A 72089-nucleotide genomic window follows, 5' to 3' on the forward strand; every position below is an offset into this window, starting at 1 on the left:
TATATTGGCGACTGCGTGTCGGACTTGTTATTTTGTCATTTGTTACATTGTTCTCTTTGTTTCATGTGAAAAATCAACTTTCTGGACCTGGACGTGAATATATGAGAAATAACAAAAATCTGAAGATATTTTCCAATTCTAAAATTTTGCGGGAAGACGCAACGAAGCTTCCTGCAAACTAGGGTAAGACGCAACATCTTTGCATTGGCAGGCTTGACCAGATGCATAATTCAGTGTATTAGCTTTTCAGTAGATTCTGTAGTATTTCTTTCGCACGTAGCAGTTTTCAGTGATAAATTTCATTCTCAGTACTTTTCCTTAAAGAATAACTTCTGCAACAATACCAATACACGAGGGTACAATATGGCCGACTGCTGTACGATACGTTGTAACATGGCCAGCAGCCATTAAGAATAATCCGATATTGAGTTTACATTTTTAAATTAACAAACAGCCATTGTTGCTACGAGCGATTCATGTTCAACTGCATTTTATTTTAAAACCAGTGTCAAACTTCATTTTCTTTAAACATATCTTACGTGTGGCATGGTCATAACTACAAAACAATACGCAAAGATGGAACAGCAAAGACATACTATTCAGACGCAATCCGACTCAGACGCGAGAAAATGTTAGAAAATGACTTTACGACAGCAACCGGTAGTGATGACTTATCAAATATTGACGCAAGTGTTAACGGAAATTTTGACAATAGGCCGTCCACCACAAAAATTTCAGTGTCTCAGTCAGAGCCCATGTCAATACATCACGTCACGTCTAATGACACAGCGGGGGCTGAGACCTTGCAAACAGTAAACATCGCCAACATGTTACAAATGCTAATGAAACAAAACGCAGAAAATATGGCAATCTTAAAGACACAAAATGACGAAATTAAATCTAATGTCAAAGCAATCAAGACATGTTATGACACTTTATGTAAACATGTGGAACTTATAGACGCCACACTGAGCAAACAGATGACTGAACTCAGTACGAAATTTTCTAAGCTTAATACAATACAAGAAAAGACTACAAATGACGTAGCACTTTTACAGACACAAGTAAAACACCTTAATGTCACGTGTGAAGCTCTTACTGAACAATTTCAAACATATCCTTCAGTACATGACAACCTTGAAAAACGAATTACTGACGCGCAGAATAAATTTGACGATGTTGAACAACACCTGACTGACAGATTACAATCTGATGCCACAGCTCATTTTCAAAATATTAATAAAGAATTGCATGATTGGGTAGAGAACAAAGACAAACATTTTGATAGATGAATACGTGAAAATTTACCAACAATTGTGCACGACTCCATAGCGGAATGTATCACTAATAACAAACAGGTGATTAGTGATGCAGTATAGTCTGTTACTGCACCAATGGAACAATTACAGATCAACCACAGTCTGAATATAACGAAAATGTTAGTCAAAATGTACAGTTCAGAAACCAATATACATACGAGTATGATGCACACATACCGCACACGACGAACGCACAAGAACAAAACACGTCACGACAACAACACATACCACGTCGTGCAAAGACAAACACAAGCTATTATCATGGTAAACCACAGCAACATTATCGTAATTACTCGCCATCTGAACATTACAGTAACTGCAGTGGAACAAATCCATATTATAATGCAAAGGAAGAAGAAAGCTTAATAAAACACAGGCGATTTCTGACTTTTATCCCAGAAAATCGAACTATTCATCCAGTGATTTTTCTTAAAACTTTTAGTAACGAATTACCAAGCACTTGGAGTGACCGGAAAAAGATTTCGTATGTTGTCGGTTACATCCAAGGCGATGCAGCTGTCTGTGCATACAGTCAAGCTGACGTATGTACCATGTACAGTGAGTTTGAGCGTGCCTTTCTGAACAAATTCTGGTCGCAATCCGTCCAGGAGCGACTCGGAAGACAAATTTTAGAACCTGAAACTTTTAACAGTAAAAATGGTAACTTACGCAGATATTTTGAAAAATACTTGAACATGGGACATTTTTTGGACGAACCAGTCGCAATACGTGATATACTCCATGCGTTGAAGGCCAAATTGCCTTTCAATATTTTTTAACAGCTTTAGATTCGGTTGACATGTTACTAGAAGATCAGCACTTTGCGCGGCAAAACAACAGCCACAATTTTTATATTAGTGGTATGCAAAACATGCAGGCTTGCCAACTCAATTCTGGCGTGCCGACAGTTGGATACGCGGTACAGCAAAAACAGCCAACTCACATGCCGTCTCAATACTGAAATCAAAATCAACATGCATATTCCGATAGAAACAACAGTAATAACACTTCATGCGGCAATCCATACAAAAGGCACAGCGATAATAACTACAACAACAATGGTAACAATAGATACAAATATAACAACAAAAACAGAAACACAAACAATAATAACTACGAGCCAAGACAGCATCAAGGCTGGACTCGTAGCAATCAATACTTTTAGTCAAACACTGCTATACCACAGCAGCCACCAGGACAAAATTGGAGCATACCTTACAACTGACAGGTAAGTCATAATGCGCAACAGCAACAACAACGGCAAAAGTTTGGAGATCACAACAGGCAATATCCGAATGTGAATATAATAGAAGTGACACCTGATACACAACCTCAATCTGTGTCAGTTCCTAATACAAATGCTAATCCAACAAACCAGAAAAAGTCAATTCTATGCCCAGGTCGTGGCTGAAGAATTCTTGGGGCGCGACTTCAATGTTAATCAGTTATTTGACATCACCATTGAACAACAAAATATTGATATGTCTAATAATTGTAAACAAAAACTACCTGTTTTATTTATAAGATACAACCACAATGAGAATATATCAGATGAACTTTTGCAAGACAGTACACAGTGTCTTCCAAACACAAATGAAATTGTTTTAGCCTCTGCTACTGGTGTAGTAGGTGGGATTCCAACTACTATTATCTTAGATACAGGTGCAGCTGTGAGCGTTTTGTCTTTTAATTTCTATAAAAAGATGTGTGAATTGGAACCTGTGCCTGAGTTTCCTACCCAAAACTGTAAAATAACTACTGCTCTAGGTAATAAGTCATGTAGGGTTAAGAAGCAAGTTTTTGTAAACATTAAAATAGGTAATGGAACCGTACAATGGCCATTCCTGCTTGTACAAAACCTTGTGACAAATTGCATATTAGGATTAGATATTACGAGCGAGAAGGACTGCATTATAGACTTCTCCAAAGGTAAATGTATTTTAAATGATAAAGGCAGTGTAATTATTATTGATTTGGACAGGAGAACTCTAAAGCATGACAAACACTGTACAGGGTACAAGGTTCAGTTAGTACTTGACAATGACATTCAAGACACGCACAGACACTCATCTGACACAGAGCTAGTGGACTTGAAAACATTGATTGCTCGTAAAATAAATGAAGCTACAGCTCTCACTGTACATGAACGTATGAAACTACACGAAGTGTTATCCAAATATTTACAAGTTTTTACCAAACAATTAGGTGTTATCAACATGTATGTCTACAAGATTGAAGTTAAGCCTCACAAGATCTTCAACCACAAGACATATAACGTACTGTTATCTCAACGACCTGCTGTGTGGCAAGAACTAAAACAAATGTTAGACTGGAAAATCATTGAACCAGTCACCTCACCTTACTGAAGTCCTCTACTTGTTGTCAAAAAACCAAATGGTAGCATTAGGCTAGTGTTAGATGCATGAGAAATTAATGAAATAATTTTACCGGTTCACACAAAACCCGAAAATTTAGACGAGCAATTACAGAAATTTCTAGATGCAAAATATTTTTCTACAATAGATCTCGCTAATTCATTTTGGCAAGTAGGTATCACTCCTGATTCTCCGAAATATACTGCATTTATATTCGGGGGGCGAACCTATCAGCTTTTTGTTCTACCCTTCGGATTGAATGTCAGTTCTGGAGTATTCATTACAGCCCTGGATACCATGCTTGGCGATGATTTAGTTGAGACAGTCACAAACTATGTAGATGATATACTGATAGCTACACAGTCTTGGAATGAACACATTGACACACTTCAAAGAATTTTTGAAAAATTTGCACAAGCCGAAGTCACAGCCAATCTTAGAAAATCAAAATTTGGTTTCAATGAGATAAAATATTTAGGACATATTAATTCACAGGGTATACATTCTGATCCCAGTAAATTAGATGCTATCAGAAACTTTCCTAGCCCTCGAGCAAAAATGCAGTTAAAATCATTCCTTGGGTTATATTCATTTTTCAGACTTTTTTACCACAACCACTTTTGAACAGTAAACATCTGTTAAATCTACTCAGAAAGAATCAAGTTTGAATCTGGTCGGAACAGTGCCAGAATGACTTTAATACAATTATACATGCTTTAGTGAATGCAAACATACTGAGCCATCCAGATCTCAATTTAGATTTTTGTCACGCTTCATGTTCTGGCTTGGGTTGTTGCCTATTTCAAGTTGTAAAGAATAAAGAAAAGGAACAGATAAGAATTATTGGATTTGCAAGTCATACTCTAAGTGAATATGAGCGTACATACTCCACTACTGAGTTAGAAACACTTTCCATAGTCTGGGCATTCAAGAAATTCAATTATTATTTATTTGGCAAACATACAGTAATTTATACCGATCACCAGGCCCTGACATTTTTGTTAACTTGTAAACTTGTACATCCTACACTATCACAATGGGCAGTTACTCTTCAGAACTAGTCTTTTTAAATTAAGTACATAAACGGTAAGGACAACACCACTGCCAACTCTTTGTCTAGACTTCCACAAGGTATGAATGAAACCAACAGTGACTTAGAAAACATAAATGACTACAGGATTCTCTTAATGCAAGACAAGCAGTATCACCAATATTATATTGATATGTGTAGAAACATGGCTAAATTACAAAAATCTGATCCTCACTTGTATAAGACAATAACATTACTGGTAGAAAAACACAATCATCCTTTGACTAAGTATTACAAGTTACACAATGATGTATTACTTTATTGCTGACATCCAGATGCTACTAACTGGCATGTATGCATTCCCAGAGAGTCTGAACATAATTTGATTTGGCACACACACTTAGTTTGGGGTCATTATGGGACAAAAAAGTGTTTGTCAAAGCTCAGTACATACTGTTATTTTAGCAATATGAGAAGAGAAATTTACAGGGAACTGAAAACATGCGTCATATGTCAAAAATCAAAACATCAAAATTTATCCACAAAAACAGATACATTCTATTTTACCAAGTAAACCCCTGGAAATTCTGTGTACTGACATAAGTGGACCGCATCCAGCAAGCTCTGGAGGGGTCAAATATATCTTAGCTTTTTACAATATATTTTTTAACATGTAAAACTTTATGCTTTAAAATCCGCCACTGCAAATGCTATAATACGCCGATTCTCAAGTGATTACCTGATGCACGTAGGAAAACCTAAAGAAATTTCTTGAAGGACAATAACATTAAAAGTACATTTATTTCAAGGTTTTGTCCACAATGTATCGCAACTGAGAGACTTTTACGAGAACCAAACCGATTCATGAGTACCTATATTTCATCAAAACATACTAATTGGGTGTCCTACCTAAGTCTTTTTGAAGACGTACATAATAACTTCAATATTTACAATACAAATTACACACCTAACGAGATCATGTTCAATTGCAAACAGAACGATCAATGGATAGAACCATTACCTAAGTTGTCAGACAAGGAAATCGCACCTGAACAGAAAATAAAAGAAGTATTGACTACACTGACACATCACGCACAGATACGAAACAAACATCACACAAACATAATAAAAAGAAAACAAAAATTCAAGGCAGGAATGCTTGTACTACTTCGTACTCATCATAAATCTGTAGCACTCAAGCAACGCAATGCTAAGTGGCGTCTGCTATATGAAGGACCTTATACTATTGTTAACATACCGCATCCTGGTGCGTATCTGTTACAACATCCTAGAACTAATAAAATTATTGGGCTACACGCACACCGAGATCTTAGAGTATTTCATGCTAAATAATGTCAAAGTCATATCCATGAAAACATTGCTAAGCAACTCGCAAAACTCTGTTTGCTACAACATAGATAATAAGTAGTATACAAATTTTCATTTCAGCTGGAGCAGTGACGCAGTTCAAGACAGAAGAACTTTTCTTTCAATGCCGTGGCACTACCAAGAAGATTGAATATTAAGGTAAAATTTATGATTACGTAGCAGTGAATGATATATTAATTTTTCACGTAACATATGTGACTGTAGGTACCACTGACTTGGTATGACACGTGACGAACCGACAGACATCATCTGTGAAGTGATCTTTTACTTCGAGAAATAGATTAGATGCACATATCTTAGCAAGAAAAGCATCTACCAGTAGCCAAGGCCACACAGACACTATACACACACGCACAAAACGCGAGGAATCTTACAGTTTTCCTTCTATTATTATTTTGAATATTTATTGAGTAGTGCAAACGCCTGGTCTTGCCTACTGATGTAATAAATGTTGTGTCTAACCTATCTTAATTTCAGATGACATCACAAAAAACATCAATAAAAACCCAGTAAAACCATAAAAGAGAATGTAAATATCTGCAATTCTTGTAATCAAATGTGACATACTGTAATAATTTATACCTGTGTAATGATGATGTAAACATGTTTATGTGTAACTGTATTATGTTTATGCTAAGAAAACATGTGACATGTATATGAATGATTACTTTTTTTAAAAAAAATGATGTATAATGTAACTGTTACTATGTGAAAATTTGAATGATATCAAGTGCCAAAATGTGAAAAACTTTTTAAAAAAATTGGATAGTGAACCACTGTTCACGGACATCAACATACATTACTAAGTCTGCAACTATGCAGAAACCTATGTAAAAGAAACTGTTAATGATATTCATCATTCATCATACCTTTGTAAACGCGATGAACGATTTCTTTGATAAGTACTACAAACATTTAGGTGAGCTATACTTAACAAAAAATTGAAAATGTGAAGTGCATAATTGGTGCATCGTCTAGTGACATTACTACAGTATGCCGCTGATAAAACAAAATACAATTACGACACTCATGTTGTATTGTATTCATGAAGAAGAAGTAGGTCTTGTACAATAACTGGTGTGGGAAGCACATATATTTTATTAACTGGCACACTGCCATATTTGATGTTATATAAGAACACTGAGAGTTGCAATCTCAATAGGCACTCGATCCTGTAAAGATTCTATATTTATGAAAGTAAGTTGAATTATTTAACTGTAGGCTTACTCGTTGAATATATCAGATTTAACTAACTGTGTAAACTTTTTTATGTTTAGTAGACAGTCACCTCTGTACGACATATTGACATGGCTGGTAAATTATTCTAATATTGAGATTTTGAGTCCACACCTACTGCAGCAGTCGTTGGAAGCGATTTAAATACGAAGTCCAATTATTTGAGTTACATTTTACGGTCAAATACATTGCATTTACGAAAAAGCCATTGTCGAACATCTGATACCAAATAATTAAACGTCCACGTTCCAGATAAGCAAATATTAATTACAACCAATCACTATCATACATATACAATAATTAATATTTTATTTTATTTTTTTATTTATTTCTTTTATATCATTCATACTGTCGAATCTGTTCCAATTAATTATGTTACAATGAAAATGAATAAGAAACTGTCTCTTGCAGAAAGACTTAGATATACACAGGGGTTTGAAAACCTGCATAAATTGGAGGAAATTAATCAGATTGTCAAGTATCAATTTCGTCTACGTTTGAACATAGCACCAGTATGTCTACACTGACTTGCTTTTAACTCTGACTTACAATTTCGAATTTAAGTTCACTTCACACTGGCTGTCAGGGCACCGTCACATCATGGCACTTCACATCAAAGTGTATTCAAATTGTGACGCCACAGCAAGTCAGCTTTTCATCTCATGTGATCTCAACTCAGATGGCTGTCCTCAACTGTTTTTTTTTTTTTTACTGCAGGAATTTCGATCCTCAGACTATGACTTTCAATTCTTTTACATGTGAAGTACAGATACACAACGCAGTAGCTTACATACAAGCATGCCGGAGTCCACATTTGTAGGAAAGTGACATTGATTACGCTCAAGTGGTTTTGCAGCTTTCAGGGATAGCTTGCATATTAGAGAAGGAAAACAGAAGTGCAAAACAACACTAAAATGTGTGTGAGCCCGAAAAAGTCATCAAATGGTACAGTAGAAGAATTTCATGCACTATACAAGGAGCTTGAGGAATATTAATCTGCATTTTATAATTTAAAACGTCTAAGTGTTCAGTATTTCATTTGTTTCATGAAGCTGCACCAAGAGTTTCTAAAAGGCACACAATGTTGTGAGCTATTATCACAAAAATTGGTTTGTTGAAAGGTAACTTTAGTTGCTAGTTTAGTGCAATTTTTTGTGTAATTGTCATATTTCCCTCAATACGATTCCCTTCACAATTCATAGGTTTTCTTTACATATTGTATTTGGATTTTAATTGTTCAAGTGCCTTATTTGTAGTGGGGTTAGCTAATGAAACCACATACATATTGCTCACTGATGCTTGCAAAACTGTTTCACACACAATCCAGAGAGACGCTTAACAATAAATAAGCCTGCCTCAATCACATGTTTAAACAAACAACTTGCAGTATCTGAAGGTTCAGTCCATTTATTTACGCAACACTGCAAATGCCTGACAACATTCAAATAAATTATATGTTCTCATCAATCTGATTCTACCTACAGTACTTTTTCACTTCTATTTACAGCCACATTGCAATCCATTTCATTGTAAAATATTCAATGTGGTATGTGTATGAGTAAAAATCCACTTTAAAAATGTAGTAGAGGGCAAGTAATTTACTGTAGTCAATGTATACAGTTTGGACTGCTGCCTCAATGCTTCAATTAATCTTTCATCATTTACTATAAATTTTAACAAAAGAAATAACAAAACAAAACAATTTACAACAAATAACGATCAACAAATAGCTGGTATTAAGTACGGCAATGTTTTTCAACCTTTTTGAAGACATGACTCCTTTCCAAGTAATAATATTCTGGCGACCCCCAGAACCAAAGTTAAAGTATGTCAGCGATTTCAAAGGCAATGTATTTATTTTTTTCTGTTGATACTATACTGATCGAGGAATCAAGTGCAATGGGAAAAGATGCCACAGTGATCTGTGAGCAGAGATATAATTATGTTCTTTGCTGTGGTAGAGATGTGGGGGTGAGAAGAGGTCAGCAGGGGCATAGTCACGCGTTTTCGGTCACTACACTCAGTTGTCCGAGTACGCCAGCAAGTATGGACGTGATTATTGTCTTCGCACTTCGCTCTCAGCGAGCATAAAATGGACAAGTTTCTTCTGCTTTATCCTGTGAGCGCGACCCTCTAAGAAGGGCTTTGCAACACCCCAGGAGATCGCAACCCACAGGTTGAAAAACACTGAACTAAGGACCCTACAGTGAATAAAAAAAAGGTATGGAGATCTGTGCATGTCCATGCATTGGGAGGATATGAGCTGGCGAGTTATGTCATCAACAAAGGCGGATGAACTCAGTCATCAAAACTTTCTTCCCGAGAAACCCTGATGGTGCCCTGACATGACGTGCTGTTTGACATGCATTGCAGAATGTTTTGACAGAACAGGATGCGATAAGGCAGTCAATGTGAAGTGACCTTTATCTAACAGTTGTCTCATCAACACATGGCCACAAATCGCAGAAACTATTTCTACAATACTGTGTCTCGTATTTTTCAATATATAAAGTGCCTCATATAGGCCAATTCACTCTGGCCATCACATCCCATCAAAACATTCTGCAACGAGTTTCAAGTTGGCAGCATCCACACTGGCGATTCCACCATGTCATATCTCATCAGGGCACTGTCAAGGTTTCTTGGGAAGAAAGTTTTGATGGCTGACTTCATCCATCTGTTGTTGATCGCATGACTCTCCAGCTCATTTCCTCCCAATACATGGCCATGGACAGATCTCCATACCTTTTTCCTTTTGTTTCATTGTATTTTCCATAGTTGATACCAGCAGTCTGTTCATCGTTATTTCGTTTGTTAAAGGTTTCTTGGGAAGAAAGTTTTGATGGCTGACTTCATCCATCTGTTGTTGATCGCATGACTCTCCAGCTCATTTCCTCCCAATACATGGCCATGGACAGATCTCCATACCTTTTTCCTTTTGTTTCATTGTATTTTCCATAGTTGATACCAGCAGTCTGTTCATCGTTATTTCGTTTGTTAAATTTTATAATAAATGATGGAAGATTAATTGAAGCAGTGAGACAGCAGTCTGAATTGTATCCCTTGGGTGTACTAAATCACTTGCCCTCTACTACATTTTTAAAGTGGATTTTTAAACATTCCCATACAATATTGTATATTTTACAATGAAATGGATTGCAATATGGCTGTAACTTGATGTGAAAAAAGTACTATAGGTAGAATCGGATTGATTAGTACACAAACCTTATTTGTATGTTGTTAGGCATTGCAGTGTTGCATAAATAAATGGACTGAAGCCTTCAGATACTGCAAGTTGTTTGGTTAAATATGTAATTGAGGCAGGCTTATTTATTGTTAAGTGTCTCTCTGGATTGTGTGTGAAACGGTTTTGCAAGTATCGGTGGGCAATGTGTAAGTGGTTTCATTAGCCAACCCCACTTCAAATAAGGCACTTGAACAGTTAAAAGCCAAATACAAAAGTAAAGAAAACCTATAAATTGTGAAGGGAAACGTATTTAGGGCGATATGACAATTGCACAAAATTTTTTTGTAAACTAGCACCCAAAGTTAACCTTGTTATTGTTGTTGTGGTCCTCAGTCCAAAGACTGGAATGATGCAGCTCTCCGTGTTACTCTATCCCGTGTAACCTTCTTTATCTTCGAGTAGCTACTGCAACCTTCTGAATTTGCTTAGTGTACTCATCCCTTAGTGCCTCAGAACGAGTCCTACCAACCGATCCCTTCTTCTAATCAGGCTGTGCCACACATTCCTTTTCTCCCCAATTTTATTCTGCACTTTCTAATTAGGTGTGTGATCGACCCATCTAATCTTCAGCAATTTTCTGTAGCACCACATTTTGAAGGCTTCTATTCTCTTCTTGTCTAAACTATTTACTATCTATGTTTCACTTCCATATGTGGCTGCACTCCATACAAATACTTTCAGAAAAGACTTCCTGACGCCTAAATCTATATTCATTGTTAACAAATTTCTCTTCTTCAGAAACGCTTTCCTTGTCATAGACAGTCTACATTTTATCTCTCTCTACTTCAGCCATCATCAGTTATTTTGCTCCCCAAATAACAAAACTCATTTACTACTTTAAGTGTCTCATTTCATAATCTGATTCCCTCAGCATCACCTGATTTAATTCGGCTACATTCCATTATCATCGTTATGCTTTTGTTGATGTTCATCTTATAACCTCTTTTCAAGACACTGTCCAATCTGTTCAACAGCTCTTCCAGGTCCTTTGCTGTCTCTGACAGAATTACAATGTCGTTTGCAAATCTCAAAGTTTTTATTTCTTCACCATGACTTAAATCCTACTTCAAAATTTTCTTTTGTTTTCTTTATTGCTTGCTCACTATACAGATTGAATAACATCGGGGACAGGCTACAATCCTGTCTCACTCTCATCCCAACCACTGCTTCCCTTTTCTGCCCCTCGACTCTTATAGCAGCCATCAGCTTTCTGCACAAATTGTAAATAGCTTTTCGCTCCCTGTATTTGACCCCTGCCAACTTCAAAATTCGAAAGAGAGTATTCCAGTTAAAATTGTCAACAGCTTTCTCTAAGTCTACAACTGCTAGAAATGTAGGTTTGCCTTTACTTAATCTATCTTCTAAGATACGTCATCCTCCCCTCCCCCATGAACCATGGACCTTGCCGTTGGCGGGGAGGCTTGCATGCCTCAATGATGCAGATAACCCTACCATAGGTGCAACCACAATGGAGGGGTATATGTTGAAAGGCCAGACAAACGTGTGGTTCCTGAAGAGGGGCAGCAGCCTTTTCAGTAGTTGCAGGGGCAACAGTCTGGATGATAGACTGATTTGGCCTTGTAATGCTAACCAAAACGGCCTTGCTGTTGTGGTACTGGGAACAGCTGAAAGCAAGGGGAAACTAGAGCCGTAATTTTTCCCGGGGGCATGCAGCTTTACTGTATGATTAAATGATGATGGCATCCGCTTGGGTAAAATATTCCGGAGGTAAAATAGTCCCCCATTCAGATCTCCGGGTGGGGACTACTCAGGAGGACGTCGTTATCAGGAGAAAGAAAACTGGCGTTCTATGTATCGGAGCATGGAATGTCAGATCCCTTGATTGGGCAGGTAGGTTAGAAAATTTAAAAAGGGAAATGGATAGCTTAAAGTTAGATATAGTGGGAATTAGTGAAGGTCGGTGGCAGGAGGAACAAGACTTTTGGTCAGGTGAATACAGGGTTATAAATACAAAATCAAATAGGGGTAATGCAGGAGTAGGTTTAATAATGAATAAAAAAAATAGGAGTGTGGGTAAGCTACTACAAACAGCATAGTGAAGGCATTATTGTGGCCAAGATAGACATGAAGCCCATGCCTACTACAGTAGTACAAGTTTATATGCCTACTAGCTTTGCAGCTGATAAAGAAATTGATGAAATGTATGATGAGATAAAAGAAATTATTCAGATCATAATGGGAGACGAAAATTTAATAGTCACGGGTGACTGGAATTCAACAGTAGGAAAGGAAGGAAGGAAATGTAGTAGGTGAATGTGCACTTTGCACATAAAACAATTGAAAATCCTGTTGCGAAGATCGCAATTCCCGTGGAAAAAACAGTTGAGGACATCCATCCGAACTGAGATCAAATGACTTTAATTGACTTGCCGTGTCTAGGCAACAGACGGTGTGAATGCACCTTGACGTGACATTGTAATTCCGTGACGGTACCGTGACAGGCAGTATGAATTGGCCTTATTAATATGAGATTTACAGTATACATTTGTTGTATATGCGTATGTAAAGTAACTGGTCCTCTTTTCACATACTTCTCTTGGCGTTTGTAGCAATACTCCACTATAGCTGTTAGTAAAACTCAAACAAGCAGAAACGCGTGTAAAACGAGGTGAATATGTGTTATACTCCAGTTTTGGCATTACAGCGAATTGTAGATAAGCAGCATCGTTCCAAAATCATTTGACTAGTCCGCTTTGATGTTAGGAACGTTCGCAGTAGCCTATGCCCATTCCATAGATATACATACACTATGGTATGTACCACAGACACCTACAAACCTCCTTGGTACGTGCACATTTGGTGTTCTACATGGGATGTGTGAGCTTGTAATATTACCCATGATGCACCGGTTCCGCTGGCCTCTGCTATGTGGATGAGGCCACTTGCACGAGATTCACGCGTACGATCACTGTTAGATGGAAAAGCTTGGATACTATACTCATGGCTATGAAAGTGCTTCACGTATGTGCAGAAGAACAGTTAGTGGGTGGAACATCTGCTACAATCATTCTCTGTAATTTAAACAATAAGACGCTTCTATGAGGAAGTGAATGTAAAGCCTGTTTTACACTAGACTTGCGACTCTCACAAGGTAGTCGTTGTCTACTACAGCGCTCCATGCGGTAGAACGTCCAACCACAAAAAAGCGTTTGTATGGGACGTCTCTGTCACGTCGTCTGCTCTACGTGTTTCGTGCGATTGTTGATAACTTCCAGCATGTAAATCGGCGGCTTTAGTTCGCTTTCGAGACTTTCGGATATTTTATGTTTTTTAAGGGCTCTACATGTATTTGTGTTTTAGTTGGTCACTATGATGCTGCGTTTAATTGTTTTCATGCAGTTTATATGAACTATAAGTCGCTCGTTATAATAGCCGTTTAAATACTTCCAGAAGACAAGGCTCAGAATAACCCTACCCTAGCTGCTGCTTTCATTATAACGAAAAAATCGGAAGGAAGACTAGGTAAAAAGAAGCTGCTTGGTTCGGCTTCGGCTGTGGATTCAAAGAATGGACTAGAAAAACGGCTGTTATTCCCACTTGATGAAGGAGTTGAAGCTGGAGGATCCACAACAGTATATAATTTTGGTGAGAATGGAATGACAAGCTGTTATCCTTCACTGAACCCCATATTCGCCTGAGAGACACCGTTATTAGGGAAGCAATTTCGCCAAGGAGAAAGACTTTAATTTTGTTTGTATATTTTTTCTTGTGATTGTTTGTTCAACTATATTAGCCGAAGATTGTCATATTTTATTCCTTTCCAGGTTAACAGTTACATTGCGACTTTTGGCAACTGGCGAATCTTCCAACAGCTTATCGTTTGCCCATCGTATTTCAGTTTCGAGTCTGTCTAAATGGATGATAGATGACTGATGTAAAATCCATAACTTTTTGAGGGATAAGTATTTGAAGGCACGTGTTTCCTGTATTACTGAATCAAAAACAAAGGTGAAAACTTTCACTCCACTTCTACTTTCTTACAGGCTCCAACAACTGAAGAGGAATGGCTTAAAATAACCTTTGATAAATTGTGTAAGCGAGATAAAGCTTCAAATAATATTTACCAAAAATTGCAAATATTTCACGCGTAAACTCGTGTGAGACGAATAACCTGCTGTATTACGTTTCGCTGAGCAGGAGCGAGGTACAACATAATTCACATAGAACGTCGCGCCGTTTGTCTGCTTTGCTCCCCACTTGGTCGTCTGCGCTTGCGCGAAGCAGCTACATACACGTGAGAGTAGGGTCCATCTCCTATTCCGCCTCCTAGTGATCGTACGCGTGAATCTCGTGCAAGTGGCCCCATCTGCCGGCGGAAATGGTGCATCATGGATAATCTTGCAGACTCACCGTAGAACAGGCTAAAATCAGTGATCCGGATCTATCTGGAACTGCTCTAATATGTTCTTGTTCTCTCGCACCTGCACTCACGCATGACCCATAATGTGTCTTCTCACGAAAGGAAAAAACGTGAGTTAATCTAGTGAATTAATGTTGACGGCAGAAAAGCAGCACTTCTGTTAGTCTGTCCATGGTTTCCAGCTTTTATAGTGATTTTATTTACACATGTAAGTAACTTACTTTCACATAAACTGCGCGAAAATAACTAAACGCGGCGTCACAGTGTCCGTCTAAAATTCAATTAAATATAGTAATGATTACAAAAGGACATAAAATACTTGATAGTCACGAAAAGTCCATTTAAGCTGTCGGTTCACTTGCTACTTGCTAGAAGTTGACAACAAAAACAGTTGATACGTAGAGAAGACGACTAACTGGCATGTTTAATGTTAACGCTTTCTTGTAATTGGACCGCCTGTCACGTGGAGTAATAAGGCCCGTCCACACGCAACGATATGTCTGCGCAAATGTCTGCGCACATCACATCTGCGCAGACAGATCGTTGCGTGTGGACAGGAGTTTTGCACCAACCTGAGGTGTGTGCAAACCTGAAAGTTGGAGTTGGAGGTTTGAGCGAAACCTCTCAAATCTGTGGGTTCAAACCACATCTGCGCAGACAAGTTGGAGCGTATGGACAGCAGATCGCCCAAATCTGGCGCGAAACAGCTGTTTGCTCAGTCTAGTGTTTGTATTTGTGCGCACAGGGCATTAAAATGGCTGATACTCGCCAGTGTTCTCGAGAGTTTGTAAATGAATTCATTGAAATATATATAAACCACCCATGTTTGTGGAACAAACCTACGCCCTGCCTATCAATTTTGTCCGTCTGGTCGCTTCCTTCCTCTCGCACCGTCCTTCCTATGTCACCCTCCACAACACCAACTCCCGTATCTTTTATCCCACGGCTGGCGTCCCCCAGGGTTCTGTCCTCTCCCCTCTCCTTTATCTCTTGTATACAGCTGATATGCCCAAGCCACCCCCACCAGTCCACCTTCTCCAATATGCTGATGACACCGCCTTCCTGGCTCTCTATCCTACCCTTCAACGGTCTCAACGTACCCTCCAATCCCACCTTAACCAGTTCACCACTTGGTGTAACCAGTGGCTCCTCCGTCTCAACCCCTCCAAAACCCAGGCAATCATCATAGGCCGCACCACTCGCTCCTTTCGCCTCCATGATTTCTACCTCACCCTTTATGGTCATCCTATCCAACTCACCCCCACCCTGAAATACCTTGGCCTCACCCTTGACCGCCACCTCACCTGGACCCCTCATCTCCTGACCATCCAGCAGAAAGCCCATTCCCGCCTCCGCCTGCTGAAACTCCTGTCCGGCCGGACATGGGGATTGCATCCTTCTACCATCCTCCACACCTACAAATCCCTCATCCGTCCTATCCTCTGTTATGCCAGCGTCGCCTGGATCTCCGCCCCCACCCGCTTTTACAAGGCCCTCCAAATCCTTGAACGCCATGCGCTCCGCCTTGCCTTCCGTATCCGCCTTCCTTCCCCCACACGGCTCCTGTATGAATTGATCCCCTTCCCCCACCTCCTCTTGTTCCTCCAACATCTCCGCATCCTTTACATTGTTCGCAGGGTTGATCCCCCCCACCCTCTGGTTTCCTCCTTCCTCTCCACCCCCGCCCGTTGCCGCGCCTCTATCGCTGTATCCCTCCCTCTCTCCACCTCCACACCCTCCATCTCCTTCATCAGGGCAATTTCCAACGCCTCCCCCTCCCGGATGACGAACTTCGCCGTGACATATACCCTTCCTTCCAACTATAACCCGGCCTTGTTCCCCCCCCCCCTCCCCAGGGCCCCCTTCTCCTCTTTCCTCCTTCTCCCAGAGCGGATTTTCCTCCATCCCCCCCTCCCCTGAGACCCTGCACCCCATACTTGCCTCTCTCCTTCCCACATCCCTCCCTACCTGGCCCTCTTCCGCACGCCCCCATTCCCCTCCCCCATCTCTTCCCCTCCCTCCCTTCTTCAGGTCTCCCTCATCTCCTTGAACCTGGCAGATCCTCTGTATTGATCATCATCAGTGTACCATATCAGTGTTGTGTTTAGTGCTGTTTCTCGTGTGCGTCAAGAGGTGTGATTTTAATTGTGTACTGCCTTGAGGTTCGCCATCAGTGTTACGTTGTGTGCTATGCCATCCGTCAACACCTTTCTGCTCCAGTCATACTGTGCCTTGTGTTCTTTTAATTGTCGCAGTGTGTGGCTTTTTGTGTGTGCTACTTTTAAACAGTTTTTTATCTCCATTTTACAGTCACCCCGTTTTTTGTCTATTGCCTTCCATGATGTTCTCCCTTTTTTATATCTATGTTCGCCTTCTTCTCTCCTTTGCTGTTTTTAAATGTCTTCTATTGTTTTGTTCTATGTCTTTCGGCTGAAGAGCAGTGCATATGCTGCTGCCAGCCCGCCCCGATGGGGAATTGAAATACAATAAAGAAAAAAAAAAAGTTTGTGGAAGATTAAAAGTAAAGAATATAGTGACAGAGACAAAAAGACAGCAGCATACAATGCTGTAATTGAAAAATTGCCGGCAGTTGATGCCTCGGCAAACAGAGAAACAGTAATAAAAAAAATTAAAAAATCGTTGCGAACTCTGTCTAGAATTCAGAGTGGAGTTTTGCATCCTGTAACAAAAGTTTGTAACAGGTTGCTTCTACACAGTAGCGAACTGAAAATGCCTACTCAGAAACAAAGTAAACCATAGCTCATTGGTCATGTAGGTATATAATCTCTAATAATATAGGCCTACTGTGTTTCAAACACGTCTACAACATCAAAAATATTATCTGTAACTTGGCAGACTTAATTTACTTGACTTGCCTTCATGAACTCATCCTACAAGACAGCGTAAATAGCTTCACATGTGTTGGGTATTATTTCACTAAACGCTTGTTTCGATATTGCAGTTGAAAATTCCAAATCCTTGTAGCTCCTTCCTGTTGCTAGAAATCTTAACGTTACTGCCAGCCGTTCATGAGGAGAAATTGCCATTCTCATGAAGTATTTTTTCTCATAATATGAGGGGTTACAAGCTTTAAGAGATAATTATAAGTTTCGACATCCATCCGCAAATAATTTCGACAGTCGTTAGGTTCGCCCTGCAACTCTCGCAGTAAATTTACGTGAGAAAACTGCTTTCGCTTTAGCAGCCACTGTCTACACCATTTTTACCGCTTTCTCTGTTTCCTGCGGTTGGTCTGAGTGTTTTTTGCAACATAAGTTGCGAACACAGACCACAACAAAACTTCCTCCATTTCTATATTTCAAAATAACTGAATTAAATTTTTGACGTTTACGGAGAGCGTAGTCGCTTGCCACTGATATTTCTTTTCTACACCGACAGATGGCGGGCGAGTAGTAGATTGGGGTTTGTGTCGTGTGAACACACCACATTTGCAGCGATCTTTTGCATGTACAGACATCTGTGCCGATGTCTGAGCAGACAGATCGTTGTGTGTGGACCGGGCTATACATGACGACTTTCTTGTTCTTGTCGCACGCCCCGCGTATAATATGAACGACACATTTGGAAGTTCTGCGATGTGCCATCTTTGACTTAGTAATGTCAAAGAAGTTCATCACGAGCTTAGGACGTGCACGTTGTGTTGTAGTGCAGAGTGTTGTGTATGTGTAGTTTTAGATAATGGCGAAGTTTGATTTGACGTCGACGTTAGGACAGTATTTGGATAGACATTTAGTTTTTCCATTGTTAGAATTTGTGTCAGCGAAACAGGTAACAGGAAGCAAATGTGTGAATGGGTGATACTTGTGCCATATGTAAGTATTGTCTTCAGGTTATGTTGTCCCTTTACAGATTTACGATGAAACGGAACTTTTACAAGGGAAGCTGGACATTCTCAGCAAGACAAATATGGTAGATTACGCGATAGACATACGAAAGCAGTTGTATCCGGATCAAGATGTGCCAGAGGTAATATGAATTTTCGATGCCCCCCTTGGTTGTGAACGCCACTGTTACGTTTTCGCCGTTCTTCTGAGTGTTTACATCACCACTGCAAGATCATCCATCAACTGCTCCGTGCGGCGCCAGTGTTTCTGTTCATACTTTATCATATTTGCAACCCTAGGCATTCTGTGTTGTTTCCAGAATTTATTCACTTAATGTTAATTCGAAATGTCCTTATACAACACCAGTTCTTACAAAGTGCAGCCTGTGGTTATTATCTAGGACAATGAACAATAATTGTCTTGCACATAACTATTGTCAGCCTTTCGAAAATACTATTTGTAATTTAATGAACTTGGAAGCTGCTCAGCACGCCGAGTCATGGTAATAAGTTAGCTGTTGGTGTGGTACGTAACACAGGTACTCTGAAAAACCCTAATACTTGCACACGAAATGAATGTTCCGAACATGAGATTAAATCTGCCACAGTTCACTGTGGAATTGTTTTGTGGCAAATATTAAAATATTCTGTATGCATTCCAACCAGTTGGAACACACAAGTGAGGTGTTTTGTGCAGGAAATCATAGACAAATAGGCTATGTTACTTGCATTGTGACATATTTAATCTCAATACATTTGTTGCAAAGTATGTTTGGCAGTTGGCCTACTTGTATATTGTGCGCAAACATCAACACTATGGTTTGGTCTTCAATGAGGATATTAAATGCATTGCAACCTTGTGTTAACTGTTTTAATCCTTAGCTCTGAGACTCTTAATTAGAAAACCATTCAAATGTTGGGTTGCACCATGATATGAGACCCCCTGAAATCTTGGTAGGGGTGACACTGATCTGTAGTGTGTCCTGAGTGTTAGGTGAGATTGCAAAGTGATAATTAGTTCAAGAGTTGACAAAGCGAACGAATGTGAATGCTAAATAAAGTTTCTGGTAACAGATTGACTGGTAGTGTATCCTAATGTTTACGTTGACATCATATTTAATTCTACCACAAAAAATAAACCTGTAAGATAAATTGAGAAAATGTGTGCTAGGTAATGAACACAACTCCACATATTTTGATGAATGTTGTGTAGCCTATGTATATTGTACATGAAGTTCAGAAAAAATTGTGGAATTACATGGAGTAAGTCAGTGTGATTTACTCTTCAAAACACTGTTCCAAATCAACTGTAAGTTAACAGGTGATTTCAGCTGAATGAACCAATACCAGATATTGGCTTTGTCTCATTAACATAATGATGATGTGGCAAGTGTTGTCATCAGTATGCAAACAGAATGAGAATGGAACACTGAGTCTGTATTAGTTTTTGGAATGTAGCTTGTGCCGACACACTGATCTGAAGCATGACCCGAAACACACGTTAGGTTGGAAGATAACAGTTTGATTGTGAGCAGTGAAGCCTATCAAGCGCTTCATTTAATCCAACTACTTTCGTTTGAGAGCATGGTGATATAAATAATTACCTTGACTGGCCATCTAAATTTGCATTTTCCGCTGTTCCCTTTGGAAAGTACATGGTTGATTTTCTTACGTACACAGTGCATACAACGGTCAATAGTGAATGGGGTGACTGATCGGCCATGTTTACACATTTGGCTCACTGCTCCTCAGGAAGAATTTACTAACATGTTCAGTATTATTTGTGCTGTTCCACCACCACACACTGACATACCCTGGACATTCTCAAATCTTCCAAATGACTGCACACTTGCATGGCTGATATAAAACATTGCAAGCACAGTTAAGTGCCACTCACCTTCAAAATATCATGAATAGTCTCATTGTCACACCAGCGGCTATCGCAACTATAAAAGGATGAAGTAAATGGTCATGAATTTCAGCAGAATTAATATTCACCCTTGTGAAAAACTTTACTGTGGCATGTTGTGCAGTGACAATGCACTCTTTTTCACTCTCTGTTGCAGTTCTTGAATGGTTGAAGACTGCAACATACCCAGATCGCACACTTCTCTCCAAACGCCTCTTCTCGTGTGAAGTGCAGACCTTGAACCCAACATGCATTTAGTAGTTGCTGATAAAAAAAATAATAATTTTTATTTATACCTTGCTTAGTTGCCAAAACTACTAATATAAATGGATCAGCAGTTTTACATGTGTGAGAGGTTCAAGCTTCTTACAACACACGAGGAAAGTTATGTGGAGGGAAGGATTGAGCTGGGTTTGCTGCATTTTCTCTGCATTCAGACTCTTCAACACAGAGAGAGAGAGAGAGAGAGAGAGAGAGAGGGTGCACCCCACTGTTGCACAGCATTTCATAACAAAGTTAGGGCCAACAGAGGTGTCTGATTCCACCCATCTGCATTGACCCGTAACATAATGGCGTGATGTATGTGATGTCATTATGGTGCGAAGTTTTTTGAGTTGGTTGTGTTTGTACATGTTGTGTTGGTATTTGATGGTGCCCTCTGGTGGTGGGTGTGCCGAGTTTAACTTGTGGTATTGGGTTCATTTGAGTTTTGGTTGTCATGCTAACGCAGTTTTGAATGTAGGTAGTTGGTGCGGTAACGTGGGTTGTGGAAGTGTGTTCAGTGAGTGATTAAGGTTAATTTTTGTTTACGTGTTTGTCGGTTTTCTTAGGTCCAATTAGTTTGGTGTTTGTTGTGCAGAAAGAAGTCTGATTTATTATTATTATTATTATTATTATTATTATTTATTTTTTTTTTTTTTTGGATATGACTGTGAAGTTCACAAGTATATCATTACATTTTGAGATGGGTGATGACATGATGTCTGTCGTGCAGTTTCTGTAGATGTTTGGTCTTATTGCTGAATGTTGTGTGTCAGGTTTGTGGGTTAGTGTGGCATTGCCGGTGTGTGTGCGTGCCTAGATGGTATTGCTGGCTTTTGTTGGCAAGTAATTTTTGTTTTGGTGCTAATTGTGATGTTTTGTGTGTTTATTTATGGTAGGTCGGTTGTGTTATAATTAGTGTAGTGAATATAGGGTATTTGGGTTTTTAAGTTGTGGGGATTTTGATTCCACTTTTTGGCGTTGTAAGTGTTTGTTTTTGGGCTGTGGTTGAGCTATATAGGTCAAGGGAAATGTAAGATCCCTGTGGTTTTGTTGGTGTAGCGGAATGCTGTAATTTAAATTTTTTTTATATATTATTTGTCTGCCATCTGCATTGACCTGTAACATAATGGTGTGGTGTGTGTGATGTCATAGGGCATATTTTGTCCCTGCCCTAAACCCCAATTTTCCAAGGTTGACCTGTTTAAATTTTTTTTTTTTTTTTTTTAGGTGCTATTGTGTCATTTTTATCTTTGTTCACAATCCTTGGTGTATCTGTCATCATTTTGTATACATGGGAAATAGCCATTCCACCATATTGAAGACACCATGAGTCAAAGCAGATGGGTGGAGTCGGATGCTTCTGTAATACCCAAAGTTTTTCACAAAGGAGAATGTTAATGCTGTTGAAATTCATGACCTAAGATGAAGATGGCCTTTCACTGTCAAGAGTGAAGCTTTACACATATAGCAACAATTACATAGAACAGATTCCTACAAACCACATGGAGGAAGCCCTGCAGAGAGGCACATTTAAAGTACATTTAAGGGTAAATTGAGTTATCGGACAAAGTGTTTCCTAAGACATAAAAAAAAACACACACAAACCTGAATTCCTGCACACACAACTCAAACGCACTGTCATGTTAAGGTGCTGAGGGCCAAGCATGGTGAGCAGTAGTCTCAGCTGGAGTGATTGGTGGGAGGGGGAGACATAGCAGAAGATTCTGTAATGGGGCCGGTGGGAATGTGCGCGGACAAGATGGTGTACTGTGAAGTTCACTTAAGGGGGAGGGGGGGCGACAAACTGTGTGCATGTGCACTATATGGATTGCAGGTGTGGGGGGAGGGGGGGTGAAGTAGGGGGAGAGAAGAGGATAAAGGCAGATGACGTGGAGTAGCAAAAGTTTGCAACTCTTCATGTGAGCTTCAATCTCTCTCATTTTAACTTCAATGTACTAGGAAACTTCTGGTAGAATGTAACGAATTTAGGGGTAAAGGAGACCACTCACCGAATAGCAGAAGCACTGAATCGTTTATAGGCATACACAAAAGAGAAAAAAAACTTGCTAGCTTTCTTGAGCCTGGGTACACACACACACACACACACAACCTGCTTAGTGCTGGTTGGATGCACAATGCCGTAACTGCTGTTCAAGGGGGTGGCGGGGCTTGTACCAAGGGGGGTGGCTAGAGAGAGAGAGAGAGAGAGAGAGAGAGGCGGGAAGTAGGAAGAGGGGTTGAGGGTGAGTAGCTAGCGGCTTGTAGGGAGGCAGCTAGTTTACTGGCTGGGAATGTGAGAATGAGTCATGGCATGTGTACGAGCTGGACATGCGATGCATTGTCTTGTACGCAGTGGGGGATGTGGAGACATGAGTTAGGAGGAGGTTATAGGACAGAGGAAGGAGAGACTGTTGGTTGGCGTGGATTAACGGAGGTTGAGGCCAGAAGGGCTATGAGAGCATACAATATGTTAGAGATAAATCCCATCTGCGTAATTCAGAAAAGCTGGTGATGGAGGGAGAGATACAGATGGCTCAAGTTCTCAAGCAGCCATTGAAATAGGGCATGTTGTGCCAATGGATGGTCATCTTTATTCTTTGCCTTTTTTGACAGTGGCCATTCATTCAGATGGGTACTTACATAAAAAAACTGTGCAGTAATTGCAGCAGAGTTAATATAGCCTCTGTTGTTGTAAGATAAACCTGTGACCAGACTGGAATAGCAAGTACTGTGCGGGTGGATTGGGCAGGTCTTGCAACTGGGTCTTCCACGGGGACATATCCCTGTGGCAATGGGTTAGGGATGGGCCGTGGTGTTTTGTAGATCAGATGACAAATCTGTGAGCTAGGTTTGGGGAGGGGGGGGGGGGTGGTGTCTGTCTGTGAAGGCTCTTGCCAGATTCTCAGCATACTGGGCAAGGGGGGTTCTCATCAACACAAATATGCCGTCCGGGGTAATTTCACTGAAAATCATCAGATTTTATCCAAAGTAGGTTGCATCATGGTTACAGATTTTAATGAAATTTAGTACAGTTAATGCCTGCACTAAAGTAAGTTTCTATTTCAGGTATTGAAATTTGAAACACCTAGAAGGCTGAGCTAGGCTCTCCCAAAGTAACTTCTTCCCCCCCCCCCCCCCCCCCCAAATAACATGCTATCATGTGAGACATCGCAGCTCCTATACTAAATCAGATACAGCGAAAAGGTTGGTCTCATTTGAAAGGTAACACCTCTCCCTTGCAGGAGAAAGCAAGGATATGTTGTTGCAATGGTTCATGGTTTGAAAGTAATACCTAAACAAACAGCTACACAAGTTAGTACATTTTTGAAGGTTTCCAATATTTTGTATCCCGTGTGAATTATTGTACTGAAACAATATTTGGTGTGTATAGAGAGGTGATAAGGCTGAATTCATAAAAAAAATTGTTTGTGTTACTTGCATGCACACATTGACATTTTTGATTATGAAAATTCTGAAATTGTCGAAAATCACTATTTGGGACCTCCCCAAATGCAGTGTGTGCAGGATCACAGTGTGCTGCAAATTGCTTCATTATGTAGCTTGTATCTAAATCTAATTACCCCCCAAATATCTTTGTGTTACTCCAATGCATAACTTTTTTACAGTACTCTTTAACAGCATGTATGTGTTGATAAGGGAAAGACTGAAGCGTCCGATCCTGCCAGTCTGCTTTGACCCACGACGTCACAAATATGGTGGAAACAACCATAAACCACGATTCCAATATGGCGCATATCAAGTTGTTACGTACACATTATGAGGAGGAAAAATACATCGAAAAACAAACACACACACATTCCACAAAAAGCCTAATGACACTAACGGGACAAACGCGGGAAATAGGGGGTTTTTGGGTGATGACAAACTAAATATAAACAAATTTAGACACCCACCTCCATACAAAACCACACAAAACGACGAAAAAAACCATCACAAAACTCCCCAAATACCACTAAATACAATATCATCTGGAATCGAACACTTCCCTTGATCTATATAGCTCAACAGCAGCTCCCGATCCCATAAATTGGGATCGAACACTTCCCTTGACCTGTTATCCTTAAGACATCTCCACATACACATCCCTGGTCCGAGACGCCGGAACTTTAAGTAAGCCTCATTTCTTCATGACATACTGAACACTTCACGACTTCATCCAAAAATCCGAATAGTTGAAGGAATTTTATTAGAGACAAAGCACTGTCCCCCATCATAGCCGACAACCGAAAACTGTTGACCCTGTCAGTCATATCCATACCTACCAAAGATATAAAAAAATCAGTTTACCAAAATTCACACACGACGCTACACTCGCAAACTAAACCGAAAACATCACCTAACACACCACCAGAGAGCACTACTGATCGCATCAAAACTACACCTACAAACATGCCACTCTCACAAACTAAATTCCGCGCCACCGTGACGTCACACACCACAACAGCCTTACGTCACGGGTCAAAGCCGAAGGGCGGGATCGAACGCTTCGGTAAATATTGTAAATACCACAGAATTTGACATAAGAGACTCATTATTCTGCAGCATATTCAACCTGAATTAGAAATAATGTTTCATATTCTGAGCACATCAATCATCATGTAAATAGAAAGTTACATAGGAAGCATATGCATTGAAGATCGGTGCCTTTCCTCACTTGGACTGCAGAAAGTTGTTAAACAACTGGAGTATTTCAATTTCAGTTGCCCTGTCCAGTGCATAAACACAATATTTGGTTTTAGAATGTTCCTGAGTTTCGCCCAGCTGACTTCATTGGTTAAAAAGTAAGCTTTAGCTGGTCCAGGTGGATGCAGATACTTCACCAAAACATCTCTGTCCTCTTCAGAACAGTCCATAACAAAGGCAAGGTACCACTTAGAATCGTAGACACAAATAACGTAAGAAGACGGCGTGATATCCTGCAATGATACTTCTTGGTATTGTACTGGAGACTGTTGTGCCTCTGCACTGTGTGTGAGATAACCCATATCATATCTTACGGAGCATGAAGTTCATTACATCTTAACAACATCATTTTAAGCAGGTATAAAATGGTGGTACTGTCTTGCGTTTGGAATTGTTCTGCACTGATAAAATCTTTCATTCAGTAGCATTGCACTGTTATTTTCAATGTCTTCTGAGGACACATAGCATAACTGAATACCCTTTATCTCTTGTGATCCAAATTCAAAAAGTGCTTGTGCAGTGAGGACTGGGTGGTGAAGTTCTTGAAGACTCCTCCTGGCAGCCAATCTTTTGACTGCCCCCCCCCCCCCCCCCCAACTCCATCACAGGCACTCTTCCCATGGCTAGTGGCAAAGAAGTGCCACTCAACATCAATTCCGCAGTCCTCAGAATGTAGTGTCAGATTTTTAAATTTTTCTGGTTTTTATATTGAGCTGATGCTCCATCTGAAAAGTAACGAATTTTTCCTAAGGGTGGTATTGCATCTTTTACATGGGGAATAAATGTTTTCTGATAATAATATCCTACAGCTGTTGAGTGAATGAGATAAATCACTTACTATGCACATTGTCTTTACAGTTGATGATGCTGATCCTGATTTTGATAGGATATACCATGGCCTGGTTGCTGCCAGTGAAATACTTGTGCTGCATCTTGTACAATAAATGAGTAATTCTCAGAAAATCTCCAATCACAGTACACTCTGTTGGGCCAAGTGTTTCTTTCAGTGAAGTTAGATAACATGATTGTTATTTTGCTATAAAATGATGACTTTTCAGCAATTCCAGTTTGTTGCAAAAATTGTACGTGAAATCAAGTATTTCCACCACTGATATCAATGTACACCAATCTGTTGTGATCCACTGCATATACTGGACATCTTCAGCCAAACAAAGTGCTTCTGATTCTGCAAGAAGAGCTGTAATATGTTGCACTCCAGGGCACTTATCACACTTTTATAACACACAGTCCTTGCTCTCTGTAGAGCAGACAATCTTCTCAAGTAAGTCTGTAGTTATCTTAATAAGCTTGGCAACATCTAACATCAGCTTCTTGTTCTGGTGATAAATGCGCACGCGCGTGCGCGCGCGCACACACACACACACACACACACACACACACACACACACACACACACACCATGGGTTCCATGAACATCTGCAAGTACACACCATTTGGGACACAACTCTGCAGATTTCAAGAAACCAATTTTATAAGTGGAAAACTTCTCTTTGAAGGCTGCATACAGCTCCTTCAAATTCAGTAAAACAAGGTGATTCTGCTTGTGTTCTTTAACACCACATTCCGATCAGACCGAAACAAAGCATTTCATCCCTGGACACAAACAACTGTACTCATCATCTTCACAAAATGTACAAACGGCATATTGTACAATATCACATAAAGACTTACATCCATGATGCGTCACATCAGGCAAGATTCCTTGTTTTACCTTCAGAGGCGTGGCCTTCCGAACCAAATACTATATATATCATTCTAACTGATAATTTTGTATTGGGGCATATGCAGAGGGTATATACTGGCAACTTACAATATCCTGTTGCAGTGCATGCTCTACAAAATGACATTAATGCCCTCGACACCTGTTTCACCACACGCACCATCTAGATTCTTCCCCCAGATAACAGTTTCTCAGAACTCTGCAGGTGGGAACTAGTACTACCTGTCCTTGGTTCTCGCCACCCATATGGCCTTAATTTACATTAATTTCTTCTGTCTCAGCTTTTCTTCACTGTAACAATTCTTTGCTTCACTCCGTTTTAGTTTTCTACATTTTCCATAGTCTTTCCCGTCTATTTTTCACCACCCCCTGCCCCTCCATTACGTACAATGCTCTTAGCTTCTCACTCTTATTAACTCGTGCACGATGTTTTAATAGTAATCTGTCTTCTGTATTACCCTGTCTTCCACCTTTTAGCTCTCCGGCTTTCAAATCTCTTCCGATGCAGTCCCCAACAATCATTCTTTCTTTCTCATCCTATACAGTAAGTCTCCCTTGACCCGCAGTTCTGGGAGACTTTCCCAAAATCCACCCCTTTTCCTAGACGTCTCTAGTTCTTTTCCTTCACTCTTCTTCCTTCCCCTTCAACTCTTCTACCAGGAGGAGGAGCCACTGGCTCCAAAAGCTTGCCAGTCACACCAGTCTTTTATATGTGTGTGCTGCCACTACTTTGTGAGTAGACTTTTTATCCATCCAATTATTTAATTTTATCAATAATTGATTGTTTTCGTTGTTATATTAAACCATATAAAGAAACTTTTTGCTTCCTGTTCTGTAGATATGACTTAAACCACTCATATTCTGTTCCATTTATACTGTAGAATTGTAATTTCTTTAACATAACGTCATGGTTCACGCAAACAAATGCTTTGGATAAGTCACAGAAAATTTCTGTTGGGGACATTTCACTATGTGAAGGTTCTACTATGTGGCAGGGAAATTGTTTATTGCTGTTTCAGTGGAACATCATTTTTGAAATCCAAACTGTGACGTACTAAGTATCCCATTACTGTTGAGATGGCTAACCACTCTTGAGTACATTACATTCTCGGCGATTTTTGAAAATGCTGTAAGCAAGGATACTGACCAGTAATTATTGACGTCTGTGGTGTCCCCTTTTTTGTGGAGAGGCTTGACAATGGCATATTTTAACCTGTATGGGAAAGTACCTTGAGTTAGTGATACATTACAGATGTGACTCAGAACATCAGCTGTAACTGCTCCACATTGTTTTAATATCTTGTTAGAAATGTTGTCTAATCCAACAGAAGATTTATTTATCAGAGATTTAGTGACTTTCCGTATTTCACAAGATGTTGTGAGATGAAAATTGATCTGACAAGGATTTCTCAAAACTGGCTCTTACATGTACTGCTTGGCTTGTTGTTTTGAACTTTTCCCACCAATTTTTTCACCCACACTTTAGAAATGGTTGTTAAATACATTAGCTACTTGTGTACTGTTGGTTAAGGTGGTCTCATTCTCTTTAATAGTGATACTACCTTCCCCAGTGGTTAATTTTCCTGTCTCTCTTCTGACATCATTCCGTAGTGATTTGATTTTATTGTCCAAGTTATTGATTCCATCTCTAATATACATATTTTTTGATTTTCTGACAACTTTTCTCAGTATGTTACAATAATTTCTATAGTGTAAAATTACTTCTGGGTCTTTACTAATTCTTGCTCTGTCATAATTTTTTTTTTCTTTCTGAAGACACTTTAATACCTTTAATAATACAAGGTTTCTTTGAAAACTTTGGCGTTACATTTAGTAATTTTTTGGGGCAACAATTTTCAAAAAGGTATATAAATTTATCAAGACACATGTTGCATTTATCATTGGCATTTGGCTCATTATATACATCTCCCCAATTATCGTTTAAGTGCTGTATAGATACCAGGTTGACCAGCCTTACACTTTTACTTCATGGTTTCTGAACTGCACACCATGATAAGTTTTGTAAGTTAATCAGTTGTGCATCGTGGTCTGAAAATCTATTTATCACAGGGAAAGCATGTGTTAGTTTTACTTCGTCTTGCTGCACAAGTACATTATCCGCGCAAAGTGGCCGCACGGTTTGAGGCGTCATGTCACAGACTGCATGGCCCCTCCCGCCAGAGGTTCGAGTCCTCGCACGGGTGTGTGTGTTGTTCTTAACATAGGTCAGTTTAAGTTAATTTAACTAGTGTGTAAGTCTAGGGACCGATGACCTAAGCAGTTTGATCCCTTAGGAATTCACACAAATTTGAATTTTTTGTTAGAGTGCTACTGTCTTGAGCTATACGTATAGGGAAATTGATCACTCATTCTAACTTATATGTCATTAATAATGCTCTAGTTTACTTTTCCTATCAGGATTGCTTAGAAAGTTTACATTGAAATCACCATTGATTAATAACTTCTTCTTTTCGTCTGACAGACAGCATAATAGGGAGTCAAACTTTTTTATGAATAGCTCCCAATCTCCTAATGCGGAGCTGTACACTGTTGCTAATATCTAGCTGTAGTTCACGTATACAAACTTCAAAGTGCTGAGCGACACAAAAGTTGCTTGCTTCTACAGTTTTGTACTTATAACCTTGTTTTGTGTAAATGGCAACTCCTCCTTTATCCGTGCTAGAACTGCACGTATAAGATGGTGTATTATACCCATTTATACTGACACTTTGTGTCCCCATGGTTATGTGGGGTTCAGGCAGACAAAGTATATCAATCTCATTCTTATTTTCGAGATCATCTAAACACACTAACAACTCATGTACTTTATTTTTTATTCCTCTGATATTTTGATGAAGTAAATTGATACTACTCTTAGTTTATCCCTATTTAGTGTACATGTAGCTTCTTTTATTCTATGTTTCTTGAATGTTGTCTGTCTGGACTTCGGCGTTAACCTAAACAATCTGTCTGCCTGGTCATATTAACCACAGGGATCATAGTAGAGAAGCTAACATATCTTTTCCCTTTCTAGTTTGGTGCAGGCCGTATGTAGTGTATCCTCACCTACCAATAGCATCAACTGGAACATCACTTATGTGAGATTTTGCCGGTGTCTGGAGCATCCTGTTCATCTCAGTGTTAACATGCCTTACAACAGTGTTAATACAGGGCTGATCATATTACTAAGACCTCCACCAACCCCACATTCGTGTGCCCAGTTTCTGCTCCTATTTTGTCCAGGTCGCTCCTGATACTACATCTTGGATTCATAGCCAGGCTGTTTGCTGCTCCCCCAACTATAATTACCTGATCTTCCTTCTCAAAGTCCTTCTGTCACCTGGCTAAGGTTAGCACTTGGTTTCACAAAACTTGTGACCTGGTACCCTGCACTTAATTTCTCCTGAAGCTGCTGACCTACACCCCTCCCACGAACGCTATCTAGAAGCAGGATTCTTATTTTCCTATTCTGACTTGATCCCAACCTGTCTTTTTAAGCTAATATTGTGCTGAACCCTTCAGTAGGTGCGCCTTTCGTACTTCCATGAGTGGGCGCGTTGCGGCCTTTACACTGCAATTAGTATTACATTTTTAACCTAAGGAAAAATAATCTTTATATAATCGCCAGTTGCATTTTATTGGAGAAAACATAACATTACATGGCTCAATAAAAATAATCTTTTATTTATTTGTTGCCTTCACAATTGTCTATCATTGTCATTGTAATTTATAACAAGCCGATATCCTATATTACCTTCATGGTTCTTTTAATTATATCACTTAATTGCACTGATTCACATGAAACGAAAGTAACAAGGGAACACATTATGAAATGGAGCATTCATAAACTCCCACTCCTGTTTAAGATTGTGAATAAATTAGTTAACTTCCGTCTGCAGCTCACTTTCACATTGCATACATTTTGTATCGATGACACTATGTTTATTGCATACATTTTCCTTGCATTTCATACATGCGGTTGTGGTTCTGTGTTTTTTTTTTCCCCACATATGTAACAAATTCCAGGTTTTGTTGGCTTCTTGGTCTTCTCTTCCTCGTGCCTATACTTGGTGAAGAAGGCGTGAATATAGTTGGGAAGTGTCTCAAGTAATGTTCGTTGATTCAAATGTTCTTCCATTAGGTCCAGAGCAAGATGTTACAAAAAAATTCGTCTTCTTTCTTTATTATCAGGATTGTTGAATTTGAAAATAATGTTTGCATTTATCCCACCAATGTCTAGATATCTGTTGAAAACTGCAAGTGGCCATCGTCGCGTTATTCTGGAAGTACTGTAGGATGAGCACATCTGATCTACAGTGTGTACTCCTCCTTCGGTAGCATTGTAGTCCAAATTCACTCTCGATTTCTTAGTCTCTTGAGCTATTTCATTTGTGCTGTGCATTGTCGATAAAAAAATAGACCATACAAAAATTGTCGTGAAAACCAAAGAGACATACTGGACTTCCCAGGTATTATTTGCTTGGAATTCTTGAGGTATTTCTTCTTATTTTTTTCGTTGTTTCCAAGAAAGTCAAACCTTTACCGAGGAGATTTTCGGCCACAGGGTAGCCAATTGTCAGTCGTAAGATCTCTGTTGGTTTTCTCAGTTGGTGTCACCAATCCAGATGGTGTCACTAATCTTTGTACAATGTCACTTGTTAGACTTCAGGTAGGGTCCTGGCATCAGCTTGCCACAGTAAATTTCAAAGTGTAGGGTGTAAAATCACACAGGTCATAAATCTTGATACCATATTTTGCAGGCTTATTAGAGATATACTGAACAAATCCGCAGCGTCCTCTGGAAGGGTGCAACATCTCGTCAATAGTTACAAACTCGCTGGCATTGTAGTGAGCAAGGAAGTTGATGACAAACAAGTCCCGAATAGGTGCTATTTTGTCACTTTGGTGGTGGTGGTGGTGGTGGTGGTGGTGGTGGTGGTGGTGGTGGTTCCCCCCTCCCGAGTAGCCAGGTTGTCGAACCTAAGAGTTTGAAGCAGAAAGCGAAAGTGCTTATAGCTGAAGAGAGCTTGTAAAATAATCATTCCTGTACCATATGCATCCCACAGTTCACAGTAATCCGTGTGTCCTCCTTTCTTTACACCTATTAGATATAATGCACCTAAAAGAGCTTTTATCTCTGGTTTTGTGATGTCTCTGCAGTCGTTCTCTCAAATATTGAACTTTAGCTCTTTTACTATTCTAGATGTATCGGTTTGTATTTTCCACATTGTTGTCAATCTTCCCATCAGTAATAAGTAGGTAAAATGCATCAATTTCTTTTTCGGTAATTTCAGCAGTTGTTTTTGGACCTGGCCTGCTCTCAGCCTTGGTTTTAGGAGAAGAATTAAGCGGTTGACTTATCCAGGTAGTTTCTTTATCTTTTCCTACATAAAATCGGTAATCATCTGTTTTCTCTTCTCTTCAACCAAATGGTCATCTGTTTCCTCTGTTGATTGTTCAAAGTCATCACTGTGGTTTTCTTCTTCAATAACTTCCTCTTTTGACTCAGATTCACACGAATCTGACAATTCTTGTAATTCTACATCTGACAATTCTCGCAATACTTTCTCATAATCTTCAGGACGTACAGTTAAGACGGTGCCTGTCAAATCCCTTCTTTTTCTCCATTTCCACGTGCAACCAAACTGCTGAAATCATGAATCATACAGATGTACTAAGTGGTGACACCTGTTGAGAATAACAAATACGTATATGGACTTGGGCACAACTGTAACGCTATCTGTGATACTAACAGAAAACTAAATCTTGTGGCTAACTGCCACAGGCACACCCATCGAAGGATTAAATCTACTTTCAACTACATCTGGAGTGATGTCCAGTAACCCTGATTATAATACACACATCATTGGCAGAGAGAGCAATTCCCACTTCTAGAACATACAATGATATATCTTTAATTTTTTTATTTTTATAATTGTGTTACATACAAATAAAATTAAATCTGTCATTGATTTGGATATGGTTGTGAATACCACTGTTGTTTATTAGGTGTAATTTTATTTGAGTTTGTACAGCTCTAACTTCTGTCACTGCCAGAGGGACAAACTTTGTATCAACAAAAGCAGTCTGTGTACCACTTGTGTTGCTTACAAATGCAAAGTGTTGTCAGGGGTGGAAATCATGTAAACTGCTGGGAAGAACTAACCTTGTGCCTGCCAAGATATGAACCCTAAATGAATTTGTAGTGTGACACCTACTTGCTGAGCTGCCAAGTATCTTGTTCATGCAACTCCTATTTTTGATGCACTCCTGTAGCATGAAATCTGTCATTATCGGGTATTATTTCCATTATTTCTATGAATATAATTGTCATTAAGTGTGGTTGTAATTGAATGTTATTTCATTGCAGTCCCTGAAACAGAAGAGAGCAGAGGTCGTTACACAGCTAGCAGTGATTCAGAAAGATGTGGCAGCGGTCCTGGAGATTATATCAAATGATGATGTAATGAACAAGATGGAGAATATTAGAGATCCCGAGGCATTTGTACAGAACCTCATCAAAGAACATAATGTGAGTGTTATTACTTGATTGCCAATGGTATTAATTCCTTTTTCTCCCCTCTTTCTCTCTAAGAAACTGAACAGCTTGAAACTGTTAGGATTCTTTTGGGGAAATGAATAATCCTTTACTCTATATATACCATCAGACTGTAACTGTTGGATGACTGGTGATTTGCAATTCAACCAAGATGAACATCACCACACTTTGTGTCCACATGCCTCTTTATTTTTCTTACCGCCCTTATGCAACTTTCCATGAATTATTAAATACCAATTAACATTTCTCCAACCAGTTAGTTCCCTAGGAGGAATCAACAAAGGGTGGTTTGCTGGGAACATATATCCTTTGTTCTTAGCATCCATTCACTGAAAAGCATGCTGACTAGCACTCAACTTTCTTCCCTCACTTCGTTTATTCCATAGTTCCCCATTGTAACAAGAGGATATGACCAGATTCTTTCAGTAAAAGTTTTGTAGATGTTGCTTGTTTTGGTCTGCAACAGATCACAGCATAGAAGTATTATATAGGGTTTCTCACAATTCCTATTACAGGCTTCTAGGGGTTGCAAGAAGACTCGCTAGATAGAGTTTTGATAAGGAACCCATGTCCATAAATACACTCTTGGAAAATGAGAAACGAACACTGACACAAGTGAATAAGATCCACCATACTTGCACTGGACACTAAGAGAAGTCAGTGCATGCGATGATCAAACGCATAGAACTGCGGACACACCAGGAACCGTGGTATCTGGAATGTTGCTAGCTGCACAGCAGTTGGTCACCGCCAGAGCCAGTGGCAGCCGGTTTGCCGTGGCATATGGAGCTGCATCTGTGTCTGCAACATTGTTAGCATGCCGCGAAAGAGTGTATGTGATCCATTTGTGCAACCATTTTTATAATTGTTACATACAAATAAAATTAAAGCTGTCATTGATTTGGATATGGTTGTGAATACCATTGTTGTTTATTAGGTGTTATTTTATTTGAGTTTATTGTGCAACTGACAGATTTTGAGCGAGGGGGGTGTAGTGGGCTAGTTGGAGGCCAGATAGACGTACTGTGGAATTGCGCAACACATGGGTGTGAGGCCTCCACAGTGTCTAGATGTTGTTGTCAGTGATCAGCAGAAAATCCACATCCCCATTGACCTAGGTCTGGACAGCAGCGGCGCACAGATGCACGCCAAGACTATTGCATCCTATGAAGTGCTGTACTAGACTGTGCCGTCACTTCACAGCAACTTAGGGACACCATTGCTCCAGGGATGTAAGTGAGAATTATTCAGAACCGTCTCCATGAAGCAGAGCTACGGTCCTGCATGCCTTTAGGGGTGCCTTCCACTCACGCTGCTATGTCGTACAGCCCCACTCCAGTAGTGTCATGATAGGTGTTTATGGAAGGACGAATGGAGACGTGACGCCTTCAGTGATGAGGGTTGCTTCTACCTTGGTGCCAATGTTGGTCGTACATGTTTGTGGCGTTGTGCAGGTGAGCACCAAAATCAGGATTGTATGTGACTGAGGTGCAAAGAGCCAACACCCGGCTGGCATCATGGCGTGGGGAGCAATATCTTACACTGGCTGTTCTCCCCTGGTGATTGTCGAGGGAACATTGAAAGTCCACTGTACATTCAAACCATCATCCAACCCATCACATTACTGTTCATGGACCAGTATAATAATAATAATAATAATAATAATAATAATAATAATAATAATAATAATGGCATGTGACGAGGGCCTCCCGTCTGGTAGACCGCTCGCCTGGTGCAAGTCTTTTGATTTGACGCCACTTCAGCGACTTGCGCGTCTATAGGGATGAAATGATGATGATTAGGACAACACAACACCCAGTCCCTGAGCGGATAAAATCTCCAACCCAGCCGGGAATCGAACCCAGGCCCTTAGGATTGACAGTCTGTCGCGCTGACCACTCAGCTACCGGGGGCGGACCATGGACCAATGAGGTGATGTGCTTTCCCAACACGTCCACATGTATCCTGTGCCACCCAACGTTCTCTTTAAGGTGTATGTCCACTACCCTGGCCAGCACAGTCCGCGGATCCGTCCCCCATTGTGCATATTTGGGACAGGAAGAAACGTCATCTTGCATGGTCTGCACATCTGTCACGAACACTGGCCCCACTGGGGCACTAGGTGGAAATTGCCTGGCAGGCCATTCCACAAGACAATATTCAGCACCTCTATGACCATCTCCATGGGAGAATTGCAGCCTGCATTGCTGCAAAAGGAGGATATACATGGTACTAGTGCTGACACTGTGCACACTGTGTTGACTGTACTCACGTGCATATGGCTCTGTATGTGTGATTGTGTGTTTTACATGGCCTGAAGAATGCATCAATAAAATTTCCCGCTGCTGGGGTGACAAATACATGGTGTTCGTTTTCTGGGAGTGTATGCTGTTTGAATGTAAAATAATTTTGAAGGCCAAATCACTTTCAAATGTGCCATTTCACGGTACATATAGATATTGAGAAATGTGTGCCATAGACTGTTCCTGTTGTAATTATGACATCGGGCACCTTTTCATCCAGCCGCAGCAACAGTGCGAGAAACCTGTGTTTGCAACTAGGAGGGTTCTCCGTGGACGTGCCACACTCTCCGCTTTGAAGAGAACATCCTTTGTTACGTAGAAGAGAACCCGACGACGAGTAATCAAAACATTACTCGTGCCACGGACTCCTGTAGACCAGGCATATGAGAACTTATTGGCTCCGCTGTATGCATACTGAGAAGTGGGAGATTTGAAAGTTGTCTGTTCTGCAAACTTATTGCACATCCAAATGGTACATTTCCAGATGTGGGTTCCTATCAAAACTTTATCCAGTGATTCCCTTTGAAACCCTTAGAAGCATGTTAATAGGAACTGTGAAACACTTTGTATTTTATGTTATGGACCTTGAAAGAGAGGTATTTCATTACTTTCCTTCAACCCTAGAACTGACTTACCTATAGTTTAATGTGAGCTCTGAACCATGTTGCGACTTTGCACTTCTAATGCTAGCAAAGCTTTACCAGAGGTGAAAGAAGTAATAGAAAAAATAATTGTCTCAAACCCCTGGTATTTGAGTTTCTAATCTGAGTCGAAACAAGGCCCCGGGAGTAGACAACTTTCCATTAGAACTACTGATGGCCTCGGGAGAGCCAGTCATGACAAAACTCTACCATCTGGTGAGCACGATGTATGAGACAGGCGAAATACCCTCGACTTCAAGAAGAATATAATAATTCCAATCCCAAAGAAAGCAGGTGTTGACAGGTGTGAAAATTACCGAACTATCAGTTTAATAAGTCACAGCTGCAAAATACTAACGCACATTCTTTACAGACGAATGGAAAAACTGGTAGAAGCCGACCTCGGGAAAGATCAGTTTGGATTCCGTAGAAATGCTGGAACACGTGAGGCAATACTGACCTTACGACTTACCTTAGAAGGAAGATTAAGGAAAGGCAAACCTATGTTTCTAGTATTTGTAGACTTAGAGAAAGATTTTTGACAATGTTGACTGGAATACTCTCTTTCAAATTCTAAAGGTGGCAGGGGTAAAATACAGGGAGCGAAAGGCTATTTACAATTTGTACAGAAACCAGATGGCAGTTATAAGAGTCGAGAGGCATGAAAGGGAAGCAGTGGTTGGGAAAGGAGTGAGACAGGGTTGTAGCCTTTCCCCGATGTTATTCAATCTGTATATTGAGCAAGCAGTAAAGGAAACAAAAGAAAAATTCGGAGTAGGTATTAAAATTCATGGAGAAGAAGTAAAAACTTTGAGGTTCGCCAATGACATTGTAATTCTGTCAGAGACAGCAAAGGACGTGGAAGAGCAGTTGAACGGAATGGACAGTGTCTTGAAAGGAGGATATAAGATGAACATCAACAAAAGCAAAACGAGTATAATGGAATGTAGTCGAATTAAGTCGGGTGATGCTGAGGGAATTAGATTAGGAAATGAGACACTTAAAGTAGTAAAGGAGTTTTGCTATTTGGGGAGTAAAATAACCGATGATGGTCGAAGTAGAGAGGATATAAAATGTAGACTGGCAATGGCAAGGAAAGCGTTTCTCAAGAAGAGAAATTTGTTAACATCGAGTATAGATATAAGTGTCAGGAAGTCGTTTCTGAAAGTATTTGTATGGAGTGTAGCCATGTATGGAAGTGAAACATGGACGATAAATATTTTGGACAAGAAGAGAATAGAAGCTTTCGAAATGTGGTGCTACAGAAGAATGCTGAAGATTAGATGGGTAGATCACGTAACTAATGAGGAGGTATTGAATAGGATTGGGGAGAAGAGAAGTTTGTGGCACAACTTGACTAGAAGAAGGGATCGGTTGGTAGGACATGTTTTGAGGAATCGAGGGATCACAAATTTAGCATTGGAGGGCACCGTGGAGGGTAAAAATCGTAGAGGGAGACCAAGAGATGAATACACTAAGCAGATTCAGAAGGATGTAGGTTGCAGTAGGTACTGGGAGATGAAGAAGCTTGCACAGGATAGAGTAGCATGGAGAGCTGCATCAAACCAGTCTCAGGACTGAAGACCACAACAACAACAACAACAACAAATCTGGCACTTGCCTATCAAGTGACACACTTAGTATCTCATTTAGTCTTGTTGTGTTGCCCTTGACACTGGTCTGTGGCACTTACTTGCTTAGTGTTGTAGACTTTAGTTTAGTTAACCATGTTGTTCTTTTTTCATCATTTAAAGAAAAATGCCATATTCTGTACCTTAGTGAATCATATACTTCAGCATTTCTTTGTCAGCCTGTTGCTGTCTACTAAGCAAGTAATCTAATTTAATTGCTATGTTTACATTGTTGGTTATTATGGTTTTTGTGAGTTATATTGATAGAGAATGGCTTTTGTCAAGGTGTCTAGCACATTGTACAACTTCCCAGTAAGAGCAATAAGTATATTACATGGAAAAGCATAAACATACGAGAGACAAAGTACATATAACGCAACACACAAGTGGTTGGTGGAGCCTTGCACTCTGTCCTCTATAGTCATTAGTTCTAACAGGGTGTGCAGCCAGCAGGCTGCACTCACAACTGTTGTCATACTAGCAGGCCTGGAGGCCAAATCGAGCATAAACTTCATGTCCTAACTATGAAGCGATGTACACACAAATTTTGTAGTTACAACACTCCTCTTCCTGTGCAAAGAAGTGAGCACTGTGCTCGCATCCACTTTGTTTGTCTTGGACATTGTTTGTTGTGCCGTGCAATGTGCTGCCACTGTTGCATAGGGTTGGAAAAGGCGCAAGCATGGACAGGTGTAGCGCCTGCCCCCATGAGAAACCATGTGGTAGGGCAGATGACACTGGCACGCCTTCCATTTCCACATCCGAGTCCAGCCCTAGTGAAGAAGGCTGCGGTGAAGGTGGCTGAACAGGCAGTGCCAGCTGCAATGGAGGCTTCATCTGCAACAGCGCAGGAGCTGGGTTCCCACCAGCACCTATTTTGGTCGGCAGTAAAGACTGCAATCCCAGGCAGCTGTGGCAGGCTGGAAGTGTTGCAGCACTAGTGTCATAAGATGTCCTGGCATGGGTTGAAGCAGATGTAGCAGAGTGCGGGGCTGACAGCTGTGCAACAACTCTGCCAGACTCTCATCTCCAGCAGGGGTAACTTATAAGAACCGAAGAGCCAGTCAAGAGTCCCTTCCAGTGACACACCCAATATGTATTTTTTCATCTGAGTCTTAAATGTTCATAATAATCATTCTTCTTCCCCCATTTTGTTTGTTGTGCCGTGCAATGTGCTGCCACTGTTGCATAGGGTTGGAAAAGGCGCAAGCATGGACAGGTGTAGCGCCTGCCCCCATGAGAAACCATGTGGTAGGGCAGATGACACTGGCACGCCTTCCATTTCCACATCCGAGTCCAGCCCTAGTGAAGAAGGCTGCGGTGGAAAAGAGGAGCCGTGACATGACGAAAACCACTTTTTTTGTAGGCCATTGTCTGTAACTAACATATACAAAAGACCTTCCATTTCAAATATTTTGGACAGAACTTAAATTGTTGTCGCTGCAGAAGCAGACAGAAAATCCACCACACATGGAAACTTAGAATATGCATTAATTACAACAGTCCAGTAGAAATTCGAAAAAGTTCGTACAAAATCTACAAGAATTCATTCCCAAATATCTGTAGAACTGGCCATGGTGACAAAGATGCACAGGGGGGCCACCGGTGTGCCACACTGTGGGCAGGCTGCAACAACTTGTGTTATTTATCCATCAATGGCTGACACTAAAAATGTGCTAATGATTTTGTACAAGGCACGCCCCAATGGTCCGCATCTAATAAACGCATAACCTCATGCTGTAAGGCTGACAAGACTACAACCTGGAGCGTGGTATCCTCTATAACTCACAGCAGAACTCTTTCCCAAACAGAAAGATGATTTTGTAATGCAAAATTATGTCGTAAAGGATCAGAAGCATGGCCCAGAGGTTGGTCCAACCAGTCATATTGCACAAAAGAAATAACTGTTCTTAAAACAGGATCAGCAGCTACTGTGGCTGCAATTTTAGTGCTAGTAATAGGAAAGCTTCCACGTCTAAATGAAAAGAAAATAATTCCTCTTTATCAAACTCCATATTCAGGCCAGTCAGCAAACACGATAAGGCCTCAGCATTTGCAAGTTGCTCCGTAGGTGTAAAATGTATCTCGTAATTATATCGTGACAGGAAAAGAGCCCACTGCTGTAAGCAATGTGCGGCTTTTTTCGGCAAGGATGCCGAAGGGTTTAAAAAGGCACACCAGCGGTTTGTGGTCGGTGATCAGGTGAAACTTAGACCAGTGTAGAAAAACCCAAAATTTTTTTAGAGCATACATGATTGCCAAAGCTTCTGTCTTTACCTGAAAATAACATTTTTGTGCTGAATTTAGGGTTTTAGAGACATATGCAATAGGGCATTCTGATGCATCTGCATATTTATGAGCAAGGATGGTGCCAAGGCCAAACTGAGATGTATATGAAGTCTTCACGGGTTGTCAGCCGAGTAGCATCGTCGTCTCATAGCAATGTTTCGATGGAATGCGTCTCCATCATCTTCAGGCAAAGTTTGCCTGAAGATGATGGAGACGCATTCCATCGAAACGTTACTACGAGACGACAATGCTACTTGGCTGACAACCCGTGAAGACTTTATATATGAAATTCGCCGAGAAAGCCTGCACTCGCATACAAACTGAGATGTGTCCATTGATGACACAATATTCTGGCCTGGCTGAAAAGTGACCAAATGAGGGACTAACTGTAGCTTAGATTTCAACTACTTGAATGCCCAGTCACAGGCCAGGGACCATTGGAAAGGAACATCTTTACATAATAATGCATGGAAGTCGGGAGTGCAGCAGTAGCAGCATCCGCTGTGAATTTGTGGTAGTATGCAATTTTGCCTAAAAAATACCTGCAATTCATTGGGTGGATGTGGGGTGTGACAACATAGCAATAGCATCAGTATGCTGGTGCAGTGATTTAATACCAGCACACGATGCTTTAGAACAAAAATAAATAATAGTGTTGAAGAAAACTTTGTCTTGTCCATGTTGCACTTTAACCCTGCAGATTGTAAAATAGAAAATGAGTACAAAGGTTCTGCAAATGTTCCTGTGTAGAGACATCAGGCACTATTATGTCATCGAAATAGTTGATGCACCGGTAACTGATGCAATAAGTTGCTCTAAAAAGTGTTGAAAAATAGCTGGTGGGCTTGCCACACCAAAAGGCAAACACTGGCCCTTATTAATCCCAAATGGTGTATTGATAACTTGGAGGCATTCAGATTATTCGTCAAGCAGCAGCTGTAAATGAGTGTCTGCTGAGTCAGTCTTTGAAAAATAATACCCCGCCCCCCCCCCCCCCCCCACCCAAATTTTGCTAAAGCTGATCAGGACACTGTAATGATTAACTGTGCATTAAGTGATTTTTAAAAGTCACCACAGAGGCGTAGTTTACCTGTAGGTTTTTTTTTTTTTTTAACCAATTATGTTGACCATTCACTGGAAGATATAAGTAGATTAACATCAAGGGATTGAATACGATCTACTTCTACTGGATACAATAAAGTTACCAGTACTGTGTGGTCCCGAACTAAATGGGGGTGGTGGGCAGACTGTTTCATCATGATATGAACCTGAAATTCTGTTGCACAACCCAGTCCCGCAGAAAATAAGGGAGAAAAGAATTCAAAAAGTTTAAAAGCATCCAAACCAGTCAAATTTTCAATGTGAGCATTGTCCATAACTAGGAATGATAATGAATGAACCACAGCCTTTTAATCTGTCGTGTGTTATAACTGACAAGCCTCCATGACACTGGAGCCAGAGGTTGAGAGCCCAAACCCACAAAAGTTTGAGAATTCACCAATGTTGCTGATGCACCCGTGTCACCCACATTCTCAGTGATTGCTAAACACATGCACTTCAGTATACAAATTGCTCGGAGACACCATCACTGCTGACACACTGTTCACATCTATGTTTGTTTCATCTTCATTCAGGTCCGGAAGAGTTACAGAAGCAATGTATCCCTTTTTAAAGCACCTATTGCACATTTTCCAGCGCCTGGGGCACGCGGTCCATTTGTGTTGACTGGAACAGTATGGGCATGAAGGCAGTGGAGCACAAGGCTGTTGCTGTTGTGATGCGGAATGTTGTCACGAACAACAATTACCTATATTATGCTGCAATAGCTTCTCTCTTTCCTTGTGAACTGACTGAAGGCTGAGAGGGGTGAGAGGAACTGATTTCTGAAACTTCAGACTAGGCTTCTATCTGATTAGCTGCAGCCCCTGAAACTTCAAATGACTGAGCTATCTTTAATACTTCCATAAGCATGGGATTTTCCCACTGTGGAGCTCACTCTTTAACTTCCCTGTCAGGAGCAAGACATATGATTGCATCTTGGACCATTTTATCTGCACATCCTTCCTTATGAACATTTGTCACAAAAATGATGATAACTGAGTCCATATAGTTTTGCTGCCCATGCCCTATATGAGTGTTTTGGCTGCTTTGGGTAACAATTAAACACCACATGAGCAGCAATAACATGAGTACTTTTGCAGTCATGGGTAACAACTAACTCAGACATTTGATCAAAAGAAAGACTTGAAGGTTCTGTAAGCGTCCCAGTCTTCTCCTGCGTCATTGTACGCAGGGAACAGTGGCAGATATGCTGTTGGTGGGGGTGCACATTTTGCCAATGTATTTGTTAAACTGGAAATAGCAACTGGCAGTGCCTGCTGTTTGAGAAGAGATTTGAGCACTGGCTTCATGGAAATTAAACTCAAAGGACTAATGACTGAAGTGGAACACGCAGTGTCAAATACTGTACTCATTGCCCAAGTGTTCTAACCCAAGAACACTGTAACTTTATTACATGGAAAAGTATAAATATGTACGAACGAAGTACTTGAAACAGACAAGCAGTTGGCAGAGCCTTGTGCTCCAGCCCATATGGTCATTAAACAGAATGCACAGATGGCAGGCTGCAGATGCAACAACTGTCATACTAGCAGGCCAGGAGGCCTCTGGTGGCCAAATCAAGCACAAACTTCACACACAAACACTGAACCAGCACAGACACGAATTCGGTAGTTACAGCAATTTGTATGGCCACTTTTAATCATAGTTGCTTTATAATTATTGAAAATATTTTAAATCCAAACACTATGTAAAATAATTGAAAAAATCACATAATGAAAAAAATCCTTTCCCAGCACTCTCTCCCCCTCTCCCAGACCCTGCCACCGACCCCCTCCCCCACAATCAAGCTCCCACTTTCACTACACCTGTTGCTAGTCATCCCTTTTCCTCTATCTCATTCCCCATTCCACTACTGCACACTCACTGTTCACTCATCTTTGGACCCCAACCCCACCTTGTCATCATTTAGATCTACGACTCCTTCACTATTCCCTAATTTCTCTTACACATTAAATACAAAACAACATAAGTAAATGGCATAACACACACGTGGCAAATCTTAGAGGAAAATAAGTTTTCGATTAAAGGAAAAACTAGCAGTAAAATTGGTAATACTACACAAGACACACAAGCTGTATGTAGCCAGAAAGATACAAACAAAAGTAGTGGTGCGACATTCAGCTGTTTCACATTAACAAATGCCTAGTTCTGCAAAGCAATTTCCAGAATCAATAGTGCCAAACAAAGGAACACCCCCAAAAACATGCAAGCAGAGGGCAGTTCATGACATGAGTGAAAACCAGGCATAAAATAATATAATTGAAACAGACATCTTTTGTAACAAACTGTTTTTCGATCTAGAAACCAAGTCATATTGTAAATATCTTTTGTAACAGGCCACTAGTGGAAAAAAAATACATACATCCTCTTGTGAATGCAAAGCTTGGTTTAACATACTGTCAATAGTAATAAATATATTGGCTATTTAATTCCACTTGGGACATACCAAAATTATAATCTAAACCTCCATACAATATGCTATTTTATTCATTTCATCTTGTACACAATTTCAACTTATGGGGTGTTGTTTGTACATTCAACCATTAATTTAATAGACAGCTTAAAAGTGTCTCAGATTAATGATCTATGTTGTCGTTGGTATTGCTGTTTGACTGCATTACCAATGGTTTTGTTCATTTTATTTTTGCAGTTCAATTTGAATATGATGGACAGTATGTACAAGTTAGCAAAGTATAGATATGAATGTGGTAATTACGCAGTGTCTTCCAGTTATTTGTACTTCTACATGCTTGTCATGCCACCGTCTGACAAGGTGAGTGTAAACTAGTTAAAGTAACTGATAACTATTTTCGTTTGAATTTTCCTTTATTTGTTATTGCTGTATAATTGTCTAATTTCAAATCAGTTTTGTTTACATTTATCATTACACTGTTGTAAATTAAGAAGACTTAAACTGGTAGACAACTAATGATAATAACTGAATGTAATTTTTTTCCTCCAGAACTATTTAAGTGTCCTTTGGGGTAAACTTGCATCAGAAATTTTGATCCAGAACTGGCCATCTGCCTTAGAGGATTTGAATAAGTTACGTGAATATATTGATACTACTTCATTTGCATCAGCCCTGCACCACTTGCAACAGCGAACGTGGCTAATACATTGGAGTTTATTTGTGTACTATACACACCCAAAAGGAAAAGAATTGCTGATTGAAATGTTTTTACACAGACCACAGTAAGTAGTAATTATGTGTTTGTAGTCCCTACCCTAATTACTGTTAATGAAAATTTTCACACAATAATATAATGAAAAAGATAGATTGCTATTCACTGTAAAGATGACATGGTGTGTTGGAGTCTGTACAAGGAAAACACTGTTAATCATTTAACTTTCGGCCAAAGCCTTCTTCAGAAAAGGAAAAAAAACACACACACACACACACACACACACACACACACACACACACATATACACACATATTCATTTGCACAAGCAAGTATCTCATGCACAAATGACTGCCATGTTCAGCAGCTCTGACCGGAAGTAATACAGAAATTTATGAAAAAATAAAGCCAATATCAGACACAATGAGGAATGGAAGAGTTGTATTCTATGGACACCTAAAAAGCCTACACAAAAGAAGATAAAAAAAAAAATTTTAACTTTTTGAGAGAAACATCATTGGTGGTTCAAAGAAGTTAAATCAGACCTGAGAGAAATTGGAATAACGGAGGAAAAAAGAGGGTAGGGAGAAAATTTTAGAGGAAAGTAAAAAAATTAGAAACCAAAGAAAAAGGTAGATGGAATGTGTGCAGAAGAAAGAAGAGAGAAATGTAGGGAAAGGTTGAGAACTTAGTGGAAAGAAAGAAGAAGAAGAAGAAGAAGACGACATAAGTGGAAAGTTATGAAGTGCAAGACCTCGGGGCAACTAATTCATAGCTTAGCACCGTACACAACTAAATATGTCTTTGCATGCACTGCATCATAACTCAAACTGCTCCAATCAGTTATGCCGTAGTGTTTGATTACTTACTGCCAAAACATGTCACAGTGTTGTAAATGCATTAATCGAAACTTGTATGACCTACAAGCAGCTGTCCCAACTACTATTTTAGTAATTCCACAACACAGTGGTATATGAAATTTCAGTTTAATTGAACTAAATGTAATATTAAGTAGTGTTGAATGCAATCATTTGACTTAAATCAAACAGTAGAATCGCAAAAGCAAGATTTCATACGCAAATTGACATAATTTAGTTTGTGTTAATTTTAAAAATTTCAATCCGTAAATTTAGTCATGCTTCTGCTGATCACTGCTAGCAACACTTCCATCAAATAATTATAATGACATACTCTCCAGTGATCAGTCTCGTATAACCTGACAGCAGAAACAGACCAAAAAAGTTATGACTAGAGACTGGATTATATGCATATGCATTTGCATATATGGCTCCTTTTAACCAGTTATTGCATATTTTAACTAAGAACTAGTGGGAACGCATAGTTTCGCTCTATGTTTACAAATTTAGACTGGCTGTCTCTAACTTGATCTAGTTTTGATGTCTCATGTATTGACCGCAACCTAGAACTGCATGCAGTTACTAACCGAAAGGCCACTGCCTAGGTAAATCGTTGCGGAAGAGGAACAAGAAGAGGCAGACACAGTCAATCCTCTTGCGCCCGCACCCCTGGTTAATTGCCTCCGCTGTCATACCGTATACGTTGGCAACAATTAAATTAAACTATGCAAGCTTTTAGTCGCAGGTCCATTGTTTCAGTTTAGCTTTCTGTTTACTTGTACACAGTTGAACGTGTTCATGATGTGTGATGTGTAACTGTTGTGTGCCGCACTGCATGAAAAAAGAAACATTTCGTGGATAGCCGGCCATCCTGGAACATTTACATACGATGGAATTGTTTTTAATAGTCATGTTTGCGAGAAAAAGGTTTCGTGCAAACAACTTGCAAATAGACCCGCATGTCAATACAAGTCTTCATATTGCATGAATGCGGAAGAAAGGACTACAACAGCAACTTCTGACAACAGCAAGTTGCAGTAGCAGGCATTTGTCCAAAGGTAACCAAAAAAGTCAGTTTAACATGGATCTATGTGGAGCACTCATTGCAAACAGTATTCCTCTTCACAAATTTACAAACCCTATCCTCAAAGGCTTTCTGTGCAAATATTGCTTAAATCAAAATACACCAGATGAGTCAGCATTGCGTAAAAGTTACACATCGACAATTTATGTAATTGTTCTGGAGGAAATACGCAATGAACTCAAGGACAGTTGACGAAACTATAGACACTTGTGGCTGTTACAATTACAAATTTAATTGTTGGTGCTTTAAAAGAGCCACCTTCTTATTTAGTGGCCTGCAAAGAACTTGAAAAAGTAAATCATTGTACAACCACCAGATTTGTGAATGAGGGTATTAGAAAAATATTTCTCGAATCTTCTGCAGGTGAAAATGTGTTTGTGTTTATTTCAGATGCTGCCCCCCTATATGATCAAAGCAGGCAAACCGCTCCAAGTATTTTACCCCAATTTGATTCATGTTATGTGCTTTGTTCATGGAGTACATTAACTTGCTGAAGAAGTATGTTCCACATTTGTGAATGTAAATAAACTGATTTCATCCACAAAGAAAGTGTTTCTAAAGGCTCCTGTTTGCACCAAGACCTACAAAGAAAAACTACCAAGTGTGCCTTTACCTCGCGAACCAATGGTAACTTGTCGTGGTACGTGGGTCGAAGCTGTGCTATTTTACAATGAACATTTCGAGGCCATTAGAGGGGTGGTAAACGACTTCGATAATGCAGAGGCTTTGGCAGTTTACCAGTGCAAGGATGCTTTTAATGATTCTGGTATTAAAAAAGACATTGCTGTGATTTACACTCATTTTTCCCCTATACCTGCAAGTATTAAAAAGCTTGAAACTCAAGGTTTGGCACTGAATGAATCTACTCAGTTAATGAATAAAATTATTCCCCTGAACTCCTTATTGCTAGAGGTATTCCCAATAAAACTTAAAGAAAAAATTGAAAATGTTTTAAACAATAATCCAGGCTTTTTGAACCAAATTGTGCCAAATTGATAGTTTTATTAATGGAATGTGTGAACTTTTACCAGAAACAATAAGTGCCAACGTAGCACCCAAATTCAAATAGTGCCCATTTACCTCAGTTGATGTAGAACGGTCGTTTTCTACCTATAAAAATGTTTTGAATATTCGAAGACACAATCTTACTACCGAACATTTGGAACATTACTTGGTCGTTTACGTTTACGATAGTAAGAAAATGTAAAGTAAATTGTAAATGATGCTTTGGTCGAATAGTATTAATTAAAAGTTAATGCTGTTCAAAAAAATTCATGATTGTATGTTTTTTAAATAAAATATTGCGGAGTTTTTGAGCGTGCCCCTCTGCATGCAATACATCTCCAAGTTGGTCCTGTACATATCAATTGTTTCCCTGCGACTCACTCGACATTGTATCCGCTTGTTACCGATAACAATAGCAAAGAAGGAACAATTCTTGAAACATGGTACGCATCCCCATTTTGCAAATTTTTAGAAAATAATCACTGAAAGGCCTCCTTCCTAACTTCTACCAGAGTGTATTCAGAAAATGATATCAGCATTCTAAATGTACCGGCTTTTCGCGTGGCCAGTTCTCTTCCTCATAATTGATATGCACAGGTTCGACTTTGAGATATGATGTAAGCAGTAACTACAGTGTTTTTTTGTTATTTGGTCTTGCATATTTTGACACGTTCCATGCATTTTTATGTATTTTTCCTGCATATTTCAAGGTTTTTATGATGCATACAATCCGGTATCTAGGCTTCTGCTGATTACTACTAGCAACAGTTCCATCAAATAATCATAATGGTGTACTCTCCAGTCATCAGTCTCATATAACCTGGCAACAGAAACAGGCCCAAAAGGTTATGACACATTCATATTTGCATTCATGTCAACACATTCACATGCCTTGATAAGAAATAACATCAGCAGGCCTGACTTCATCATACAAAGAGTTGGGATAAAGTTGTAATTAAAATATGAAAAGTCATTTGAAATATTTAAATGAATTTTGTGTTTTGCAGCATTCAGGTATTAAAGAAGCATAAAGGAAGTCAGCTGTGGTTATACTGTAAAAAATGGGGTTTAGTAAGTTGCAGGTCCTTCAGCCTAACCAGTGTTGTGTTGGAACAGCTTTAAGAGTTCTGTGTCACAATAGTAGGTCAGAAAACATAAGTGATACAGGCCACCAGCAGGAAGTATCTTAAGCTTCAGTCAGCTAGAGACAGTTTTATTGCAGGCTAGACTGGAGAGTCATTGTCTGTGGAAACGTTAATGTTCATTTTCTGTCAGATAGTACTGACAAGGGTCACCTACAGTTGGCAGTGCCTAGCTTTGAATTATTTTCCACAGTAAAATTCCTTTCGTAGATTGTAGGACATAGTGCAATAGCTACTGACATTTTGTTTTTAGACACTTTAATCTGTAGTAACTCGGCTGTAAGTCCAATAGGCAATGGTTTAACAATAAAATTTATTAGCCAGTTACATACAGATCATAGAATAAAAGTGTTGTAAGACAGAATCGTAAACAGTGATTCAGTCACCACGTCGGGAGAGAAATTACTGGAAGAACACTGGGGAGAAATTTATAAAGCAGTGTTTGTAGAAAATTTTCTTGACATATTCCTACAGCATTTTTTAATCTTGTTTTCCCCTAAAATAAATAGGGAAAATAGAACAAAAATATGGATAAGGTGTGGATAACTTCTGAGATTAAAGAATATTATGCACGGAAGACAGAGAACAAGCATTAGGCAAGAGTCTAAACACCACTACCACCGAGCAAGGTGGCGCATTGGTTAGCACACTGGACTCGCATTCGGGAGGACGACAGTTCAATCCCGTCTCCAGCCATCCTGATTTAGGTTTTCCGTGATTTCCCTAAATCGCTTCAGGCAAATGCCGGGATGGTTCCTTTGAAAGGGCACGGCCGATTTCCTTCCCCATCCTTCCCTAACCTGAGCTTGAGCTCCGTCTCTAATGACCTCGTTGTCGACGGGACGTTAAACACTAACCACCACCACCACTACCACCAGTACTGTAGAATGTACCAGTCTGTCATTAAAAGAGCAAAACTCATATAGTGTGCTAAAAAATTAACCACTCAAAGAAAAAGGAAAAAACTATTTGGAATGTTATTAAGCAAGGGGAAAAAAAATCAAAAATAGTGATCCAAATTAAACCGAGTCCCCAGCAAATAGCTCTGGGCAAAATGGTGACACTGTTTAATGATTGGCCACCGAACTGAATCATTACTTCCTCACAGTGGCAGCAAACACAGCATCCAGTAATAAACAACCAAATGCAGATGCATTAGATTTACTTGTACAGACATTACATGGACCACCATCAGACATTAGTTTAAAAAATGCATCCACAAAGGTGACTGCAGAATTCGTCATGTCACTAAAAAGCAGCAGCTTTGCATGATATGTTAGTATTCCTAGCAGAATACTAAACTCTTGTGATGACTTAATATAATTACCCTTAAGTTATCTTCGGAATCAATCAATGATCGTGGTAGATTTCCTGACTATAGTTAAACATGCTGTAGTAACACCTGCGTGCAACACTAGATATACATAAACCACATACAATTGCAATCCTAAGTAACTCCTTCCAGTCTTTACAAAAGCATTTGACAAAGTTGTCTATAACAGAATTATTGACTCATTTAATTGAGCAGTACTTGTTAAATGTCTCTGAGTTCAACTTTTGTGAAGGATTCTCGAAAGAGCAACAATTCTATACTTCACAAATGTAGTACTGGCTGAGACAGACAAGAAAAGTCATCCTGGTAGCATATTCTGTAACTCTGTTACAGCTTTAGATTCTCTAGATGAAAAAATTCTACTTAGCATAAGAGAAAGCAAGTGGTCTCGTTAACAGATGGTCTCAGCTATGAAACTGATCTCAGAGGGACATATAACATGTGGAGTGCCACAATAATTGAAAAATTAAAACCCCACTTATATCAATTTCAGCACTGATGTTAAGTGCTTGACCACTAGAGAGCATCTGAAAAAAGTGATTTCAAGTTTCAGGATATTTTAGTCAGGCTAGTGTATGAATACTCAGGATTTTATTGTTGGTGATCTTCAGACTTCTATAACTCACTAGTTGGAGCTTTAAAACTGTCTTCATGTGTTTGTGTGTAATGTCTTTCATTATAGGATGTTTTTCATTTTAAAAAATATTATTCTTGGAATGTAATTTGAAAAGAAATTGTTCACTTAAGGGGTTAAAGGACAGTTCGTAGACTGTAACGTTTGTTGATGCAAGCATATTAATCAAGAGTCCTAACTCGGCCATAGCAGACACAGCTCATATGATAGACGAAGACTCCTAAATGTGGTTCACATTTAACATTTTAAGTCTTAAGATACATTATGGACTGTCACTTCCAGTCTGCTGTGGGCTGACAACCCACAAGTCCTAGTCTCACAATTAGATGATAACATCGCTAAACCAAACCATACCATGTACATAGTAATCCCCATCATGCTCCACGGCCAACCAGTTTGAACATCTTAACGCAAACCATTCAGAAGCTATGACGATTTTATTTCATATAGTTCAGTAATTGTCATCCTGTATGTACAGCACCAGGAAAGTTCTTTCTTTTAAATTGTCTACTGAAAATTAATTAGTTGAAAGGAGGGCAAGTAATTTATAAATCTGTTCCTTATAAACAATACTGCTTTCCATTAGCATGTAGATTGGACCAATTCCCATTGTTTATGCTGTCTTTGCACCTTCTCTCCAGCATACAAAGCAATTACATTGCATTTAGATTGCATGTTCAAGCATAGTTGTTAACCTCACAACCAACACTTTAATTGGGCCTGGCGTCTATTGGTAAAGTGTGTACCTGGAAACTAGAAGGTCGCAGAATCGAATTTTGATTGGACTTGGGATTTTTCAGTCTGCATTTGAACCTATTCTTTACCTCTCAATGATGTGAGGAGTCGTCAGAAATAACACTTGATTCAGATTCCACACTTAAGTGTACCTTTCCAGGCTTGGATAGGTTAGAGACATGCAAGTCACAGAAGTTTATTATAGTTGTTGTGGCTTGATTAGGTGATGACAAGTATGAGTAACTGCAGTGGCTGACAACTAGGCCTACATTCTTGTCTCTGTACTGGTACTGCTCTGCATGCTTCGTACTTTTTAACAGTGCAGTCACACAAATTGCAGTTATCCCTATTCCAGTACTGAATTTTCACTGGTTATCAGAGTATCTCCTTTTAATTTTGTGTGTGTGGGTCGGGGATGGGGGGGAGATACTTGTGTGTGTGCGAGCGCGCACGCGTGTTCATACATTCATAATAACGGGTAAATTTCTTACACATGTCAATGCTTATATGAAATAGTTACAAAGTACAACACTAGATGCCAGCTTTTGTTTTTGTGCACTATAAGATTCATCTTGTGAAGAAGGAATAATTATGTAAACTACTCCATGAAAAACTTTTGTAACTTGCATTGCGCTGTTTTATTTCTAGTGGCACAATTTCTCTAGAAACCTTATATTTTATCTACATAAGCAAACTAATAGGTGCAGGGTGAGGAGAAGACTGCTGACATTGCTTAAAAGCTTTATTCTGCTACTGCAACCACATTGGCACCTCATTTCAGGGTGATATTTTTTCTCCAACTCAGAGAAAGTTGATATAGTACCAAAATTATTGAATAAAAGTGGTTTGTATTATCCCTCCAGCTAGGATAATCATTTAGTTACAGCCGTTAAAAATGCCCTCTCCTAGTCTAGAAATCCCAGGATTGAAAGAAAGGAAGATGTGAATCAAATTTTAGGAAAGTATAGATGGAAAAATGTCTGCAGAGACATTCAGAATGCTCATCAGAGATAGGGGTCCAATGCTTTGTTGTGATCTAATATGACGAGACTGAAGCACATTGTTCAGAAGTGTTAACTGTCTACTTAGGTGCAGTAGTTGTGGGATTTCAACATAGTGCAGCTGTAAGTATGTGTTTGTGATCATAAGACACAACAACCTCCTGCTTGCCTGTTCTGTGTCTCATATGTGCCACTCATTTTCTATGGAAATTATTATTGCCATTAACTACAGTTTTATGAAATTTTCTTCTGATATGTTCATTTCTGTTAGCCTTGTCTTGTTGCATGTTTAACTCTTTAGGAATCTCAATTCGGGTTTTTGTATACATTGTTTCTTAGTTTTTCATGATTGTGCAGGTTTAGGTATTGTTTGTAGAATTTCATAATTGTTTTAGTGCTTGTTTAATTTTTATGTTTCTATGATGACACATTTGTTTGTTATGTGCTGATCTTTTCTCTGTGTCTGTGCTTGAGAAAAGTCAAGAAGGTAAAATGTGAGATTCGTTGTAAGATTTATGTATAACAATATCTAGAGAGCTCATCTTTGGTTTCTCCTGGAGGACTAATCATCAGCAAATAGTTATAGTAAAACAGTGGGTGTTAATCTCTTACCCACAGGTGCTTTGCTTTTCCATTGTCCAGACAGTCAATATATAAATTAAGAAGTGTCAGTAATAAACTGCACCCTTGCCTGAATTCTTTCTATGTTTTACTGAAAGCTGTTTCACCTTGCTCCCAAAGAGTTAAGGCCTATAACAAAAGTGTTTATTTTTCAGATATTTAAATGCTATCCAGACCATGTGCCCTCACATATTAAGATATTTAGCAGCTGCCATTATAATTACAAAGAACCAAAGGAGCCTCAAGGAGTTAGTGAGGGTGATTCAACAGGTAATTTCATCCCTGTGTGCCTAAATACTTGCTAAAACAGAAGGCATAGAGTAGTAACAGGTATCACAGGGTACCACTCTGAAACTTCAGAGATTGTGCAGATATTTACTTCAGTATTGAGAAATACTGGCTCAGTATCATTTTAGTCTTGGACAGTAAATTTATTTTCTTAAGACCAGTGTGCATTGTGAGCTCACAAAACCTCTTCATGATTGTGTGATTTCTGGTGCTCTGCTTAGAGCATGTGCAGAACATCCTATTGCTTCTCGTAGTGGTGTGCAAGTAAGGAGGTGTGCGAGTGATGTGTTTTGCACAAAGACAGACAGAAAATACTTTGTGGTAGCACTAGTGTGCTCTCTTCTTCGTCCCAAACCCCAACTGTTGCTGCTCTGGTCAGTGGCAATACTGGGTTAAGCACAAGATTGGTCTAGGTTTTCTGCTTTGACTCCCTTTAGAGAAGTTTCGTGCCTGGAAAACTATCACTGTCACTTGTTAGTGTAATGCTTGACTTGCTTGTTGCCAGCCACTCAATGATTATAGTGGCATTGTGCCTTCATCATACCTATATTTCATGAAAATCAATGTTAAATGTTCTATGTGCACTGCAAAGCAAACACTACGGAAGCAGCAGTGTGATGCTATTGACTGGAGTGTCGCTTGGTACACTGCCCCTTCCTGCTGTGCATTGCCACACCACCTACCTTCTTGCACAACTATACTGGTGCTTTTCTTTTGCTGTTTGAATCCTCTTGACTGAACTAGAACTTAAGCACATTGTGTATAGCTCTCCACTGACATCTTTCAGTAATTGCTTGAGTATTTAACATTAGCAGCTGTACTACTAACATGCAGATTACTGCTGCCGCCATTCATTCCTGCAAGACCAGACACTTATTCAGTAGAATGCTATTTCCATTATAATTTTCAAGTCTGGAAAACTGTATCACAAAAAAAATTATGAAAGCACTTTTATCAAAATAGACCTCTTCACTATCACAATTCTTAAGAAATGAATGCTCTTTTTAAGGTCACCATGCTACTGATTATATGACAAACATGCTTGGTTCATTTGTTTTCTGATATACAGGGTGCATCTTGACCGCCCCAAATAACTTCTTGCCCAAAAGCAAAATAAACACTGTTTCGAATGAATCCTGCACTAGGGGGCATAAACCAGCATGATTGCCTTTCTTTGTTATGAAGGTATGAACAGCAGTACATCGTTTTCAAATAGCATTGTGTGTAATTTAATTTTTTTAACCTATTTCCTATACTCAAGATCTGTTCAACAATGTGTCACTGTACCATTCATTTAAGCATTATGTTATTAAAAATGTAGTACAAAATTGACTTTGACTGTCCTTCATTAGCATATAGAGCAGGTAATCAAGATGACATAACCCATCCACTTTGTGAAGTTTACAGGAAACGAATGGATACATAGGGAACTCCCATAATTTAATAGTGTTTCTACCTTCTCTTCATTGGTGTACACTATATTCACACATATCTTCAACTGAAGACAGTTAACTGAATGACCTATGTTTGTTTCCATTGTGTGTCAGTTCTAGCAAGTGGATGAGTTACACTACCTGGTACATGGACTTTTATGTTAGTACACAAGTCAGTCACTTTTGTTTTGTTTTTGAACAGGTCTTGGAGAGACATGGATTCCTGAATAAAATAGGGTGAAAATAGATACACTACCACTCTTATTTTCGTAACAAACAATGCTGTAAGAAAGGCAGCCATGCTGGTTAATATCCCTCTGGTAACTAAACTACTTCCCCCCTCCCCCTGGACAAAAAACTTGGGCTTGATTAGATATGCCATTAAAATACATGTGTTCATTGTAATCAGTTTTGCAGAACTGTCCCAGAGTTGGGAGCACAGTGACAATTGTAAATGCCAAAATCTGATTAGTAAAAAGTAAAGCTCTTCTTGCTGGTTGGATATGACTATATTTTTATTGTGTATGTGTATTAATTTTTCTAGGGTTTGTTGTTTATGCCATTGTGTAAGCAGAATAACCATGAATTACTTATTTGTTTGGAAGGGTGGTGGTGGTGGGGACATTTACACTTAAAAATAGAGAAGTAATGGTCAGTGAAGATATTGAAGGAAAATAAAGATGTAGAAGTAAGTTTGTGTGAATACAATACATAATATTGTTTGAAATTCTGTTTCAGGAATCTTATACTTATCGTGATCCAGTTACAGAATTTCTGGAGCATTTGTATGTGAACTTCGATTTTGAAGGTGCACGTCAGAAGCTGCACGAGTGTCAAACAGTGCTTTTCAATGACTTCTTCTTGACAGCATGCCTTACCGACTTTGTGGAGAATGCTCGACTTATGATATTTGAAACTTTTTGCCGAATTCATCGGTGTATCAGCATTGGGTAATTACATTTCTTTAACTGCAGTGGTAACACATGTAGCACTAACATCTCAGAAAAACAATGACTAGCTAACAGATAAAGTTGTTTCAGTGTTCTTACTAACATTTGTCAATCTCTGACCAAGCTCCTAAAATATGTTACTAACTTTGAGATTTGTGCTTCCATTATCCTATAATTCATTCCCTTCTTCACGCTGATGCATTGCCATCTGTCTGACACTGGATTCTGCTTTTTGTGGCCATACATATTTTCTACTCTGTTTCTCTCTAATAAATGTGGAGGACACCTCTGTTGCAAGCTTCATTTCCTCATACTTTTTTCCATATTTCAGTAAACCAGTATTACTTTTGTCTTCTACAAAGTATTAATTCAAAAGCTAAGCTAAACACACTGTTGATGATTTGATTCTATCACCTTTTACTGTGATGTGACTCACAAATTGAGTAATATATTTTACTCTGGATTCCTTACAAATATTTGTAAATGCCACCAAAGTGATACTTACATTTTTCAGAATGACATAGTTCTCATACTCTTCATGGCTATGTTTGCAGCAGGATGTTAAACCCAATCCAAAAAGAAAATTCTTCCCACACTCACTATTCTTATTGGACATATTATGTTTTTCAGTGTTGGTCTTACAGAAGCGTGTACCATACATGTTGAGTGTCACAAAATAGTTAGTGATGTCCTGTGCTTGTTTTTATTATAAATAAAAATTTGTGAAGTTCTTTTGTATGAGACTTCATTTTTTCTCGCAGGATGTTAGCTGAAAAGTTAAATATGAATCCTGAAGAGGCAGAATGCTGGATCGTTAATCTCATTAGGAGTGCAGACCTGGATGCTAAGATTGACTCAAAACTAGGTCATGTTGTAATGGGGACACCACCTTTATCTCCTTACCAACAACTTATTGAAAAGATTGACACTCTTTCCGTTAAATCAGAAACCCTGCAAAATCTGGTTGAAAGAAAACTAAATGCCAACAGCCAAGATGTAAGTTCTTTGTGATATTTGTATTGCAATCTGTGATATTCTTTTAAGATGAAGTTAGGTCATTGTTTCATATAAAATATTCAGATGCAAACAGTACTAAAGGACATATTTTATTTTTGTTTCAGTATCGGTGGGGAGCCCCAGAGTATTGATCTCAATCTTGTAAAATAGTGTAAGGACTGTATTTTACTACACACAAACTGAACATTAATAAACTTTACAGAAACTGTTTCCTATTGCTTCATCTCATCATCATCCTACAAGTGAGACAGCATCCGCCTACAAACATAAGTTCATGTAAACTTTGTAGAAAAAGTCACATCTGTAACAAGAAATTTTTATTATTAGAATCCCCTGCATGATAAAAAAGAAAAACTGTTAATGTAATGGCCTCTTAGTGCTCAGGAAATCAGGTTTTGGGTAATTTGAAATTAATGTTGGCTGAATAACCATGACTTAATTTGTAACAATACCTTAAATTATTTGTGGGGTTATTATCAAAGCCATCTCGTTCAAGAGGTGTTTATTTTCCTCAAAGTGTGTTAACACTACATGGAATACATTTATGATTAATTAATAATATTAATGGCCAACAGCCTTGCCGCACTGGTAACACCAGTTCCCATCAGATCACCAAAGTTGAGTGCTGTTGGGCTTGGCTAGCACTTGGATGGGTCACCATCTGGGTCAACTGAGTGGTGTTGGCAAATGAGGTGCAGTCAGCCCTTAAAAGACCCATTGAGGAGCTACTTGATTGAGAAGTAGCGGCGCAGTCATGAAAACTGACAACGGCCACTAGAGCAGTGTGCTGACTACATGCCCCTTCATATCCACATCCGGGGACGCCTAAGGGCTGAGGATGACATGGCAGCCGGTCGGTATCATTGGGCCTTCAAAGCTTATTCGGACTGTGTTTGTTTGTTTGTTTGTTTGTTAATAATATCAGTGGAATAAAGTCCACAGATAGAATCTGTTTGTTGATAATATTAATGAAAGAAAGCGCACAGATAGAATACGTAAATCACTGCACGCGTTCTGCTCTCTTTGAGGGGGAAACTGATTCATAGTCATCCTGTACAGCAGGTGCAGCATTCTTCCTGGAAAGGCAACTTGCCTCACCATGGGTGCTGCTCACTTTTCAGTTTAGAAATGACACATTATGTCTTCTTAGTATTTCCTGTCTCATTCTTTTATGTGAGTAAACAAAATAATTTTACTGAGCTCATATTTATATAGTACAGTTATTTCCAGTTTATTAATTCAGATCTCTATGTGAAATTTGATATGTGTAAAAGAGAGTGTTACAGTTATCAACTATTCAAATCAAAGCACTGAAAAACGGGAGACTACCAACATTTTTACGGCATCAGCAATGAAGTGGGCGAGTGTATGATCAACCAGAAGAAAGCAGGGGAACACTGGTGAAACTATTTTGTGACAGTTTTGACCAAGAAATTTCTCCATCGACCACCAGTCATATCAGTTGTTACAGGACCAGTCAAGGAAATTAACGTTGCCAAAGAAGAGGCTGCTCTGAAGGAGGTGAAGAAAGGAAAAGCTACTGGTTCCAAAGGTCTCCCAGCATAGTTACGTTGCTGTTACTCATGGTAACCCTTCTTCATCAATGTCTCAGCTTGTCATGGATCTGATGTCATGTGCTTAGTTTTCATTTTATTGAGTTGCAGGCCATTTGTTGCAAGTCTGTTGTTCCACTCTTGTGTTTGGTGGTAGCAATCAAGCTTGTTCTCCGCAGCGAACATGACATTTTCAGCATAGAGAAGTGTCCATGGAAGGGGCTAGTACTAGTCTCGTGTGACAGTGTCAGTTATCCAGATGTCACAATAACAGGCACAAACCAGCAAGGTCATATTAACAATTGTCTGGCATTATAGCTGAGTGCTCAGCATGTCTTGGTTGTCATGTGGAGCATCCGGGTTTAATTCCCAATATTGCCAGAGATTTTTGCTTTCTGGGAGGAGTGGTACAAAGTCTTCTCAGTTTCATGAAGCCAATTGAGGAGCCACGTGTGTGAGAAGTAAACCTACAATGGCCGCAAGGGCAGTGTGCCGACTGCATCTGCATAACATCATATGGCAGGGGATGACACAGCAGCCAATCGTCATCACGCAGTCCTGTGGGCTTGACTGCAGACTTTCTTTCTACCACATTAACAGTTAATGAAAAGTTTTCACAGAGTTGTATGCAGCAGATTTAAAGTGTAACCCTAGTACATGTACTTCCCCCACTGCCCAAGAGAATGTGGTGGACCATGGGCACTTCCTCAGTTCACAGAACTTCCTGCACGTTCGGGGGTAAGAATAGGCCCGCGGTCTTCCTGCCTGTCGTAAGAGGCGACTAAAAGGAGACTCAAACGTTCCGGCCCTTATGTGATGATCCCCTCTTGGATTTGACCACCGTATTTCAAAATTATTCCGAAGACGGAGCCGATTTGGGGAGGGCGCCTTACTTGGTGCATTGTGTCCCTCGTGTATTAAGACCTTTAGCCAGCTTATTCGTCGTTGCATTGCAGTCCCGCTCGCTCTCCATCTCTTGGGAGCGATTTCCGCCATGCACTCTGCAGTGTCGCTTTCTGCACTGCGACCATGGACCACTTGCCACCCAATATCCAGCACGGTAGCCAGTCCGTTGTGGTGGGGCCGCCATGTACCCTGTTGGTTGTAGCCCCCTGACAACACAGGTATCGCTCTGCTGATGTCTGCGCCATTAACTCCCCACGTATGCCAAGGAGTAGATGCCTATCTCCCTGGGGCATCAGGACTCCCAGCAATGGCCATCCTGCCAGGTGGCCCTTGCTGTGGCTGGGTGGCACCCATGGCGAGGGCCCTTGGTCGGAGTAGGTGGCATCAGGGTGGATGACATGCAATGAAGCATGGCACATCTTCTCTTGCTGGTGGCCAACCACCAGCAGTCTCTAAGCGTTCAAGGCCTCACTTTAATGCAAACGTGTATGACCCCAAATCGTTCCCCTCCCTGGCCAAACCATGGGAGGAACGAAAGGCTATGAATGACAGCAAGACTTATTCGCCCCAGTATCTAGTCTGTACGAGAGCTGATGGGGAATCCTTTGTGTCCATGAAGCCTCTGTTCTTTGTAGAGCATTCAGAGGATAAGTTTGGGGAGGTGGAGGGTTTGTCAAAAATGTGGTCCGGATCAGTCTTGATAAAAATAGCATCCTCTGCCCAGTCACAGGCATTACTCGCTTGTAAGAAGCTGGGGGATGTTTCTGTTACTATCACGCCCCATAAAAGCTTAAATATGGACCAGGGCATTATCTTCCACAGGGGCCTTCTTTTACAGTCCGACGACGAGCTGCGCACCAACTTAGAGTGACGAGGTGTCCATTTCATCCGGCATGTCCACCGGGTTCCGAGGGATAATCAAGTTGCCACCGGTGCCTTCGTCTTGGCCTTCAAAGGTGACACATTACCCGAGGAGGTGAAGGTGATGGTCTGCCGCTGTAATGTTAAGCCATATATCCCTCCCCGAATGTGGTGCTTTGTTGGAAGTTCGGCCATATGTCTTCCCGCTGTGCTTCCAGCCTCGTATGTCGCGATTGTGGTTGTCCATCCCATCCCGATACTCCATGTGCCCCGCCTCCCATCTGTGTCAACTACGGAGAGCACCATCCCCCTTGCTCACCGGACTGTAAGATTCTACGGAAGGAATGGAAAATAATGGAATAAAAGACCCTGGTCCGACTGACCTACACTGAGGCTAAACGGAAATTTGAACGACTTCATCCCGTGCACATGACATCATCTTATGCCACCACTGTTTCTCCTGTTACAACTCCATCTGCTGCACCATATACAGTCAGCTCTCAGAGCCAAAGGACCACACCTGCCGCATTGATAGTGTGGGGCACTTCCCTCCTTGTTGCTCCTGCACCATCTACCTCGGGAGCAGCACCCCCTCAACCATCGGGGACACCAGTCCCCACTTCTAAGCTGGAGAAGCATAAGTCTTCTTTGGCTTATCTCGCTAGGAAGGGATCCCATGGGTCACTCCCTTCGCAGGTTCCTACTAGTGGCAAACCAGACACCCGCCAGGGGCTGATGAAGCCCCATGTAGCTGGTCGTAGGGCTTCACAGTCCTCTTCAGTCCCGGAGACGGAATTAAAGAAGCCCTCCCAGTAAGGGCAACCAAGGGAACAGTGTGAGAAATAGAAATCAAAGACCCCTTAGACCAAGGAAATTGCGGTGGCACCCATTCCACCGCTACCTACAAGCTCTGCATCTGAGGACGCGGTGGAGATTCTGGTGTCTGATGAGGACCTAGATCTCGCCGGTCCCTCAGACATGATGGATGTTGCTCCTGTCGGTACTCAATCGGTGGCAGCAGGTGACCCAGCGGCGTAATCTGCCTCCTCGGTCCCTTCACATCTTTCTCGGCCATGGACAATGTCATCCTCCAGTGGAACTGCAGCAGTTCTTTCCACCATCTTGCTGCGCTTCGACAACTTCTCAGCCTTCACCCTTTCTTCTGCATTGCTCTTCAGGAAACTTGATTTCCGGCGATGCGAACCCCCGTACTCCGTGGCTATCGGGGTTTTTATAAGAATCGGGCAGCTTATGAGAGGGTATCTGGTGGCGTCTGCATCTACGTCCTTCACTCTCTTTACAGTGAGTCTGTCCCTCTATAAACACCTTTAAAGGCTATACTTAGAGGGAGAGACAGCATTGGTCGTATTTTTTTGTTTTATTAACCGCAAAATCGATTTTCGGTCACTTAGTGACCATCCTCAGTGCTGTAATGTACAATTTAAATTGTATATTACAGCACTGAGGATGGACACTAAGTGCCCGAAAATCGATTTTGCAGTTAATAAACCACAAAAAAATACGACCAATGCTGTCTCTCCTTCTAAATGTATCCATTATCTGGTCGTGGTGCACAGGACACTCCATGGAGTCGCCAATCAATATCTTTAAAGGCTGTCGCTGTTTGGGTGTGGGCACTCAGGATGTAACTGTCTGCAGTCTCTATCTTCCACCGGATGGTGATGTCCCGCAGCATGTCCTGGCTGTGCTGAAAGAGCAATTGCCGCCACCTTTTTTGTTACTGGGCGACTTCAGCGCCCATAACCCTCTGTGGGGTGGATCAATGGCAACAGGCCGAGGCAGCATCGTTGAGCAAGTATTGTCAGAGCTCGACCTTTCTCTTTTAAATACTGGTGCCTCCACACATTTCAGTGTGGCGCATGGCACGTACTCAGCCATCGACCTTTCGATCTGCAGCCCTAGCCTATTACTGTCTGTCCAATGGAGTGTGCATGAAGACTTGTGCGGTGTTGACCACTTTCCGGCCAATTACACTATTGATGTGGTGGCTCACTCTGTCACCACGAGCATCGTTACTGCTGCAGAATCTGCCATTCCCTGTTCTTCTGGGTCCCCTTAGTGGAGAACTGTGCCTTGGTGGTCACCCGAGATCGCAGAGACGATTAAAGATCGCAGGCAGGCACTCCAGCGTCACAAGCAACATCCGTCATTGGAACACCTCATCGCCTTTAAAAGGCTCCGTGCGCGAGCCCGCCGCCTCATTCGCCAACTTAACAGGAGTGCTGGGAAAGGTATGTCTCCACCATTGGCCTCCGTACCTCTCCATCGCAGGTTTGGGCCAAGATCAGGCGACTCTAGGGCTATCGGACCCCCATCAGTGTATCTGCACTTTCACTGAATGGAGCAATATGTACCAACTCCAACACAATTTCAAACCACTTAGCAGAGCATTTTGCGAATTACTCACTGGCCTTCCGCTCCCTGAAAGAGCGGTTGGAATGTTGGAGCCTTTCATTTCACACGTGCCACCCTGAATTGTACAATGCTCCGTTCAGTGAGTGGAAATTCCAAAGTGCCCTAGCCGATTGCCCTGATACGGCTCCCGGGCCAGATCACATCCACTGTCAGATGCTCAAACACCTCTCGGTGGACCACCAGCGATGCCTCCTGGACCATTTCAACCGTATCTGGGTTGAGGATGAGTTCCCGTTGCAATGGCAGGAAAGCATTGTAATCGCCGTGTTGAAAGTTGGCAAGAACCCACAGGAGGTGGACAGCTACCACCCCATTAGCCTCACCAACGTTCTTTGCAAGTTGCTTGAATGCATGGTGAGCTGGAGGTTGAGTTGGCTACTTGAGTCTCGGGGCCTTCTGGCTCCGTCTCAGGTTGGGTTCTGTAAGGGCCGCTCTGCAGCCAATAATCTGGTGTGCCTGGAGTCTGCCATCCATACGGCCTTTACCCACCGTCAGCATCTGGTCGTCATCCTTTTTGACATGCGGAAGGCATACAATACGACATGGCGTTTGGTTGGCGTCTTCGGGGTCTGCTCCCAATTTTCATACAAAATTTTCTGTCGCTTCATTCCTTCCGTGTGCAAGTCGCAGCCTCCCATAGTTCCTCCCGAGTTCAGGAGAATGGGGTACCGCAAGGATCTGTCTTAAGTATCTGCCTCTTTTTAATTGCAATTAATGGGCTTGCTGTGGCAGTGGGAACGTCTGTCTCAGCTTCCTTGTGTGCTGACGACTTGTTCCTGTACTTTAACACCACTGTCACTGCAGTTGCTGAACAGCAACTGCAGGGTACTATCCGCTAGGTGCAGTCTTGGACTGTAGCGCATGGTTTCCAGTTTCCGGCTGCCCAGACCTGTGTTATGCATTTCTGCCGGTGACGCACTGTTCACTCTGAGCCACGGCTTTATCTTGATGGCGATCCTCTTGCTGTAGTGAAGATGCATCAGTTTTTGGGATTGGTTTTTGATACCCGGTTGACTTGGCTCCCTCATATTCAGCAGCTTAAACAGATGTGATGGAGGCATCTTAACGCTCTCCGTTGCTTGTCACACCAGCTGGGGTGCCGATGGGTCTACCCTTCTACGGCTGTACCAGGCGTTAATTCAGTCCCGTCTAGATTATGGGAGCCTGGCTTACAGTTCGGCATCCCCTTCCGCATTGCAGTTGCTGGACCCCATCCTTCACAGTGGGATCCGCCTCGCCACTAGAGCTTTCTGAACAAGCCCTGTGAGCAGCACATTTGTGGAGGCAGGTGTCCCTCCATTGCGGTTCCGGCGCCAACGATTACTGGCCGCTTATGCTACACCCGTTTGTAGCTTGCCCGAGCATCCCAATTATCGTCTTCATTCCCTCAGTCGGTCGTCCATCTTCTGGAACGGCGGCCACGCTCAGGGTGTATGATTGCAGTTCCTGTCAGAGTTCTTCTCTGTGGGCTTGAGGTTTTCCCTCTTCTACCTCTTTTCCGGGCCGCTGTGCATATACCCATGTGGTGTGTGCCCCGCCCGTGCCTTTGGCTTGATTTGACACAGGGCCTGAAGCACTCAGTCCCTCCTGAGGCCCTCCGCCTCCGCTTTCTTTCAATTCTTGCCGCATTTCAAGGCTGTGACATTGTCTATACTGATGGTTCAATGTTTGCTGGTCGTGTCGGTTATGCTCTTACTCTAGGGGATCATTATCAACAACGCTTATTGCCAGCTGGCTGCAGTGTTTTCACTGCCGAGCTAGTTGCCATCTCTCACGCCCTAGAGTCTATCCGCTCCTGCTCAGGTGAGAGCTTTGATATCTGTAGTGACTCCCTGAGCGGTTTATGAGCTATCGACCAGTGTTTTCCTCGCTCTCATCTGGTGATGGCTATCCAGGAGTCCCTCCATACTCTTGCCTGTTGCGACCACTCTGTGGTCTTTGTGTGGATCCCGGGTCATGTTGGCATCCCGGGAAATGAACGTGTTGACACGCTGGCCAAACAGGTTGTCGGTGCACCAGCCTGAGATTGGCCTTTCGAAGAGTGACCTCAGGTCAGTTTTGCGGCAGGAGGTACTTAGCAACTGGGGGGAAGAGTGGCGCACCCTTCCTTCACCCAACAAACTTCGGGTCATCAAGGAGGCTACCGGCGCGTTGTGCTCTTCCTTGCGGGTCTCTCACAAGGACTCTGTTGTCCTCTGCCAGCTGTGCATTGGCCACACCTTGCTGACAGCTATTTATTGTGCTGCAAGGACCCACCTTTGTCGCTGCGGGTCAGCTTTGACGGTGTTCCATATCTCGTTAGACTGCCCGCTTTTAACTCCGCTCAGGCAGACATTTGTGCTGCCTGATACGCTTCATGCACTTTTATCAGATGACGTTGCGATGGCAGATTTAGTTTTGAGTTTTATTCGTGCAGGGGGTTTTGATCACTTGATCTAAGTGTTTGTCCTATTTTTTGTGTTGAGTCTGGCCTTTGGCCTACAATTTTAGACGGGTTTTTAGTGCGTTACTTGGTGGTTGTCTTTTCCTTTTTTGTTTCTATGGTCAGCCAACCGCTGTCACACTCAGTGTGATTTTAATTCCTTTTTTCTGGTCTCTGTGTCTTTCTTGTCCTGTGTCGTCTCTTGTCATCTCCATTGTTTGTTCTTATTCTTTGTGGGTGTTTAAAGTTCGTGGAAAAAGGGACCAATGGCCCTAGTAGTCTGGTCCCTTCAATCCCACAAACCAACCAATCAGTTCACAGAACTGTAGTCTTCCTCCCCCCCCCCCCCCCCCTTCCTCATCTAGTGCTCAATGCAAGGATTGGTTGATAGCAGATCTCCAGTCTTAATGCTTTTGTTTTAATTTCTGTGTAGAAGTTACAGCCAAGACCAAGAATATTTTGCCCTCTGATTGGCATCCTGGCGGTGAGTACACTTAAGGACACTGACCGTAGCACCCAAAATTGACTGGGCCAGTCATTGAAAAATCATGCAGAAAGATTTAATCCAGAACCCGGCTGAACACTTGAAAGCACACCATTAATCAGTTGCACTGAGAAAACATGAGATTAGGATTGTACCGAGGGAGCAGCAAAATAGGCCCCCGTTGAGGATGCAGGCATGCAGTTGATGTAAAAACTGTCAAAAAACAAGAAAGTGCAATTTAAGAATTGACTGAGGGAGGTGGATGAGTTCCTGCTACCACTTGTATCGTACCTTCTGCCTACAAGAATAAGCCTTTCCATCGCACTGTGAGTGTAAACACATACTTTTGTTTCAGTGTCGTTTTGTGCGAGTAGCATCATAAAGAAGTTACTTGTGTGAAAAAGACATCTATCACTAATATGATTTATGTGATGACGGTATGCTCAGTTCACACATCTACCACCTGCGCTGCTCATGGTCAGTCATGTTCAACAATGGAGTTCTCATTGCTACTTCGCAACATCCTATAGGATCTCTTAGGTTGGCAAGCGGGTGCTTAAAGCTATTATGTAATAGATTTTCAATTTCTGCTGGCTGGAAGCAGACAAAAAAGGTGGACAGGATATGTGATTTAGGTTATAGCCATATGAGGGTCTTCTCCTCACAGCTCGCACAGTTTATGCTTTTTAAAAAAAATTTATCTTGTTGGCGCTCGTGTTCCTGCTGTATGTTTGCGTTTTTTGTTGTTCATTATTGGCAGTCGAAAATGTTATACATGTTCTCCAGTCCTCAGTGAATCTATACCGCTGAAAGAATTTACATTAATTTTTGCTTGAAAAATGGAATAAAGTGCAACACTGCATTCGAAATATTGAATTTACAAGTGGTATAAACATTTCAAAGAGGGTCAAGATGATGATAAGAACAATGACTACCCTGGATGCCCTAGCACATCGATTACTGATGACAGTGTGCAAGAGAGAAAGAGAGTGGTTCTGGGAAATCAGCAGCAAAGAGGTTGCTGAGACTTGCGCCAAGCAATTTTTTTGCTGGTTTTGGACACGAAGTATGTAACAGCAAAGTTTATTCCAAAATTTTTGAATTTAGACCTAAAACGATGTCACATAGCCATCGCTCAGGAATTGTTGATTGAAGCCGACAGCAATCCAGAAGGAGTTTATATGCAAAGGTTCTTCTCATTGTGTTCTTCGATTACAGTAGGCTGGTGCATCATCAGATCCTGCCTTATTGTTACACTGTCAATAAGGAATATTACCCGGAAGGTATGTGCCATTTACATGAAGCAAACCAAAGAAAATGACCAGAATTGTGGCAAAACCACTTGTGGAAACTGCATCTTGATAATGCTCCCACTCGTACCTCAGTGCTTTTTCATTGTTTTTTGGCAAAAAACAAAATCGGTATAATGCCACCGCTACTGTATTCCTCGGACATGTGTGTCTGCAACTTTTTTCTATTTCTGAGGCTGAAGAAAACCATGAAAAGATGTCATTTTGTCACCATTGATGAGATAAAAACAAAATCGCTGAAGGAGCTGAACACTGTAACAAAAAGTTGAGTTCCCAAGGTGCATCCAAGACTGGAAAATACAGTGGCACAAGGGTATTATATCTGAAAGGGATTACTTTGAAGGGGACAAAGCTAATGTTGATGAATAAATGAAAATTCTTTAGGAAAAACAAATATTCCCATTACTTTTTAATCAAACCTTGTATATGCTATGATAGTTGCCTGTAAGCATCGGAAACAACAGCGTGTGCAAAAAATACTGGATTCATCCAATATTGTGAGAGATCAACAAAGTGAAAGTTTGTGCTTGTACTCAGCAAACTGAAGGCAAATCCAGCTAAGATTTTTGAGTACTGCAGGACGTTTGTTAATTCATTTTAAATAATAAGTCCACCACCATGAGCATATGTAACCGTGCAGAAGAAAAGTTCACAGTAACTTCAAGGTACACTTTAGTTTTCTTTATTCTGCCAGTTTGCCAAAAACTGTTTTAATTAATATTTTTGCACAATGTTAAATTTTTTCACTCAAATAACTTGCAAAATATGACAAAAGTTTCATCACTAGCTGTTTCACTTTGTTCGTTGCACTGCTTTCATAGTGTTTTACAGAAGACTGATTAATGTGAAAGTGCTGCCACTTGGAGAAGATGGTGAGTGAAAGGGAAGATAATGGACACTGCACATGATTGTGAAACTTTGAATGAACTTAACCGAAAATCGAGTTTCTTGTACCTGTAGTTTCAATTTCCTAATCACTTGCTGTTGCAGCATGAGAAATGTCTTGTCTGCATCAGGCATCGGAGAAATAGATTGTGCCAAATGCCCTGTACTGTTTCATCATAATCACCTGTTTCCTCCTCTTAGAATTTGGTCTCGGCGTACTTTTTGTGGATTGCGGCTCAGGTGCAAGTATGCTGCTGTAATCTGAACACTTTCAGTGGTCTTCATATTCCCACCATTTTTGAAAAAGATAGCATTCATGTATAATTTGACGAAATATCCTTTCATATTAAACCAGTTGAAACAGCTTCTACAGGTGAACCAGTGAACTTGTACTTGCGCAGGCAGTAATTGTTTTAACCCTCCTTAAAATAAAAACATTTCCTTGTTGTATGTATATGGTCTATTGTATGTGACAAAATCACCTCTTTTTTCTTGTTGATTTTTCACTTATTTCGTATACAAATCGTTCATGCTCTCCCATCTTTTCTGTACTTCTGTCCATAAAGGATTCATATAGGTGTTACGCTGCATTAGTTGAAGACCTTATAGTGACACTGACGAAGAAAAAACCGACTTGTAGCTGTTGTATATGGAAATGGACATCTCATGGGAATCGTTTGGGAAGATCCAATACACTAATAAGGGAGTTCTATGACGAGAACGATGTTTCATTCAAAAATCAATTTTGAAATCTTTTTGAGGTATATTTATGGCTCTGTACAAAATTCTGATACACAAGTGTAAGATGCCATGCCATCTTTCATTAAAACACTGAAATGTCTGGTACCTGGACTCACTGCAATGTACATACTGCATTCCAAAGAGCACTATTTCTACATTTTTGTTTTATCTAATCACAGGTGCTATAAATATAGTTTTTTTGACGATGTGTTACTTAATTTTACAACAAAACTTCGTACTTTTGTGCAGAACAATCATTACTCAGTGGTAATATGAATATCATACAAACACAATTATGCAGTATTTCCTTAGGATTTTACTGAGTGTGAAAAGTAGTAGTAGCCACAAGTAAACATCCATATTTCACAATGATACTCTCACTCAAGACGAAAACAAAAAATTATAACCACTATATTTAAATTGAAAAAATACCTTTACAGTATTCACTGTTCTGCAGTGATACGAGATCTGTTCAAAAAATTCTGGAACTTTGTCCACAAGATATTTCTGTGCTTGCCTGTTACTTATTATGCATGGCCTCCTCCGAAATACTCTCCTCCACGATTGATATACTCCTCCTAATCCCATTTCCACTTCCGGAAGCATGGCTTTGACATTGGACCCAACGTGACGACCTTTTTTATGTCTTGGAAAACTTTTCCTGCCCCATTGTGAAGACTGAACTTAAGGAACATCTCATTCTCATTTGCCCCGGCCACGGTGGTCTAGCGGTTCTAGGCGCTCAGTCCGGAACCGTGCAACTACTACGGTCGCAGGTTCGAATCCTGCCTCGGGCATGGATGTGTGTGATGTCCTTAGGTTAGTTAGGTTTAAGTAGTTCTGAGTTCTAGGGGACTGATGACCACAGATGTTAAGTCCCATAGTGCTCAGAGCCATTTGAACCATTCTGATTTGCAAGATCCAAAAGCTCTTCAGGTGGCAAGGCAAAAGTTTTCTGCTCGTGGCTCATGAACTTGGCAGTAACATGATGCATTCCAAGATGCTGCTCAGGATATCATGACAGGATCCAACTGAAATGTTATATTCCTCTGCAATCTCTGACTGTCAGTCTTCACTTGGTACGCACAATTTTGTTGACTTGTGCCTTGTCATTGGACATCGAAGGGTGTCCTGAACAATAACATCAGTCTGGCCATTTTTAAATCACGTGAACCATTTGTAATACCGAGTATGGCTTAAGCACTCGTCACCTTAGGCTTCCTGCATCGTTTGATGGGTCTCTGTAAAGGTTTTCCTTAGTTTCACACAAAATTTAGTGCACATGTGTTGCTCCTTTAACTCTGCCATATCAAAATTCGCGAGCTGTGTGACACAACATTCTACTCAATATAGCAATGAACAATACCCGACAGACACACAGAAATAAAACTTCCAGCAGTTATACATTAAACACAGGTGTGTGCATGGATGCCAACCGCATTTCGCTCCAACACAACATTGGCGCACAATCGCGAATGTTCCAGAATTCTTTTGAGCACATCTTGTATGTATCTTAGCAAGTCCACACTCTGTTTTGATACTTTTTAATCCATGTCATCATTTCAACAGTGGTGCTTTACTCTATTACAAGTAAGCAATTATAAAGATTTGCTGAATGCTAGAATGATATTCCTCCCACAGTGGTTAAGAACATTTTGCCACTTTCAAAAGTATTTATTAACTTAGTTGAAAACTAGGTCCATTATTCCACTTGCATACACAACAGATTCTAGATCTGCGCTGTCAAACGAACCAGATCAGAATGAGAGCAGATCCACCTATTGGCAGTTGCTGAAGCTCGTAGATGGTGTGGGGGAAAGCAACTTCAACAAGAAAGTAGAATACCTTTCATAACTATGCTTAAGTTGGCATGACAGTGTGCAAGTAGGCTGTTTCCACATGTAAACTGGCTTAGAGTGGTGGTGGGGATGCATGAGTATGAAATTTGTGTCTCTGGGAACCCAGCTATATAGTTAAAGCACACATTGATACTGTGAGAAGTCTTGACATGCAATAGAGTGTTTGTATTTGACTTGAGAATGGGAGTGTGGTTGTTATGTATATATTTCTCATGCAGTGCTATGTCAGTAAAGTCTTCTTTGTTGTTACTCTTTACCCATACTTGGTAATAGGGCAAAGTGTATGGTGACATTAGTCTGAAGAGTTGACAGAAGTCAAATGCAAACATTAAAGTAGTAGTTCACCAGTGATATGCAGAACTTTCTTTGTATTATTAGCTTATTTGGTACTTGTGTGTGACGTTCCATGTTTTGTTGTGTCATAAAAGTGTTGAACTTTGTGCAAAGTGTATGTAATACAAATAAAGTGTTAATCACTTACATAACGTATGTGTATTTGAAGTGGAATCATCAGTACCCACGGTGGTGACCCCACATCGAACGGTTAAAACTGATACTCTGTACATGCACAAAGGAGCAATAGCCCCCACCAATAACACTGCAGTGAAAGAGGAGTGGCAGTGTTTGCCAACAGCTAGCAGTGTTGTGTCCTTATCAGCTCCAACTGTGGCGCCAATGACATCGACACCAGTATCAATCTTAGTATCATCTTTGGACTAAGCAAAACATTATCTTTGTGTAGTTCCGCCATCCAGTTCTGTGTAATACTTACTTGTGTGAAGAGGTGAATAAATGAACTCATGATCATAAGGTGGTGTTTGGTGTATCTCACCCGAGCATCTACCACACTGGTGACCCCGAGTTGTAATGTCTTCCGTTTTCGCCGTTTTACTGTGTCCGCGTCGGTTATTTTCGCGTGTATTACATCAACACAACATACGAACAATGGCTTCGGCCTAACGCCGGATTTTGTGATCGACATGCATCGTGTTGAGGGCGATGTACACCTGCCAGGACTGCAACACGATGCCTCTCACTTGTCGATTTTGCCAGACGTTTTCGTGCCTGTAACAATAAGTGAGGTTAGGAGTGTGCATGACTCTGGCTATCAGATGCCTTTGTTCCCGTCACATGTGCTCTCCCTCATCGACGGTGCAGCTACCTCTTACAGATCTCCGTGCAGTGCGGGATCAATACTGATTTCTGCAAATGCTTCGTTGGATAACCTACCACCGCCGCCAGGGCAACTGTTTGCCACGCCGCAATCCGTGCAGCACCACGCGGATTCCTGCCACATAGCCAGAACTGCTTTGCTCACAGGTCCACCTCCTCAGCATCCAACCACACCCGCGTCTGCCTCGGTTCAGCATCAGCACATGCTTTCCTGCTTCAGTACCTCAGCCTGCAACTGGAACAATGACTT

The 72089-nt window shown here is 40.6% G+C and overlaps 1 protein-coding gene across 1 annotated transcript; it reads left to right on the forward strand.

Moving 5' to 3' along the window:
• Positions 1-18579: 18579 nt before the first annotated feature.
• On the forward strand, positions 18580-57419 carry LOC124788148 (eukaryotic translation initiation factor 3 subunit E). Its single transcript, XM_047255295.1, has 9 exons — positions 18580-18766; positions 18848-18964; positions 33810-33971; positions 44635-44757; positions 44947-45179; positions 53677-53791; positions 55981-56192; positions 56954-57188; positions 57314-57419. Exons 1-9 carry the CDS (start codon positions 18677-18679, stop codon positions 57338-57340), a joined length of 1314 nt encoding a protein of 437 aa, XP_047111251.1. The 5' UTR covers positions 18580-18676; the 3' UTR covers positions 57341-57419.
• Positions 57420-72089: the final 14670 nt, after the last annotated feature.

Source organism: Schistocerca piceifrons, chromosome 3 (genome assembly GCF_021461385.2).
Source record: "Schistocerca piceifrons isolate TAMUIC-IGC-003096 chromosome 3, iqSchPice1.1, whole genome shotgun sequence".
NCBI classification, from domain to species: domain Eukaryota; kingdom Metazoa; phylum Arthropoda; class Insecta; order Orthoptera; family Acrididae; genus Schistocerca; species Schistocerca piceifrons.

What these genes read in the sequence shown, in the direction of transcription:
- LOC124788148 (XM_047255295.1), top strand. Translation starts at nt 18,677, where the DNA reads ATGGCGAAGTTTGATTTGACGTCGACGTTAGGACAGTATTTGGATAGA. An exon ending in AATTTGTGTCAGCGAAACAG is followed by an intron (nt 18,767 to 18,847) that starts GTAACAGGAAGC and finishes GTCCCTTTACAG; the next exon opens with ATTTACGATGAAACGGAACT. An exon ending in CATCGGTGTATCAGCATTGG is followed by an intron (nt 56,193 to 56,953) that starts GTAATTACATTT and finishes TTTTTCTCGCAG; the next exon opens with GATGTTAGCTGAAAAGTTAA.